Below are 72,089 nucleotides of genomic sequence, written 5' to 3' on the forward strand. Positions count from 1 at the left end.
ATGACCACTGGAAAAACCATAGCCTTGACTAGACGGACCTTTGTTGGCAAAGTAATGTCTCTGCTTCTGAATATGCTACCTAGGTTGGTCATAACTTTCCTTCCAAGGAGTAAGCGTCTTTTAATTTCATGGCTGCAATCACCATATGAACTTCTTATGGGTGTACTCAAAATTTTCTATCAAGTAGAAAAACTATTTTGCCCTCAGTTTTCAAGCAGTGTGATCTCAAGAGTAGAGTTTGTGAACTAGTCAAGTCCTTGAAGTACCAAAACTTATTTATTTTTATCTCATTTATAATTTTGTTTTACAATGTAGATATTACAGAAAAGTGTTAATGCCACACTGGTTAACACTTTAAAAATATATGCCTGTGATAAATTGAATATATTTTAAATAGTAGAGATAAGCATTACCAAAATTGAGTTTGATAACAGAAAAATATAGACAGAGACTATTGCATAGTGATGTCCCTGAATATGGTGGCTGCATTTTTTTTCAAGGTGTATGTTTTTAAATTTGTTTTTGTTGCTTAGAATGTTTTTTTAGAGAGGTAGTGAGACCACATACTTTCATCAGCTGTAGTGCTGAACTGCTGGTAATGTAATGGCTGCTGAGCAAGTAGGAAGAGGCACTGAATAGCTACTCAAATTAGGGTCTGAGAGAAAATACAGATTTACAAATACTGCTTCTTATTAGAATATGCTGCCAATCTGGTAATACAGATTTAAAATTTTGCTTGCTGTGCTTAATTAGTTAATTTCAATAATGAGTAATAGTGTTTATCTTCTCCAATGAGTGGCCTACAGCTTTATTCAGCTGAGGACTGAGTACAGCACAGAGCAATAGTAACATATTTTTATCTACCCAGAACAGACTAATAAGTCAGTTGGCATCATGGGATGATGAATATTACCTCCTACCATCATCAAAGCAAGTTTCCTCCCCCACCCCCCGAGGTTTAGAGAGTAAATTTTTAAAATTTATTTATTTTTTAATTGAAGGATAATTGCTTTACAGAATTTTGTTTTTTTTTTTTTTTTTCTGTCAAACCTCAGCAAGAATCAGCCATAGGTATACATATATCCCCCTCCCTTTTGAAACTCCCTCCTATCTCCCTCCCCATCCCACGCCTCTAATCCAATACAGAGCCCCTGTTTGAGTTTCCTGAGCCATAGAGCAAATTCCCTTTGGCTATCTATTTTACATATGGTAATATAAGTTTCCATGTTACTCTTTCCATACATCTCACCCTCTCCTCCCACCTCCCCATGCCCATAAGTCTATTCTCTATGTCTGTTTTTCCACTGCTGCCCTGTAAATAAATTCTCCAGTACCATTTTTATAGATTCTGTATATATTCATTAGAATATGATATTTATCTTCCTCTTTCTGACTTACTTCACTCTGTATAATAGGTTCTATGTTCATCCACCTTGTTAGAACTGACTCATATACATTCCTTTTGTGGCTGAGTAATATTTGTGTATATATACCACAATTTCTTTAGCCATTCATCTGTCGATGTACATCTAGGTTGCTTCCAGGTCCTAGCTATTGTAAATAGTGCTGCAATAAACAATGGAATACATGTGTCTTTTTCATTTTGGTTTCCTCAGAGTATATGCCTAGGAGTGGGATTTCTGGGTCAAATGGTGGTTTTCTTCTTAGTTTTTTAAGGAATCACCATACTGTCTTCCATAGTGACTGAATCAATTTACATTCCCATTAACAGTGCAAAAGCATTCCCTTTTTTCCACACCCTCTCCAGCATTTATTGTTTGTAGACTTTTTGATGATGGCCATTCTGACTGGTGTGAGGTGATATCTCATTGTAGTTTTGATTTGCATTTCTCTAAAAATGAGCAATATTGAGTATCTTTTCATGTGTTTGTTGCCCATCTGTATGTCTTCTTTGAAGAAATGTCTGTTTGAGTCTTTTTCCAACCTTTTTATTGAGTTGTTTATTTTTCTGGTATTGAGTTGTATGAACTGCTTGTACATCTTGGAAATCGATCCTTTGTCAGTTGTTTCATTTGATATTATTTTCTCCCATTCTGAGGGCTGTCTTTTCACCTTGCTTATAGTTTCCTTTGCTGTGCAAAAGCTTTTAAATTTAATTAGGTCCTACTTGCTTACTTTTGTTTTTATTTCCATTACTCTAGGAGGTGGGTCATAGAGGATCTTGCTTTGATTTATGTCGAGTGTTCTACCTATGTTTCTACCTAAGAGTTTTATGTTCTGCCTAAGAGTTTTATAGTTTCTGGTCTTACATTTAGGTCTTTAATCCATTTTGAGTTTATCTTTGTGTATGGTGTTAGGAAGCGTTCTAATTTCATTCTTTTACATGTAGCTGTCCAGTTTTCCCAGCATCATTTATTGAAGAGGTTGTCTTTGCCCCATTGTATATTCTTGCCTCCTTTGTAAAAAAATAAGGTACCCATAGGTACATGGGTTTATCTCTGGGCTTTCTATCTTGTTTCATTGGTCTATATTTCTGTTTTTGTGCCAGTACCATACTGTCTTGATGACTATAGCTTTGTAGTATAATCTGAAGTCGGGAAGGTTGATTCCTCCAGCTCCATTCTTCTTTATCAAGACAGCTTTGGCTATTTGGGGTATTTTGCATTTCCATATGGATTGTGAAATTTTTTTCTAGTTCTGTGAAAAATGCCATTGGTAATTTGATAGGGATTGCATTGAATGTAGTTTGCATTTTGTAGTATAGTCATTTTCACAATAATGATTCTTCCTACTCAGGAAGATGGACTATCTTCCATCTGTTTATGTCATATTCAATTTCTTTCATCGGAGTCTTATAATTTTCTGTGTACATTTCTTTAGTCTCCTTAGGTAAGTTTATTGTTAGATATTTAATTCTTTTTGTTGCAATGGTGAATGGGATTAATACCTTAATTTCTCTCTCTGATTTTTCATTGTAAGTATATAGAAATGGAAGTGATTCCTGTGTATTGATTTTGTATCCTGCAACAAGGCTAAATTCACTGGTTAGCTGTAGTTATTTTCTGACACTATCTTTAGTGTTTTCTATGTACAGTATCATGTCATCTGCAAACAGTGAGAGCTTTAATTCTTTTCCAATCTGGATTCCTTTTATTTCTTTTTCTTCTCTGATTGCTGTAGCTAGGACTTCCAAAACTATGTTGAATAATAGTGGCGAAAGTGAACACCCTTGTCTTGTTCCTGATCTTAGGGGGAATGCTTTAAGTTTTTCACCATTGAGAATAATGTTTGCTGTAGGCTTATCATATGTGGCCTTTACTATGTTGAGGTAGGTTCCTTCTATACCTATTTTTGGAAGAGTTTTAATCATAGATGGGTGCTGAATTTTGTCAAAGGCTTTTTCTGCATGTGTTGAGATGATCATATAGTTTTTATCTTTCAATTTATTAATATGGTATATCACATTGATTTGTGTATATTGAAGAATCCTTGCCTCCCTGGAATAAACTCAACTTGATCATGGTGTATGAGCTTTTTGATGTGTTGCTGAATTCTGTTTGCTACAATTGTGTTGAGGATTTTTGCATGTGTTCATCAGTGATATTGGCCTGTAGTTTTTTGTATTGTCTTTGTCTGGTTTTGGTGTCAGGGTGATGGTGGCCTCGTAGAATGAGTTTGGAAGTGTTCCTTCCTCTTTAATTTTTGGAAAGAGTTTTAGAAGGATAGGCATTAGCTCTTCTCTAATTGTTAGACAGATTTTTCCTATGAACCCATGGTCCTGGGCTTTTTTGGGGGGAGATCTTTGATCACAGCTTCAATTTCAGTGCTTATGATTGGGTTGTTCATAATTTCTATTTCTTTCTGGTTCACTCTTGGAAGTTTGAACTTTTCTAAGAATCTGTCCATTTTTTCCAGGTTATCCATTTTATTGCCATATAGTTGTTCATAATAGTCTCTTATAATTCTTTGTATTTGTACATTGTCTGTTGTAACCTCTCCTTTTTCATTTCTAATTTTGTTGATTTGATTCTTCTATTTTTCTTGATGAGTCTGGCTAAAGGTTTGTCCATTTTGTTTATCTTCTCAAAGAACCAGCTTTTAGCTTTATTAAACTTTACTGAATAGATACAAAAACAAGACCCATATATATGCTGTCTACAAGAATCCCACTTCAGACCTAAAGACACGTATAGACTGAAAGTGAGAGGATGAAAAAATAAATTTGTTTCCATGCAAATGGGAAGCAAAAGAAAGCTGAAGTAGCAATCTTCATAACAGACAAAATAGACTTTAAAGTAAAGAAGATTATAAGAGATAAGGAAGGATACTACTTAATCAAGGGATCAATCCAAGAGGGAGACATAACAACTGTAAATATCTATGCACCCAGCACAGGAGCACCTCAATACATAAGACAAACACTAACAAATATAAAAGGAGAAATTGACAGTAACACAATAATAGTAGGAGACTTTAACACCCCACTTCCACCAATGGACAGATTATCAAGACATAATATTAATAATGAAGCACAAGTCTTAAATGATACATTAGATGAAATGGATCTCATTGATACCTTCAGGGCATTCCATCCAAATCCAGAAGAATACACCTTTTTCTCAAGTACACATGGAACATTTTCCAAAATAGACCACATCTTGGGTCACAAATCAAACCTCAATAAATTTAAGAAAATTGAAATCATATCAGGCATCTTCTCTGACCACAATGCTATGAAACTAGATATCAATTACAAGAAAAAAAAACTGTAAGAAACACAAACACGTGGAGATTAAACAGAATGTTTCTGAATAACCAACAGATGCCTGAAGAAATCAAAAGGGAAATAAAAAAATTTCTAGAGACAAATGACAATGAAAAGACAACTCAAAACCTATGGGACATAGCAAAAGCAGTTCTAAGAGGGAATTTTATAGCAATACAATCCTACCTCAAGAAACAAGAAAAACATTGAATAGACAACCTAACTTTACACCTAAAACAACTGGAAAAAGAAGAACAAAAATCCCCCAAATTACTTAAAGAAATCGTAAAGATTAGAGCAGAAATAAATGAAAAAGGAAGAATCAAAACAAGTTCTTTTAAAATTAAATCAAGCTAGATTTGGAGTAACAATTGAGTGGCTCCTTAATCTCACATAAACACAAGTAAAACACATGTACAAGAATTATGGCCTGAGTATTTCCGATTGCCACTTTTTGCATTTCACTGTACACTTGGGTAGGATTTCTCTTGAAGAGCTACAGCTGTGGGCTCTACCTGGAATCCTGGGGGTTGTGGCTTTTACTTTGCAGTTATACTGGATACTATCTGTTTACAGGATAGACTGCTAACTGACTCTGCATTCTCAAACCAAAGCTATTGGGTAGTATGCCACCATCATTCTTCTCTTAAAAGCTCTGAGAAACTTAACAGAAAGGACCAGCAATTTTATGTTAATTAATCTATTCAAATTTTCCATTGGGGGGGATTTTCAATTTGGTAACATATTTTTATAAGGAAATCTCTCATTTTTTAGAACTTTTCAAATGCATTGCCATAGAGTTGCAAGTATTACTTTAATCATCTTTTCTCTATCTCTTTTCTCTTAATGTTATGTGTTACTTTCTGTCTCTCTTCCCTTCTTTCCTCCCTTTTAACTCCTTTTCATTAACAAGAAGTTTAACGATTTTATTCTTTATTACCAAACAATTCAGGTTTTAAATTTATTCTTTCTAATTTGGGTTATGAATTGCTTCATTAATTTCAGCTTTTATCTTCATTAATGTCATTTCTTTCAATGTATTACTTGTTTTGCTTATATGTAAATTAATTTTTTTTCATTTATAGTCTTTCTTCTTTAATATTGAAAGAATTAAATGTACATTTTCCAGCATAGTTTTTACTGTGTCTCATGGGTTTTCAGTATGAAGAATTCTATTTTCAATGACTTTGAGATGATCTGCAATTTTCTATTGATTTCCTCTTTGATCTGTGGGTTATCTAAGGGTCTGTTTCTTAATTTTTGATAGATTAAGATGATTTGTCACTTTATTCTTTAGTCCTAAATTTATTAGATTCTGATCAGATTATCTAGTGTATGATTTCACCTTTTAATTTGTATAGTTTCTATATGCCAAGGAAAACGATTTCATGTTCTGTGTTTTATGAATGAAACAAAAAAATCTTTATTCTCCATTTGAGGGATTTAAAGTTTTATATTTGCATGTGTGTGCATGTTCAAGATTATAGGTTTTTAAAATTAATTTCTTACATACTCTTCTCTTCCTCTATCCCAGCTGTTATAACAAAATACTATGGACTCAGTCGCTTATTAACAGTAAAAATTTATTTCTCACATTTCTTGAGTTTGGAAGTCCTACGTCAAGGTGTCAGCATGGTCAAGTGAGGGTAATAGAGTGCAGATTGCTCTCTTCTCTCTGTATTCTTATAAAGTGGAAGAGGAGAGGGGGATCTCTTGGCCTCTTTTATAAAAACATTAATCTTATTAATATGGGCTTTGCCTTCATGACCTAATCCCACTTCAAAGCCTCCACCTCCTAGTACTACCACATTAGACGTAGGATTTCAACGTGTGATTTTCAGAGAGACATAAACACTTAGATCATAGCAATCTTTACTGATTTTTGCCTTCTAGATATGTACAAGAAAAGAAGAGGGTTATTCTAGTTTCATACTCAAATTTTAATCGAGGTTTATGTTTTTTTGTTTTTAGTTTTGTTAGCGTTTGCCTCACATATGATCTGCTATTTTGTGTGGCACAGAGTTTTGGATTGGGTTTTTTCATAAATTGTAAATTTTATTATTAAATATTTTGCAATTTCATCATCAATTCTCTGAACCTTAACTTTCACCTTGTCTGATGCTGTTTTATTACTGTTTGCATTTTCTCTTTATCTCCTTATTTTTAATGTTTCTTTCAAGCATCAAATAGCTGTGTGTTTATTTTTTTAACATAATCTGATGATCTCTATATTTTAATGAGGAATTCAAATGCTTCACTTTCAAGATAATGATTAATATGCCTTATATCCTCTTCCTTACTGTAAGTCTGCTATTTATTTTACATTGTAGTTTTTTGTTCATTTTTCTTACTATTGTTAATTTTATTATGTATTTAATTTCTTTTGTTAATTTCAAGGCTCTCCATATTTTTTAATGCAATATTTACTTTCCTTCCATTGTTCTCTAGATCTTCTGGACTTAGTCTCTCAACTATTTATCTTTTCCCTGTTGTTCATTATATCATGTGTTTTTCTCTTTGCTATAAATTATTATTTTTTACACTTGGTTATTCAAATTTTTCATTGTTATTATGCTGCTTTTTCTTAAAATTTATTGAATCATTTGGAAACCCAAGTTCTTTTAAGATCCAGAAAAATTTTCCCCCATGTTTGATATAGTATACTTGAACTTCCTTAAATGTGCTCTTCCCCAGTCTTAAATAGTAAAATTTTTGTCTGGATTGTCCAATAGCTCTATTTTGTGGTCTGATTTATCTTCCTCAAAAAGCTCCTGGGAGCCTAGATATAAAACGCTATTTTTCTTAGTTGCCTTCTTGGGACTCTGATTCACTTGTGTGAGTAGCTTAAGAGGTGGCAACCTAACCAGTGGTGAAAGATAATTTTGTCATGACCAGCTATAACTGTAGAAGCAGATAGGTTCCCAGGTGTTTGCTGAGGCACTTAGTGGAGACTTTCCTGCTTTTCCATCTATTTACATTCTTTCTGTATATAGAGAAGTCATCTTTCACTTCATTCTTGGCACCTTCTGAATAACAGAAGATCAGAAATACTGGAGGGAGAGGAGGCAGTGTTGACTTTCATTAAAGAATATCACAGATTTCTTCAGGCCACTGCTTTCTACTCCTCAGCCTAGGGCTCCCCAAAGCTGGTCTTCAGACACTCATCCAGCCACTGGGGTGGAACCACTCCTAAATCTTCTCAGCTTGAACACTGAACTTCTTTTGAACCAAAAAGTTATAGGGGAATGGTAGGGAATTTGTTCCCTTTCAGTCTCCCCACCAAAAATGATTAGATTTATTGCTAGCTTTAGGGTCTTGAACTTGGGTGAAATGTGCAGAAACATTTGTTTCATCCAGCTTTTATATGTGCAGTGAGCTGATTTTGTTTTTCCCACTAGCTTGGTGATTACCTATGCTCCAATTCTGAAGCAGAATCTGTCTGTGTTTGGCTTTATAAATGCTCAGTATTTCACAAACTCATTCTAACAGTATCAGTCACTTTATAGCAAAACCTTTACAAGTTATATATTAAGTTTGATTTTTTAAGTGAAAATATAATTTTTATACAATTTTATAGGTCATAAAGACCATCCAAAGTTTAGATCTAATTAGCTAAACTTACCTTTCATAGTGTTATAGAAAAAATTAATTTTTCTCATTAGTATTCATGATTTATAATAAATAAAAGGAGAGAAGTGGCTGCATGAAAATATAATCTCTGTCAGCTCAGTGGCTGGACTTTTAATTATGAAACATCCTCCTCTGTGTCAAAGAATATTGTCCTCCTTCACATTGTTAGACTGTTAATTATTATTATTATTATTAGATTCTCTTCATAATTTTCTTTTGACTTTCTCCCTCTAATCAAAGTTTGTCATTGTGAGAATAAGAATATGCTTTGGAATATTTATGATGATATTAAAAAAATCATCTAACTAATTTAGAACTTTGAATAGCAAGAAAGTTTAGTTATATCATTGAGAAAATAAAAGTCCACTGGAAAAAATAATATCTCAGAAACATTAATGATGTTTTTATATAGTACTTGATGTTTCTTTCCAGTACAGTATTGATATTTTAAAAATCCACCACACCAGAATCAAAGAGAAGAAATAATCCCCTTTGTTCTTTTAACTCAAGTTTTGCTATATTTATTTCTTTAGTAAAAATGTCCTTAACCCTTTCTTCTGGAATATTCCTAGTTATTCCAAAGGGTAAACTCTGGGAGTTGTTGATGGATAGGGAGGACTGGCATGCTGCAGTCCATGGGGTCGCAAAGAGTTGGACACAACTGAGCAACTGAACTGAACTGATTCCAAAGGTACTCTCCTATTTTCAAACCTCCATCTGATTTTTCTTATGTTATTTTGTACAAGATTAATCTAAAAATAACCCTTTAATCAACTTCCCATAGAGCTCCCCTAACTTCAAGAGACAGCAATTTAAAAAAAAAATTATATGAAGAAATAAAAGCATATTTAGGAGAATCTTAGAGTTTGTGGAAGCCTAAGTTTGAGTTAGGGTGGGCTACATCATGACTTGATATATGTGCTGTTGATAGAAGTATTAAAATAATTATAATAACAATAATTTGTTAATAGCTATATTATATAAAATATATAAATTATGACATCAAAAACCAAAATATCTATAGGAGTGTAAAAATATTGAGCATTTACATGTGTTCAAAGTTAAGTTGTTATAAGCTTAAAATAGATTGTTATAACTATAAGTGGTTTTACATAAGTTTTTGGATTGGCCAAAAAGTTAGTTCATTTCTTTCTATAACATCTTGTGAAGGAACCTAACCTAGTATGAGGTAACCACAAAATAAAAAATTATAGTAGATACACAAAAGATAAAGAAAATGGAATCAAAACATATTACTACAGAGAATCAAGAAAGAGATCAAGAGATGAAGACAGGAACAAAGGAACTACAAAGCAGCCAGAAAACAATTAACAAAATGACAATAATAAGTTCATACCTATCAGTAAGAGATATAGAGTGGCTGAATGAATTACAAATAAGACCCCAGTTATATACATACAACAGACTTACTCCAACCTTAAGGACACATTATGCTAAAACTGAAAAGATGGAAAAAGATATTCCAAGCAAATAGAAAACAAAAGAAAGCAGAGGTAGCTATTCTATCAGACAACAGGGATTTTAAGCCAGTTACTGTAACAAGAGACAAAGAAAGTCATTATATAATATAAAGACATCATCAATTCATCAGGAAGAATATCACTAGTATTTATGACTTCCACATAGAAACACCTACATATAATATATAAAGCAAATATTAATATACTGAAAGGGGGAAATACTGTAATAGAGTAATAGCAGAAAATTTCAATACCCCACTTTCAACAGTGGATAGATTATCCAGATAGAAAATCAATAAGAAAATATTGACAAACCATTAGGTTTGATGGACATTGGCTCAGATGGACTTAACAGACAATTACATAACATTTCATCCAACAGTAGCAGAATATATATTCTTATCAAGCACATATGGAGCATTTTCCAAGATAATTAACATGCTAGATGACAAAACAATTCTTAGCAAATATAAGAAGATTGAAATTGTATCAACTATCTTTCCAACCACTGTAGTATGAACCTAGGAATCAGTAATAGAAAAAAGAAAACCTAGAAATTGACTACTCTGTGGAAAATAACATACTCCTAAAAAACCAATGACTCAAAGAAGAAATTTAAAAAATCTTGAAACAAATGAAAATGGAGACACAACATACCCAAACTTATCGAACAGAGAAGAATCAGGATTAAGAGGGAATTTTATAGCTATAAATGTCTATAGACATTAGATTAAGAAAGAAAGAGTGAGGATTCAAATACAATTAGAAATGAAAGAAGAGACATTACTATTAATACCACAGAAATACAAAAATGCATGAGAGATTATTATGAAAAAGTTGTATACCACAGAATTGGATAATCTAGAAGGAAGAGATGTATTGTAGATACATAAAACCTACCAATACTGAATGATGAAGAAATTGAATATCGGAACAGATAAATTATAAGTAAGGAGACTGAATCAGTAATCAAATATATCCCAACAAACAAAAGCCCAGGACAAGATGGTTTCCCTGTGAACTCTAATGAACTTTTATAGAATTTATGCCAATTCTTCTCAAACTCTTCCAGAAAATTGCAAAGGAGGGAAGATTCTCAAACTCATTTTATGAGACCAGTATTACTGTAATATCAAAGCTAGATAAAGACTTCAAGAAAGAAAATGATAGGCCAATATTCCAGATAACTATAGATGCAAATTTTTTTAAGACAATAGTAACAAATCACATTTGACAGTATATTAAAAAATATCATGCACCATCATCAAGTGGCATTTATCCCTGGGTTGCCAGGGTGGTTCAGCATACACAAATCAATAAGTGTTATACATCATGTTAATAGAATGAAAGATAAAAATCACATGATCCATTTTGAGTTTATGGATTAAAGATCTCAACGTAAGACCAGAAACTATAAAACTCCTAGAGGAGAACATAGGCAAAACACTCTCTGACATACATCACAGCAGGATCCTCTATGACCCACCTCCCAGAATATTGGAAATAAAAGCAAAAATAAACAAATGGGACCTAATTAAACTTAAAAGCTTCTGCACATCAAAGGAAACTATTAGCAAGGTGAAAAGACAGCCTTCAGAATGGGAGAAAATAATAGCAAATGAAGCAACCAACAAACAACTAATCTCAAAAATATACAAGCAACTCCTACAGCTCAACTCCAGAAAAATAAATGACCCAATCAAAAAATGGGCCAAAGATCTAAATAGACATTTCTCCAAAGAAGACATACAGATGGCTAACAAACACATGAAAAGATGCTCAACATCACTCATTATCAGAGAAATGCAAATCAAAACCACTATGAGATACCATTTCACACCAGTCAGAATGGCTGCAATCCAAAAGTCTACAAATAATAAATGCTGGAGAGGGTGTGGAGAAAAGGGAACCCTCTTACACTGTTGGTGGGAATGCAAACTAGTACAGCCACTATGGAGAACAGTGTGGAGATTCCTTAAAAAACTGGAAATAGAACTGCCTTATGATCCAGCAATCCCACTGCTGGGCATACACACTGAGGAAACCAGAAGGGAAAGAGACACGTGTACCCCAATGTTCATCGCAGCACTGTTTATAATAGCCAGGACATGGAAGCAACCTAGATGTCCATCAGCAGATGAATGGATAAGAAAGCAGTGGTACATATACACAATGGAGTATTACTCAGCCATTAAAAAGAATACATTTGAATCAGTTCTAATGAGGTGGATGAAACTGGAGCCTATTATACAGAGTGAAGTAAGCCAGAAGGAAAAACACCAATACAGTATACTAACGCATATATATGGAATTTAGAAAGATGGTAACGATAACCCTGTATACGAGACAGCAAAAGAGACACTGATGTATAGAACAGGCTTATGGACTCTGTGGGAGAGGGAGAGGGTGGGAAGATTTGGGAGAATGGCATTGAAACATGTGAAATGTCATGTATGAAACGAGATGCCAGTCCAGGTTCAATGCACGATGCTGGATGCTTGGGGCTGGTGCACTGGGACGACCCAGAGGGATGGTATGGGGAGGGAGGAGGGAGGAGGGTTCAGGATGGGGAACACATGAGAAATAAAGGAATAAAAAATTAAAAAAAGAAAAAAATAATAAATTTATTTTCTGAGCAAAAAAAAAAAAAAAAGAATTCATCTAAGATTGTAAAAAAAAAAAAAAATCACATGATCATCTCATTGAAAGTGAAAGTGGAAATCGCTCTGCCGTGTCCTACTCTTTGCAGCTTTATGAACTGTAGCCTGCCAGGTTTCTTTGTCCATGGAATTCTCCAGGCAGCTCTACTGGAGTGGGTAGCCATTGCCTTCTCCAGGGGATCTTCCCAAACCAGGGATTGAACCCAGGTCTCCGGTATTGCAGGTGGATTCTTTGCCATCTGGGCCATCAGGGAAGCCCAAGAATACTGGAGGCTCTAACCTATCCCTTCTCCGGGGGATCTTCCGAACCCAGGAATTGAACCAGGGTCTCTTACATTGCAGAAAGATTATTTACCAGCTGAGCTATGAGGAAAACTTGATCTTCTCATTAGATGCAGAAATATGTATCTGAAAAAATTCAACATCCTTCCAAAATAAAAATTATCAACAAATTGGGTATTGAAGGAATGTACCTCAACATATTAAATTTATATCTTACAAGCCCATATTAAAATCATAGTAGTTAAAGGGTGAAAGCTTTCCTGCTAAAATTAGAAACAAGAAAATGAGGCCCATTGCCAGCACTCATTTTTACTAGGTACTAGAAGTTTTAGCCTGAGTAAGTAGACAAGAAAGAGAAATAAAAGGCATTGAATACAAAAAAATTAAAGCTATTAGTATTTGCAAGTGCTATGATCTTATGTAGAGAGAACCCCAGTCTCCCGCATTGGAGGCAGATGCTTTAATCTCTGAGCCACCAGGGAAGCCCTAGAGAACCTTGCTGCTGCTGCTGCTATAAGTCGCTTCAGTCGTGTCTGACTCTGTGATATCCCATAGATGGCAGCCCACCATTGCCTGGGATTCTCCAGGCAAGGACACTGGAGTGGGTTGCCATTTCCTTAGATTCCATTTAAAAAAAAAAAACAAAAAAAACAACTCTTAGAACTAATAAATAAATTCAGTGCAGTTGCAAGATCAAAATTGAACATGCATAAGTTTGTTCTGTAAGTCTGTCAAACTGTTTCTGTTTTGTAAGTTCATTTGTATCATTTCTTTTTAGATTACACATATAAAGGATGTCACATGATATTTTTTTTTTCCTACTCTGACTTATTTCAGATTGTCAGTATGACAATATCTAGGTTCATGCATGTTGATGTAAATAGCATTATTTCATTCTTTTTAATGACTGAGTAATATTCCATTATATGTATGTTCCATATCTTCTTTATCCATTTTTCTGCTACTGGATATTTAACTTATTTCGGTGTCTTGTCTATTGTAAACAGTGTTGTGATGAACAGTGGGGTGCCTGTATCCTTTTAGATCTATGCCCAGGAGTGGGATTGCAGGGTCATTTGATAACTTTATTTCTAGTTTTTAAAGGAACTTTCATTCTGTGCTCCATAGTGACATTGTACAGGAGACAGGGATCAAGATCATCCCTATGGGAAAGAAATGCAAAAAAGCAAAATGGCTATCTGGAGAGGCCATATAAATAGCTGTGAAAAGAAGAGAAGCAAAAAGCAAAGGAGAAAAGGAAAGATATAAACATCTGAATGCAGAGTTCCAAAGAATAGCAAGAAGAGATAAGAAAGCCTTCTTTAGCGATCAATGCAAAGAAATAGACGAAAACAACAGAATGGGAAAGAGTAGGGATCTCTTCAAGAAAATCAGAGATACCAAAGGAACATTTCATGCAAAAATGGGCTCGAAAAAGGACAGAAATGATATGGACCTAACAGAAGCAGAAGATATTAAGAAGAGATGGCAAGAATACACAGAAGAACTGTACAAAAAAGATCTTCAAGACACAGATAATCACGATGATGTGATCACTGACCTAGAGCCAGACATCCTGGAATGTGAAGTCAAGTGGGCCTTAGAAAGCATCACTACAAACAACGCTAGTGGAGGTGATGGAATTCCAGTGGAGCTGTTCCAAATCCTGAAAGATGATACTGTGAAAGTGCTGCACTCAATATGCCAGCACATTTGGAAACCTCAGCAGTGGCCACAGGACTGGAAAAGGTCAGTTTTCATTCCAATCCCAAAGAAAGGCAATGCCAAAGAATGCTCAAACTACTGCACAATTGCACTCATCTCACACACTAGTAAAGTAGTGTTCAAAATTCTCCAAGCCAGGCTTCAGCAATATGTGAACCATGAACTTCCAGATGTTCAAGCTGGTTTTAGAAAAGGCAGAGGAACCAAAGATCAAATTGCCAACATCCGCTGGATCATGGAAAAAGCAAGAGAGTTCCAGATAAACATCTATTTCTGCTTTATTGACTATGCCAAAGCCTTTGACCGTGTGGATCACAATAAACTGTGGAGAATTCTTAAGGAGATGGAAATACCAGACCACCTGATCTGCCTCTTGAGAAATTTGTATGCAGGTCAGGAAGCAACAGTTAAAACTGGACATGGAACAACAGACTGGTTCCAAATAGGAAAAGGAGTATGTCAAGGCTGTATATTGTCACCCTGTTTGTTTAACTTATATGCAGAGTACATCATGAGAAACGCTGGACTGGAAGAAGCACAAGCTGGAATCAAGGTTGCCGGGAGAAATATCAATAACCTCAGATATGCAGATGACACCACCCTTATGGCAGAAAGTGAAGAAGATCTAAAAAGCCTCTTGATGAAAGTGAGAGTGGAGAGTGAAAAAGCTGGCTTAAAGCTCAACATTCAGAAAATGAAGATCATGGCATCTGGTCCCATCACTTCATGGCAAATAGATGGGGAAACAGTGTCAGACTTTATTTTTTTGGGCTCCAAAATCACTACAGATGGTGACTGCAGCCATGAAATTAAAAGATGCTTACTCCTTGGAAGGAAAGTTATGACCAACCTAGATAGCATATTCAAAAGCAGAGACATTACTTTGCCAACAAAGGTTCATCTAGTCAAGGCTATGGTTTTTCCTGTGGTCATGTATGGATGTGAGAGTTGGACTGTGAAGAAGGCTGAGCACTGAAGAATTGATGCTTTTGAACTGTGGTGTTGGAGAAGACTCTTGAGAGTCCCTTGGACTGCAAGGAGATCCAACCAGTCCATTCTGAAGGAGATCAACCCTGGGACTTCTTTGGAAGGAATGATGCTAAAGCTGAAACTCCAGTACTTTGGCCACCTCATGCGAAGAGTTGACTCATTGGAGAAGACCCTGATTCCGGGAGAGATAGGGGGCAGGAGGAGAAGGGGACGATAGAGGATGAGATAGCTGGATGGCATCACTGACTCGATGGATGTGAGTCTGAGTGAACTCCGGGAGTTGGTGATGGACTGGGAGGCCTGGCATGCTGCAATTCATGGGGTCACAAAGAGTTGGACAGGACTGAGCGACTGATCTGATCTGATCTGATCTGATTGTTCATATGAATACAGACAGTCTTTGGTGCCTCAGAAAAGCCTCAAATACCTGAAAGCGAAAGTGTTAGTCTCTGAGTGGTGTCCAGATCTTTGTGACCTCATGGACTGTAGCCGGGCTCCTCTGTCCATGGAATTTACCAGGCTCAAGAATACTGAAATGGGTAGCCATTCTTGTCTCCAGGGAATCTTCCCAACCCAGGGATGGAATTCAGGTCTTCCTGCATTGTGAGCAGATTCCTCACCATGGAGATAGCAGGGTACCTAATTAATAGTTAAACCTTTTAAGCATGTCAGTCTTTTCTCTTCTCTTTATAATAATCTGTAAGTAATTAGTTTCTGTGATTAAATTATTGATTAAATTAACTAATTAAATTATTACTGACAAAGAGGAGCAATTTAGAAATTTCAGATAAACATGTTTCTATGACAAATAAAATGAGAGGTACAATTAGCCCTCATTGTTCTGACAGGTAAACTCTCTTACGTAGCTTTTTTTTTTTAATTAACTTATTTCTTTTTTATAATATAAACCAAAATAATATCACATGCAATCTTTATAAATGTCTGTACATTACATTTTATCACTAAGATCATTGCATTTGTCTTTTAACTTTGTCTAGATTTCTCAATATATTCCAGATAAATTACTCCTTAATTTAAGATTAAATTCCTTAATAAATCCTCATTAAATGCTAGTGCTTAACTGGAATTCCTGATTTTGTGCTTGTCAAAAACTTCAGAAAAGTATATTTCTATTCTAAAGGAATTAAGTTACAGTGAGGAATGTATATTCATTTAAGAATTTTAATTCTGTGATGCAAAAATAACATTTCAATCTCTATATAATACAGGCCAAAGAATCTGAACACATTCCCTGGTAATGCAGCCACCTTGATGAATAAATTCATGGGATTGTTCTTCTGCCCTTTTGAGTAGTTCTCTAGCTCAATAAAACCCTAATCATACCATACACTCTCTATAGGCCAATCCAGAGCCCTGCTGAACTTACTATAAGCAGTTATCTGAGCTTTTGTTATCAGTAGGATCAGATAGGTGATGCATGAAAAGAACAGTGACTAGCGATGTCCATGACCTTGAGGTTTAGATTAGCTATCGATTGCCATATAAGTTTAGTCTATGCTTTGTTTTTTAGATGTTGCACCAACTGCATTGCTTCACTCATTAAAATTTATCATTTATTATAGTACATTTATCCCAAGATGACTAGGTTTATGTGAAACTTAAACACTCTCCCACAAACTTTCTATCATTTTTATGAGTACTGATTAAATTTGAATTTTTAATGTTATGCTATTTTCTAAGCATTAAATAATCTAAAATATATTGCTTCACTTCATGTTATGAGAATATCATGCAGAACAATGTGTTCTTGACTGATTAGTACTTTTTCACAGGAGCATTGTGACTTAACTAATATTTGGGGGGTTTTGCCTAATGAAATGGAAAAAAAGATTATAGTCGCAAATATAAGCAGTTATTTAACTACTTGGTACAGATTCTAAGGGGGTTTCCCTAGGGGCTCAAATGGTAAACAGTGCCCCTGCAGTTCAGGAGACCTGGGTTCTATCCCTGGTTCACAAAGATCCTCTGGAAAACAAACGGCTACCCACTCCAGTATTTTTGCCTGGGATCCTCTGTACATGCCATGACCAAAGTGACTAAGCATGCATAGATGCTAAACAGGCTTAGTACAGTCTCTTTTTAGCAAGTGATAGACAATTATAGTATTTTTCCAATAGATAAGTTCAACAAGATGAGGCAGATTTATATAAAAAACAAAATCTTTTAAGCAGTCAGAATTTTAGGAATCCCACTTTATCATACTAAAAGAACATAAATCCCCCAGATAAAGCTTGTGTTTTGATTGTCCTATTTAGAGAGAGAGAGAGAAGAGACGGGGGAGAGGAGGGAGGGATAAGGAAAGGAAGAAAGGAAAGAAGGGTGAAAGAGGAACAGAAGGAATCATAAATCAAGCGGGAAAGCTGGGGAAAATGGACTAGTTAAGAGTAGACAGTTTTTAAGGCACAGTTAATAATTGAGAATTCTGATTTTCCAATTTCACTGTAAGTTCATTGGAATACTACCATCTGAGAGATTTGAATCAAAAGGCTTCTAATATCACAATGTGACATTTTTAGACACAAAAAAATTGGAAACAAAGCAGAATTCTTACAGAGTCAAACAGTTTCACATTCTGTTGTTCCTTTTAGTTTTGCCTATTTTTGTATGGAAATTAACTCCAACAAACTAAAGCTATGTCTAGAAGGGGTCTGGGAACATCATATCAGAACCTGATAAATTCACCCAAAGTTCAGCTTTACAGTGAGGCTGTGTTTAATCAGTGCTTCCTAACTAGTCAAGGAGCTATTTCATTCCAATGTATTCCATTTTGGTAAGAAGTATATATAAAAGGAAAACCATTGTTTATTATGATGATGCATTCACATTTTAAAAAATGTTACTTTCTAGTTTATTTTTCTCTTAATGAATTGCTGTTGAATTTTGTGTCTAGGAAGGTGTAACTGCATTTAAGTGGGAAATCTATTATCTACATGGAATAACTCTTCTCTGCAAACACTGTATTTTTTACACCTTCTACATAAGAAACATCTGAAAGTTTTATACAGACACACACATATCTTATAGATTTATATGCATATGCACATATACATATATATTTATAGATGATGAAACACATCTTATGAGTTAGAGTGAATAAAATGATTAAGATTTTATAGGTAAAATATTTTCTTCACTTCTTCACTATTTGGAGTCTGAGGCAGATGTTCCATGGAAGCAGATTTTAAGCAGAATATAAGGCAGAACTTTCTAACAATAGAGGGGTGAAATTCTATTTAAACCATGCCTGGGGATAAAAAGTGTGGAGGGAAATAGAATGAAGGTGAATAGAATAATTTAGTAAAATTTACTGTTTTAACCTTAGTGAGATTTCCTCAGTTTTCACTATGGATTATGACCCTCTTTTATTTTGCCATTGGGTAAGTAATTCAGGCTATAGATGCAGACATAGCCTTTTTAATATAACTACTTGGTTTGCCTTTGAGGAAAGTGGTAATTCTCCCTGACCTGATAACCCCCTACTAAATGCTGTTTTAAATAGCCCACGTCCATGAACAAGAGAATTAGCTTCATTGGGTCAAAACACATTTAAATTCATTGAAATAGAATATCCTTTCAAGTTTATAAATGAGAAATGTTTAACTAATTAAGGGATATCATTGCCATGTCATCCTTCACTGTTTGAAAATGACAACTAGCGAAGTTAATCATAATGCAATCAGTGATGGTTGGTTTCATCTTCTATTAGTGAGATATAATGAAAATCAGTGAGGATCCAGGAGTTAATGAAAGGATTCCACTTAACAAGGAAAAGAAATGAAAGACGGCTTCTTATATTCATTCTAAAATAACTAAGCTGAAAACTACTCTTGCTACTTTAGCTCAAAATATCCATAATAATTACTATTTATTCTCAACTTCTTATGTGTTAGACAGGTGTGTGTTAGTTGCTCAGTCATGTCCAACTCTTTGCAACCCCATGGACTGTAGCCCATCAGGCTCCTCTATCCATGGAATTCTCCAGGCAAGTATACTAGAGTGGGTTGCCATTCCCTTCTCCAGGCAATCTCCCTGACTCAGGGCTCAGACTCTGGTTTCCTGCATTGTGGTCAGATTCTTTAACATCTGAACTACCAGGGAAGCCCCTTATGTTAGGCAAAGTGCAAGGCAGTGATGATGTTATTACATTTAATCTTCACAGCAATCATATAAGTTTAATATTATTATCACTATTTTCAGATGAGGAAAATAAGTCTTGAGGAGCTGAATTACTTGACCAAGATCACCAAATATAAAGTGGCAGAGAAAGAAGTGAGAATCAGATCTCTGACATTCAACAGATACCCTGTGACCTTATTGTATACTGCTCCTGTTGGTCATCTTCCTTTTGTTCTTATTCTCTCATCTCTGGCTCATTTTCCAGTTGTAGGTCCAAATATCAACAGTGTGGAAGACTTGTCCAACATGGTATTTTCTGCTAATGGCTATTACCTACAGAATTTATTTCTTAAAATACAAAGAGAGTTATAGCAATTCATTAATTTATGCAAGAATCATATGTCAGACATCTCATATGTGCTGAGTTTAAGTTCTAGTGATTAAATGATGGATAAGTTACTATAGAATAAGAAATAACAATGTTAATTCAAAAACATGTTTATATTATAAAAATAATGTTCTTGTATGCTTTTCTCTAAGTATTATTATCATGGAAATATTTGTATTTAAATATTTTAGCAGCTCTTTGAACTAAAAGATATTTCTTCAAAGTATTTTCATTCCAGTGATCTTATGTTTTAGCTATAAGATATTGTCAGATCATTTTCATTCAATGTCACCCTGTATTAATTACTTGAATTAATCACTATCCTGATCCATTAGTATTTCTCCTAAGACTGAACTTGCTAGAAATAATTACAAATGTTATTTGTCAAACTTGTGTTCTCAGATCCTTGACTTTAAGAGAAAAAAGAAAGAAATGACTGTTAGTCATTGCTCTGGTATATACTCCTGAATTGCTCTGAGAGAAAAGCACAAGACAAAGAGTGGGAAAAAAAAATGCATACTCATCCAACCAGTATGCAGAGGTTAGTATACTGGTAGGATCTTAAAAATAATGATCAAATTAAAGCCTGTTAAAGAATATCATCCTTACATCATTTTCTAATTTAAAATCATTATCTAAGTGAATGGACCTTCTTTTTCAAAGTAATTCCACATTGATGGGCTATGTTCTTGCCTCTTGCCAATTTGTACTTTTCACAAACATTTTTAATGATGGATTCAGGCATATTGAACATACTTCTGATAAGAACACAATAAGATGTCTTTAGGCTATCATCAAATATGAGATATCATTGGATTAGAAGTGTGTATTCTAAATTATGTTTTCTAAGTCTGTAAAGAGGTGGGAAAAAATGTTTTGCAGCTTCTTGAGTTGAATGATACAGTTATTCAATGATAGGATGCAATGACATTTGGAAAATTTTATCACACGTTGGGTCTGTTAATCAAATAACATACTCATATATTCATCATATTATGAGCAGTTATTTTATTTGCTTTACAATCTCAGAATAATTCTTCTACATCTTAAGAATTACAAATTGGAAAATAAATTAGTTATAGTGTCTGCTTATTTTAATTATCTCCTTTTAAATTTTGTATCAAAGAAATTTATACTTTCTACATTTTATCTATATTTCATTCATTGAAGCAAAAACATAGTCTTTCACTTACTAGTTTAGATGGTCAGAAGTATGTAATCAGCAGCAAGAGATCATTGAATAATTTTCATAATTTTAGAAAAAATTAAGAAATATCAAGAATATTCTAATTTCAAGTTTCTAGTGTTAATCTAGCCTCTAAATTAAAACTTTACAATTGATATTATCTTTTTATTTAAAAACTTGGGAAGTTTTACTCTACTATAATATTTGTTCTAGATCATCTGTGATTTTATAAAATTAGGTAGTTCTAAATCTGATGAACTTTAGATTTTAAAATTCAGTGGTCTGCCTGAATTTATACACCTTATTTTGTTGTTTTAAATTATATTAGTTTTCAATTGCTGCTGTTACTGATTATTACAAACTTAGTGATTTAAAGCAACACACATTTATTTTCTCTCAATTCTGTAGGTCAGGACTCTGGAGGGGTTTAGGCATTGTCTTTGATCTAGGACTTACATGGCCAGTCAAGGCAGTTGCTAGCCTGGACTCTTATCTAGATGCTGTGGGAGACACAGATTGTTGGACGACTTCAGATGTATGCATTTAGAAAACTGCAATCCTTAGTTCCTTGTGGGCTGTCAGCTGGAATGGATCCCTTCCCTCCCAGAGGTCTCTCTCTTATTATTGCACATAGGCTCAGTATGCCACTAATGGCACAGCAAATTTGTCTCACTGCTGTACTCTTTCCAACCTCCTTACTGCCACATATTATTATTCCCAACAAGAAAATTTCTTTTTTGCTTTTAAGGGTTAATATGATTAATTTAGGCCTGTGTTTTAAGTTCAGTAGTCTTAATTATATGTGCAAAATCCCTTTTTCCTGGTAACATAACATATTTGCAATTTCTAGGGTAAGAACCTGGTCATCTTTGAAGGTTGTCTAGCACAACAAGCACAGGTTTTCTGTTTGTTTTGCACAATTTAACATCTCTGATGAATTTTAAATTCAATTGAGTGTTATAATTTAATTATTTCTGCTATTCATATTATACACAATACAGTGTATACACTGTGATGTTGTGCTTAGTCACTCAGTCATGTATGACTCTTTGAGACCCCATGGACTGTAGCCCATCAGGCTTCTCTGTCCATGGGGATTCTCCAGGCAAGAATGCTAGAGTGGGTTTCCATGCTCTCCTCCAGGGTATATTCCAACCCAGGGATCAAACCAGAGTCTCCTGTACTGCAGGCAGATTCTTTACCAACTGAGCAAGCAGGGGATCCCATAATGTATACATTACTGCTTGTTATATATAGTATAATGATATGTGTTACCATGATATATTAGAATCTGTGAAAAAATAATTTTATGTTACCCTTAAATAACATGTAAACATATGAAGAACTGTCAGAAATTGTAAAAGACAAATGTTCCAGTAGAAAATTAGACAGCTGAAATTAACAAACAACTCACAAGAAAAATAAAAAAGAAAATATTCTGTGCAAAAACTTCATCTATACTAGAAATCAGGGAAGCATACCTTAAAAGAAGTCCAAATTTTCATCCATCAAATTGTCAAAACTTTCAGGAGATAATACCTATTGTTCATGAGACTAGAAGGTAATAAGTTGGAAACAATTTTGCAGGTCAGTTTTGCAATATGTATCATGACTTCAAAGTCTTTAAGAACATCAACTGTAGTTTTTTCCATTGAGATATTCTAAAACTTGCATAAAGATTTATATATTTATTCCATATATATATACATATATATATTTATATATATATATAAAGGTGCTCAGCTTTCTTCACAGTCCAACTCTCACATCCATACATGACCACTGGAAAAACCATAGCCTTGACTAGATGAACCTTTGTTGGCAAAGTAATGTCTCTGCTTTTGAATATGCTATCTAGGGTGGTCATAACTTTCCTTCCAAGGAGTAAGTGTCTTTTAATTTCATGGCTGCAGTCACCATCTGCAGTGATTTTGGAGCCCCCAAAAATAAAGTCTGACACTGTTTCCACTGTTTCCCCATCTATTTCCCATGAAGTGATGGGACCGGATGCCATGATCTTCATTTTCTGAATGTTGAGCTTTAAGCCAACTTTTTCACCCTCCGCTTTCACTTTCATTCTTTTTAATGTCTGAGTAATACTCCATTGAGTATAGGTACCATAGCTTTCTTATCCATTCATCTGCTGATGGATATCTAGGTTTCTTCTATGTCCTGGCTATTATAAACAGTGCTGCGATGAACATTGGGGTACATGTGTCTCTTTCAATTCTGGTTTCCTCTGTGTGTATGCCCAGCAGTGGGATTGCTTGGTTGTATGGCAACCAATTTCCTTAAGAAATTCCAGTTTCTTAAGGAATCTCCACACTGTTCTCCATAGTGGCTATACTAGTTTGCATTCCCACCAACAGTGTAAGAGGGTTCGCTTTTCTCTACACCCTCTCCAGCATTTATTGCTTGTAGACTTTTGGATCGCAGCCATTCTGACTGGTGTGAAATGGTACCTCATAGTGGTTTTGATTTGCATTTCTCTGATAATGAGTGATGTTGAGTATCTTTTCATGTGTTTGTTAGCCATCTGTATGTCTTCTTTGGAGAAATGTCTATTTAGTTCTTTGGCCCATTTTTTGATTGGGTCATTTATTTTTCTGGAATTGAGCTGTAGGAGTTGCTTGTATATTTTTTGAGATTAGTTGTTTGTCAGTTGCTTCATTTGCTATTATTTTCTCCCATTCTGAAGGCTGTCTTTTCACTTTGCTTATAGTTTTTTTTGTTGTTGTTGTACAGAAGCTTTTAATTTTAATTAGATCCCATTTGTTTATTTTTGCTTTTATTTCCAATATTCTGGGAGGTGGGTCATAGAGGATCCTGCTGTGATGTATGTCGAAGAGTGTTTTGCCTATGTTCTCCTCTAAAAGTTTTATAGTTTCTGGCCTTGCGTTTAGATCTTTAATCCATTTTGAGTTTATTTTTGTGTATGGTGTTAGAAAGTGTTCTAGTTTCATTCTTTTACAAGTGGTTGACAAGTTTTCCCAGCACCACTTGTTAAAGAGATTGTCTTTTCTCCATTGTATATTCTTGCCTCCTTTGTCAAAGATAAGGTGTCCATAGGTGTGTGGATTTATCTCTGGGCTTTCTATTTTGTTCCATTGATCTATATTTCTGTCTTTGTGCGAGTACCATACTGTCTTGTCACTGAGATTTATAAAGGACAAGTTGAGTGAAATACACTGACGTGGAGGGAGAGTAGTAGAAGAGATCATCAGAGATCAAACTGTGTAGGACTTCCAGGGTATTAGGGGTAGGAGTGCTATTTTACATAGGGAAATATATACTGTGATTGCCTTAATCTTATCACATCACAAATCTGTTTATTTGTGATGTGAAAATGAATAGCAATGTGGATAAGAGTGGAGGCAGGAGACTGCTAGGAATCTTTTGTAGGATGTGGTGGTTACTGTAGTGGTATAAAAGGAAGAAATGCTGAGTTGAATCAACATAGGGCTTCCCTGGTAGCTCAGCTGGTAGATAAAGAATCCACCTGTAATGTAGGAAACCCTGGTTTGATTCCAGGGTCAGGAAGTTCCCCTGGAGAAAGGATAGGCTACCCATATAGGACATGTTCAAGAGGCAGAGTTGCCTTTGTATTGACGGGAAACAGAAGTGATGGTAGGGTTGAGGAAAGGAGATAATGTGGAACACCTGGGAGGTAATAAATAGTCTTTTTGAGATGAATCTGAGTTTCTCTTTACGTTTTTGGAAATGGTTGTGATAAGGCTACTAATGCACTTTTTAATTTTAAATCCAATTAAGAATTCGCAATCCTTTTCTCCCTGGGCCCCTATGTAGCTTTTGGCACATAAAATCAATTTATTCTTTGGTTTTGTTTCTCTACTGTTTATCTCATTTTCCTTTATGGGTCTTCTGATGCTACTTGTCCCTTAAATGTTGTGCTTCTTTACCCCAGAGTCTCTTCATTATTCACTCCACAATGTCTTCTAAATATCAGTGCTGACAACTCCCAGTTTGTGTTCCCAACACAGATATAATTCTCCCAGCAGCCATATATATATATATATACATATATATACACACACATATATATATACACACACACACACACACACACACCAAACTGCCTGCTAAACATCAGTGATTTGAAGTGCTAGAGGCATTGCAATATGTCCAAACTCAAATTCCGTTTTTTTTTTCTTTTTCTATGTTCAAATAATGTTCTTTCTCTTTAGTTCTTTATCATAGGAGTTACCCACCACCCACATGGGACTGGGTGGTAAATTGAATCACTGGCCTCAGTTCTTCATTTTCTTGGATTGGTGTCGTATATACACACCCTTGCTGTGACTCCATGGTGGATACAGTTGTTTTACCACTTCTTGACTTCACACTCCACTACATGACTTTGTTTGGCCAATGCAATGTTGGTATATGTGACCTAAAGGCTTAAAAGTCCATTGGGCTGACTTTCTCTGCTTTTTGTGATAAGAAAATGATTTAGGTAGGTGTTAGTCTAAGGAAGATGAGAGACATGTGAAGTAGATTGGATGATTGGACCCAACCTAACATTTAGAGTCAAGTCCAGTTGCGCTCAAGCTACAGCTGCAGGTGTATAAGCAAGAAATAACTGTGTACTGTTATCCACCAGAGAGATTTAGTGGTTGTTACTTGTCAATCGTTGACTCATACAAGGCCCAAATGAGAGGCTGGCAGCCATCCTTGACTCTCCTTTTTCTGTTGACACTCACATGGAATAGTATCTACATCTTCCTGTTTTGTTTTCTCAGTATCTCTTATAATTCACTGCCTTCTATGATCTCATATCCCTTGACATCCCTTGATTGGGCTACTCCATATATTTTATTACTGATTTCCTTGGCTTTAGTTCAGTCCTTTTCCAGTTTATCGTCCTCATGCTTGGTAGAATGATCTTTCTTGAAAGGCAAACTGATCAAGTCAGTCTGGTATTTATAATCCTTCAAAGACCTCCCATAAATAAGCCGTTCATATAAAATCTGAATTATTTAGCACACACTGATCCTCAAAATCCAGCCTTCCCCTAACTGTCCACCCTTATTTTTGGCATTTATCTTCCATCCTTACCTTGAACTCCAGCATTACCATGCTCATTTTCAGTTTAAAACTATTCCAGATCTCCCTCACGTCTTTTTCACACCTACTCTCACTTCTATGCTTACTTTATCCCTACCATTCCTTCAATATTAAGTAATGCTCTCTCCACAAAGTTTCTCCTGAGTTCCTCCATGACTCTGCCCTTGCCTCTGTTTAGGAACCCTGTGGTGTGTGTGCGTCCATGGTAACCGGTGGTCACTTTTATTGGAGCACACAGAATAACTGATTAATTTCTCTTCTTAAAACTTCAAATGAACCTTTTCTGTACTTTGTTAATGTGTTTACTTGCTTACCTTCTATGCAGCAAATAATTTTAAGGCCATGACTGATTCTTTTATCTCTTGTATTTCCACATGTTACCTGAAACTTCATAAACATAACTGGGAGAAAAAGAAAGAAAAGAGAGACATATTAATTAATTTTAGGAGAGAATTCTGGGGCCCAGAAAATTTAATTTATAGTCTCATTGTTGTTCAATCAATAACTGATGAGAAGAAAGATCATCTTCTCCTTTAGTAGTACTTTTTCTTCTCTACCATGTTGACTTCTCAATAAACATTTCTAAAAGGGGACTATGTAAATTATTAGGCCTCTGTTTTAAGAAAAAGTTATTTGCAAGAGCACATTTTTTATTTAAAAAAAAATAGAACTTATCCTGATAGGCTATCTATTGTCATCTCTGTGGGAGACGAGTCAATAAACTTTGAAAAACATCAGTAAAAACAAGTCATGGTTAAATAAAGAGTAAGTTGGTACTAGGAGAATCCTCTTGTAATACAAAAAACACATCCTCACTACCTTTACATATTGATAAAATTAAGTGATCAAACCTAAGTAACTTCAAAACTCCATCTCTAATTTATCCCTTTTAAGTCCTCTTTCCATTAGATAAGCTTTTGACAGTACATTCTACTCATTCGTTCACTTTTATTAATATTTTGTTGGTGTAAAGCAGTTTTATGTTCATAGCAAAATTGAGAGGATGGTACAGAGATTTTCCAGAAAGCCCTGGCCCCCACACATGCATAGCCTCATGCGTTACCAATATCACCTGCCCAAGTGGTACATTTATTGCAGCTGACGAACATTTGTTGACATATCATAATTACCCAAAGCCCATGATTTACATTATTCATTCTACTTTTTAAAATAAATTGACACATGTATACCTGTGATGGATTCATTTTGATATTTGGCAAAACTAATACAATTATGTAAAGTTTAAAAATAAAATAAACTTATGTTTTTCCTTCTGGCTTACTTCACTCTGTATAATAGGCTCCAGTTTCATCCACCTCATTAGAACTGATTCAAATGTATTCTTTTTAATGGCTGAGTAATACTCCATTGTGTATATGTACCACAGCTTTCTTATCCATTCATCTGCTGATGGACATCTAGGTTGCTTCCATGTCCTGGCTGTTATAAACAGTGCTGCGATGAACATTGGGGTACACGTGTCTCTTTCCCTTCTGGTTTCCTCAGTGTGTATGCCCAGCAGTGGGATTGCTGGATCATAAGGCAGTTCTATTTCCAGTTTTTTAAGGAATCTCCACACTGTTCTCCATACTAACGCATATATATGGAATTTAGAAAGATGGTAACAATAACCCGGTGTACGAGACAGCAAAAGAGACACTGATGTATAGAACAGTCTCATGGACTCTGTGGGAGAGGGAGAGGGTGGGAAGATTTGGGAGAATGGCATTGAAACATGTAAAATATCATGTAAGAAACGAGTTGCCAGTCCAGGTTCGATGCACGATATTGGATGCTTGGGGCTAGTGCACTGGGACGACCCAGAGGGATGGTATGGGGAGGGAGGAGGGAGGAGGGTTCAGGATGGGGAACACATGTATACCTGTGGCAGATTCATTTTGATATTTGGCAAAACTAATACAATTATGTAAAGTTTAAAAACAAAATAAAATAAAATAAAAAATAAATAAAATAAACTTAAAAATAAAATAAAATAAATTGAGCCAAACTCTCCAACTTCTGCATTCCTGATTCTCTGGCATTTGTATTATATTTTCATGGATGAAAAAATGTCATCTGCCATCTTTAATCAAAGGATGTAATGACATTCAGAGCATCAGTCACTGCAGCCACACCCAACTGTATACCCTGAGGGGATTCAACATGGAAAAAAGAAAAAGACAGGATACTGGCCCTAGACAGCTAGGAAGCCCAGACTCTTGTATCTTCCCAAACATAGAAAAGTGCTAAATTTATTATCTTGAGACGTTTGTTTTTTCTTTAATAATCTTTTGATGTTTTGACTACCTAGTTTGTCACAAAAACTGTATATCCAAGCTCCTCCCTTACTTCTTTGGAACGGTGCCTCAGAGCTATCTGAGAAACTGTCTTTTGGATTTAAGCCTTCAGTTGCTGCTGCTGCTGCTGCTGCTGCGTCGCTTCAGTCATGTCCGACTCTGTGCGACCCTGTAGATGGCAGCCCACTAGGCTCCTCCATCCCTGGGATTCTCCAGGCAAGAACACTGGAGTGGGTTGCCATTGCCTTCTCCAATGCACGAAAGTGAAAAGTGAAAGTGAAGTCACTCAGTCGTGCCCGACTCTTAGTGACCCCATGGACTGCAGCCAATGAGGTTCCTCCATCCATGGGATTTTCCAGGCAAGAGTACTGGAGTGGGGTGCCATTGCCTTCTCCAAAATAAAACAGAATTCTCAACTTTTAGACTGTGCAATTTTTTCAGCCAATACCTTCCCTGAGATATCATCAGTCAATGATGTTCCTAAAGCATCTTATCTGTGCTTGTACTTAAGTTTGTTTGGAGGCATATGTTTATGTGTATTTACATGTTTGTTGGATCTGTGTCCTCTTTATTCTCAGGTTCCTGGAAAGTAGAAATTATGTGTTCCTCTTTCTTTCCAGTGTTTCCACATCAGGCTTCATACATATAGATTCCTTTTCAATTAGCCATTAACTGAGAACCTTAGGCATGTTAAATACTGAAAATGATGTAAAGAAGAATGAACTGAAGGATTGAGGGAGTAAAATCCAGAAACCTTATACTGTATTAGTTAATAACCTGAAACTAAAATTTTGAACTGCTCCCTCATGGTTCAATTCTGATTTGACTGTAAAACAGTCCCCTCTATTAATTAGTTTGAGAAATAGCTGCTATACTCTGTGAAATAGCCTAGAACTGTAAAATTGCATTAGTCTGAAACTATAAGCATTTTCCTTGAAGTTACTTTAAGGAAATCCCTCTACTGTACCTCATAATAGGAGATACATGTAGGAAATGATTAAATAGCAGTGTCTCTTGACAGTCAAATGACATTTCAGTAATAATTAATTCTTTACACTTCACTTGTCAGAGCAACTTGGTTTCTTCTGTAATATATCTGGGATTCTGACTCAGTGGTGTGGTGATGATGATGCTAATGCAACCACGATACTGTGTTCTTTAGACCCTTATGTACTTACCACTATCTTGGTCATTATCACCTTACCTCCTGATCTTTAACATGCTGTGAAAGACAGAGTGTATATTATTAATTTGTCAAATCAGAGCTTTACTTTTTTCCAGAATTTGGTTTGCTTCTACGAAATTCTATTTTTTTTGGCAATTTTTACATATTGGAGTGGCCACTGGGTAATAAAGATAAATTGACATTATCTTAGATTTTCAGAAATTGGTGATATAGCCAAAGAGATGGCCCAGAATAAGAAACCTAACTGTGATGAGAGATTATTTCAGAGTGAAGAGAGGAGGGAAAACTTCATAGAAAGGGCAGCTTTGGAACTGGACTCTGAAAGTCTACATGTGGCCTAGATGTGGCATGAAGATAGAAGGCTGACAACATGGAGCCCCTGTTGTTGTCAACTCATCTTCTCTTGTTATTTTGCCCAGGGTAGTCCAATAAATACAATTTCTATCCAGTTATTAAAAAAAGTCTCATGTTGTCATTTTGCCTTACAAAAAAATGTTGGTGTTTTTTCCTTGGGAAGATTATTTTACAATATTGATCATAGTTTCTTTAAAACAGAACTGACCTCAGAATCTAGAATCAAACTTATAAGATTTGATAAATCAACATAAAATGGGGCTTATACTATTCCACGTTTATTTCTTTTCTGAAATATAGTGTTGGGATATGGAAAGGAAATAGATCAACATTTCCTCCTGTTTCCATTTTATAGTGACTCTCAATTTACTGATTACCTTGAAGCACCAGACTCGTATCAAAACCCCTTGTCATCTTCACCTGACCCTAAGTCACTAAACTGATCATTGCTTTTCAGAATAAGCAGGGACTTTTCAGCATCAATAACCCTCTATACCTGAAGATATTTACTCACTAAATACAGTGAGTAAAAAGATAGTGAGTGAAGTGTATACTCACTATCTTTACACTCACTTGACTGTAGCTTCAATGCATGTGAGTGTTGGTGAGCGCTTGGTGTGTTCATCTTTTTGGTTTGGTTAGTTGAGCTGTTTCTCCATATATCTTTCCATGTAAGGATTCTGAAGTTTCAATAGGAAATACATTCAATATTATTCAATAAGCAGGTTAGCAATGAGCCAATAATTTGTATCTTTTATTCTTAAATTACTTTTTAATACTCTGCCAGCATGTAATGATACTATGAGTCAGGGAAAAATTTAGTTCCCCTATGGAAATGGTTTCTTCTTCATATAATATATCCAGGAAATAGTGAATAATCTGCTTATTTTTTTCAAAAGGATGATAGCATGGTAAACAAACAGAAAACAGAAAAACCAAACCTTGGCATTTCAACTGCAGAATTTCATTTAGAAAATGCAACTCCTAACTAGGCTAATCCAATCTTCACATTATCTGAAAAATGAGTATTTTACACTGGGCTGTTTAAGGCAAATATTTCCATGGGGTCTATTTATTGCCCTTCATTGACTTTCTGTCTTGCCAAGTCAATTTGTAGTCTAACTATCCAGAAGATGATTCTCTTCACAAGAGAAAATATGTATATTATATCACATTCTTCCTTTCATAACAATTGGCTTGTTTATAATTAGCAAGAGCAAGCTAATGACCTAAATGGGCACTGAAGTTACAATATAAAGTTTTGTTTTTAATAAATGTAGAACATAAAAATTAAACTGTTATTTCAAATGTGGAGTTTCAACGTTCTTTAAAACAGTTAGTATAGGTTCTGAAATTCCATTTTGAAAAACAAATAAAATAAGATGAATCAGCTATGATTTGTTTCCATAGTCTGAAATAATTATCTTAGCTAGAAAAATCATTATTTCTATTTAGCCAATTCAAAAGCTAATTTTTCAGTATGTTATTGTAAAGGAAACCTATAGTCTACTGATAATGAAAACTCATCTTAGAGTCATAGAATTTGGGCTCAACTCTTGGCTCAACTAATATAATCTCTGCAATCTTAAGAGTATTTAAACCATTTGAGTCTTGGTTTCTTCCATCTTAAAAAAAGTAGTGCTTCCTAATTTACAAAGGTTTCTCCTATGGCTTCAAATTTAGAGCTTTGCAACATTTATTTTCTGATTTCCTAACTGTAATTAAAAGTGTAATATTTTGCATACTCCAGGGTAAATTCCCATTGGGATATTTTTATCCATGTTTGTTGACTGAAAAACTAGGCACAGCTTAAAATTTGAGATATATTTTATTAGGCATAAATTTTTAGAACTTCAAACCTGGCAAACAGCATTTCAAGTAACCCCTGGAGAACTGCTCTGAGGAGGTGAGGAGAGAAGTCAGGTTTTACAGAAGTTTTGCAACAAAGGGCAGGTAGTCTATACATTAAGAGATTATTGTTAATTAAAGAAAACCAGACAACCCGAGTTGAGGAATTTAGTGCTTTTTTGTGTGTGGAAAGATGCAAAAGTCTGGTCTCACTAAACCATCCCTTTAATATAGACCTCAGCTATCTGGGGCCAGTATCCCGGATTTTTCACATCCTGTTTGCTTGGGGGCTCACCTTAGGAAGTGGCTGTAGTCTGATGATTGCTAGATGGCAGGTATTCTTTTCCTTCCTGTGTTCCTTCAGGGATCACCTTATCATGTTGGAGGATTGCAATCGCTGATGCCTTTGACATCCTTGTTTACTAATACGGCAGGAAATATTCCACTTCTCACGTATCAGAGGAAGATGTAAGATGAACTTATTTTTGTCAGCGAACTGTTTCCAACTATGACTTCTTGAGAGTCCATTATCTCTGCCCTGCTCAAATCCCTACAGTCAGTGTACTCATCCCCCAGGTGCCGTGGGTACTGTGGGTACTACTAATTGCTCATTGTCCTTCTTCCCTCCAAAACCCCCAGTTAAAGACCACTAACACAAGAATACAGTGTCAGTCCCCTTGCCTCAAGGTGGAACCAACTCTGACTTCATTAAAATGCTCCAAACCTGTCCAGGGGATTAGGCTGCAGGTAGAGTTCAGTTGAGAATAGAGTTCAGTTTTTTCTCCTCTCCCTGAGCCTGCTCTATGTAAATTGGGCTAGCCAGGAAGGCTGTTTGCTTCACTCAAGGTTCTCACTCCAGTCCTCAGACCTTCCTTTGTTCTATTTTCGAGGGCTTTTCTGGCCACCGCCATTCTGGACTCCTTTTTTGCTATTCTGCTGCTGCTGCTGCTAAGTCGCTTCAGTCGTGTCCAACTCTGTGCAACCCCATGGACTGCAGCCTACCAGGCTTCTCTGTCCATGGGATTCTCCAGGCAAGAACACTGGAGTGGGTTGCCATTTTACTATTCTAACTACCTAAAATTACAATGCCAGTCCTAGGGCAAGGAGCATGCTGAGGTCAGTAGTTTCTCTAAAGACTCTCAGAAGAAGGTATGGTGAATTGGAAATATCAACAGTTTTTAAAATTGTTTAATTTTATTTTGTTTTGTGTGACAAGTTCTAAAGACCCCAGTAACTTCTTCAAGTGGCCATGACTTTAGCTTTTTAATATTTTTTCTCTCAAAACCCTAATAGATAACATTAATGAAAGTTGAGAGCAAACTCTCTGCCTCTCTGCTCATTTCGGCCCTTTGCAGCTTACCTGTCTCAGTGCTGTGAGAAGCACAGAAGGCACAGATACATACACAAAGGCACAAATGGAGTATATATTGAAAAATGCAATAAATTTCCTTATGTAGTCTAGGTACTGTGTTCTGAGATTGGTGTTCATTTTCTTAGCAAGTGCTTATGTGAAATGAAATATTTCCTGCCATATTGGTGGGCAAGAAATGTCACAGCCATCAGCAGTTTCGGGCTTCCAGAGGTGAATGAAGGCTCCCCAAAGAGAACACAACTCCTGCGATCCAGCAGATGCTGCCACCAGATGATAGCTGAGGAGCTCAGAAGATGGCAAGAAGCATCCGTTCACCAAATTTGCCTTAAGATGAACAAGGAATAAACAAGGAATAAACAATCAAGAAATAGGATTTGGCCCCAAAAAGCTGAGTTGCATATGAAAGGAATGAATTTAGTGAGCTCAGAAGCTTGCATCTTCCTATACATAGAAGAACACTAAATTCCTTAACTTGGTATCTGGTTTTCCTTACTAGATCATAATCTTTAATGTTCAGATTGCCTACCCGCTTTGTTGCAGACTTGTATATAGTCTGACTCCCTCTCCTGCCTCCTCAGAGCAGTTTTCTCTGGGCTACTGAGATGCTGCCTCCCAGGGTTGGCGTCCTTAACATTTCCACCAAATAAAATAGTTCTCTACTTTCAGATTGTGACTAGTTTTTTAGTCTAATTTTTTAGTCAACACTTACAAAAAAAAAATATATATATATATATATATATTAGTTTAGATTTTTCTCTAGTATTACTTATGAAGCAGTTGTGACTCAAAGTTTTGTTTAATTTTTCCAATAATATAAAATTAACAGTTGATTATGTTTCACATCGTAATGTAACTCCAAATTCTGTGTCATGGTGTGCCAAGTAAGTGGTTTGAGCATCTTTTTAACAACCCCAAAATATCTCCCTGTGCAAAGATAGGTGAATTGAGATTTTCTTAATCATCCTATCCAAAATATAAATAAAAGCAGTCTCATAAATGTTGCTATTTTTATGGATCTCTACCATACAATCTAATTAAAATATTAGTCTCCCTTCTAATTATGTGGGCTATCACCTCTAAGTTCTACTCATTCAAAAATATGACAGCTGCTGTTCAACCATTGTTTTTAGACAAACACATTTGGGGTAAACAAAGAGAATTCTATCCCTATGGAAAAACTTGAAAATTTATTATTATTGTCCTTCATTGGCTCATTTTATTTCAGAACAATATTCCTTAGGAGGAATGTCTTAAGAGGAAGGTCTCTTCTGGATTAGACATAGTCACAGTGTCTTCTAGGCTGACCTCTGGATTTTCCTGTTTTATACAAGAATGTCAATTTCAGTGTTCCTAAGTGTCATGTATTTAAATTATTGGTATTTAAAAAAGGATTAGTGAATTTTCAAACTAGGTCAGTTTTAGAACCAGTTTGAAATAATTGGTAAAAAAAAAATTTACAGTTACAAACCAAATTAGAAAATTCTTAATTTCTCTTCCACCCTAAGGGGTGGTAGTGCAGCTTATGAATATTTTAAGAGCCAGGGTCTGCAGTATCAGCTGCCTAGAGGGGCCGGAAGGTATAAATGAGTGAACTGGGATATGTGTAGAAACAAACAAACAAAAAATGTAGAATCCTAAGCTTGTCTAAAGGAAATATAAATTGTTACTCAGCATCATTTGATTACTGCCTTGAAAAATCAAGGCTACACTCTTATTTAGGACAAGCCAGAAATTCAGATTTCCTTCTGTAATGTTATGATTTGTAAACATTTCTAACTAATTTTAAAAAGTGTAAAATACAGTGTGGACTAAACAAAATAGTTCTTTCAGCCAAATTTGGCCTAAATGATACCAGTTTTCAGCTTGTTTTATTAAATGAGTAACTTCAATAGTAGGCTCTAGATTGGTGCTAATTATCTATTGCTTCTTGCTCTCACCTAATCTAATGTGTAACTACCATACATCTAGGACAAGACAATGGAAACTTTTCCTACGAAAGGCCACTAAGTGATCAGCTCTCCTATTAAGGAAAAATAAGAAACTGAATTAAGTACCTAATAGGTTTTTAAAGACTGCATAGTACAATATGGACCCACAAAATCACTTAATTTGGGGGCTAAATGCATTTGTTTTATTGTTTAATTTACTAAGTCCTGTTTGACTCTTTTGTGACCTCGTGGACTGCTGCCTGCCAGTTTCCTCTGTCCATGGGATTTCCCAGGCAAGAATACTGGAGTGGGTTGCCATTTCCTTCTTCAGGGGATCTTCTGGACTCAGGGGTGATTGAACCCATGTCTTCTGCATTGCAGGCAAATTCTTTTTACTACTGAGCCACTGGAGAAGCCTAAAATGCATTTTAGTTCCTGGTAATCACTTATAAAAGATGGAGAAGAAAGCTGGAAAGTCATCAGGATAAAAGAGTTAGAGGGATAAAGGAGAAGGCAATGGCACCCCACTCCAGTACTCTTGCCTGGAAAATCCCATGAATGGAGGAGCCTGGTAGGCTGTAGTCCACGGGGTCGCTGAGTTGGACATGACTGAGTGACTTCACTTTCACTTTTCACGTTCATGCATTGGAGAAGGAAATGGCAACCCACTCCAGTGTTCTTGCCTGGAGAATCCCAGGGACGGGGGAGCCTAGTGGGCTGCTGTCTATGGGGTCGCACAGAGTCGGACACGACTGAAGCAACTTAGCAGCAGCAGCAGCAGCGGAGGAGGAAATGGGGAGAATAAGAAAGAATGCCAAGACAATGAAAGGGTTAGATGTTCATAGACTGAGTGTAGAATGTCCTGGCTAACAGTGTTAGGAGAAAACATTTTTGCTCCCTGGTGCATCAGAGAAAATTTTCATAGTCCTGGTAGTGGTATTGAGGGAGGAAAGGAATAGGCTGAGCTGACTCCATCTTGAAAAAGAAGGAAACTCCACTGAAACTCTTGCACTTTCACTGAACTTTGGACCATGTGCCTGGTAGCCATGGGGATAATATACCTATGGCCGAGCTGGTCTCCTGGACTGATAAACACCAGATTCCATACCAAGGTTTCCCATCACCAAAAACAATGTAATAATCCCCTATGTAGTCAATCGCCTTTGTAATCTTTATGGTACCCATTGGTGTAGGCTGCAATGTATAACCAGCTGACCCTTCTGATTATGAATCATGGCTGTAATCTCTTTGTATCTCCCTTTAACACTTTCCAGGCTAGGTTTAAGGAATTTGGGGATATGGATTTGAGCAGTACACTTAAGGTATATAAGGTTTTCACAAAAGTTGGTCGGGGTACTTGGCTAAGAGAAAATTCTGCCTTGGGCCTGCCGGTGGAATAAACTGCACTCCACCATCTGCATTGTTCTTCTGAGTGAGTTTGTTTTCCTGAATGTGTGGCTACAACAGTAAAAGAGTAAGCTCTAGAACTCAGTCCCTGAGTCTGACAGTTACCTACCCTGGGACCATGGGCATGTTAATTAACCTCTAAACACCTCAGTTTCCTTATCTATAAAACTGACATACAAAGAATTTCTACATTTGATGCTTTTTAAGGAATATTTATTTGTAAAGTACCTAGAATAATGTCTGACATAAATGATCAATACATATCATTCATTAATATATTGTTTTAAAATTAAGCTGTAACTATCAAATGAAGTTTTTTCTTTTTAACCTTGGTAAGTTTTTACCATGCTTCAAATTTTATTTCAATTTTTTTTCCAAATTTTATTTATCTTTTTAAATGTAAGGTTTTAGTATTATTACAATTCTTTTATTTATTCCAAATTTTATTTTTAAATACAGCTCCCTCCCTCTTATGACTCTTTGAAGATTCCTAAAGTTGACAAAGGAGTAATATATGTGCACAGGTATGTGTTTTAAGTGTGTGTGTGTGTGTTTTTTTTTTTTAAATCAGATATATACCAAATAAGATCTTCATTAGTTTGCGTCTGCTTTGGACTTTGTTCTTTCTGCAGAATTACTTTATGTATTTAATTCATAATAGGAACCAAAGCATTGTAATATTACATCTTTGTCTGATAATGTTTACTTTTTCCTACCATCTCCTGTGTTGTGTAGTTTTTGCACAGCTTTCAATTCAGAATGATTAGTTCAATGGATAATTACAACTCAGCCCTGAGTGGACCATTTTATTTCCGCTGTTTACTGATCCTTACAAAGTGTAGATCACTGCTGGATGGCAACAGAGATTGAGTCTCTAAGTGGGATATATTATTAAAGAGGATTACTTGACTGAATTTGTCCACTTGATGCATTAATTAAATTTCTTGATTAATTAATTTCTCTTTAGAGAATCTATGTAAACTCACTAGAAAAACATGACCCCTAACTAATTCCTGATGAAATAATTTAATTTCCTAGGGCAAGCATGTCTTTATTTGGAAGCACTCAATTTTATTATTCTTTCATTTTTTTTAATTAAAAGTATTTTTAGAGACTTTTAAAGAGCAGTCTTAAGTTCACAGAAAAACTGAGTGGAAGGTTCCAGAGATTTCCTGTTATACCTTTGCCCCCCCAAATAGCATCGCCTCCTTCATTATCAGCATCCCCCACCAGTGTGGTACATTCATTACAGTTTATGAATCTACATTGATACATCATAATTACCCAAAGTTCGTAGTTTACATTATGATTCACTCCTGATGTCTTACATTCTATGAAAGTGAAAGTGAAGTCGCTCAGTCGTGTCCAACTCTTTGCGACCCCATGGACTGTAACCCATCAGGCTCCTCCGTCCATGGGATTTTCCAGGCAAGAGTGCTGGAGTGGATTGCCATTTCCTTCTCCAGGGGATCTTCCCGACCCAGGACACGAACTCAGGTCTCCCGCATTGCAGGCAGATGCTTTGCCGTCTGAGCCACCAGGGAAGCCCCAGGTTTAAATAAATATATAGCGACATACACATCATTATGGTATCATATGAAGTGTTTTACTAATGTAAAAATCCTCTGTGCTTGGCCCATTTATACCTCTCCCCCAACCAACCTTGGCAATCACCAATTTTTTTTTTTGCTTTATTCATATTTTTGCCTTTTCCAGAATGTAATATGGTTGGAATCATACAATACATAGCCTTTCAGGTTGGCATCTTTCATCTAACAATATGCATTTAAATTTAAATTTCTTCTATGTCTTTGTGACTTGATAGTTAATTTCTTCTTAGCACTGAGTTATATTCCATCATCAAGATGAACCACTGTTTGTTTATACGCTCACCTACTGAAGGACATCTTGGTTGCTTCCTAATTTACTCAATTATGAGTAATTCCTATAAACATCCATGAAGATTTTTGTGTAGACATATGTTTTCAAATCCTTTGGGTAAATTGCAAGAAACATAATTGCAAGATTGGTAAAAGTATGTTTAGTTTTGTAAAAAATTGCCAAAGCTCCTTCCAAAGATTTTTTTTTTTCATTTTTAATATGACTTCATAGAATCATTATATTTTTCTAAATAATTTTGAAGTTAATGTGCAGTGGTGAAGTAAGTGATACCTCTCTTCTTTGCTTCCATACTTTTTTCTCACTATACTGCTAAAAGGATTCACTTCTACCACCTACGCAAATCAAAGACTAGGTCAAGTCTTTGTATTTCATCATTAAACCATCCCTTTTACTTCACCATCTACATTATGAACTGATTTGGGTTTGTTTTTTTTTAGTCCTTGCCTTATGATTTATTAAGACTCACAACTCTGGTCCAGCTTCTAAAATTACCATCTTGAGTTAGAAATATGTGTCATAACAATCTATCCAAAGTATTGAAAAAGTAGAAATTCAGTGGCATAAGAACTTAAAATTGACAAAGACTGACAATGGTTGGATAGGTTCTTGGCAGTGCTAGAGATAAAAATATGTGTTATTATTATCATTTCCACTTATTTCCATTCGTGGAGGTAAAGAGAAATTTTGGAGGTAATTTTAATTTCATATGCTTTGCCATTACAGTTTGTCCATTTCTCTTAAACCAGTTATATATGTAAGTAAATTGAAAGCAAGACTTATTTAATTCATCAATAACAGAATTTTAAAGGGACAGTACTTCTGCTTATTTTATTTGTATGCCAACTTTCAAATACACCTTTTATTCCTTCTCTCTCAGAATTCAAAGACACACACGCACAAGTTCAGTTGTGTCCAACTCTTTTTGATCCTATGGACTGTAGCTGGCTAGGCTCCTCTATCCATGGGATTCTCCAGGCAAGAATCTGGGGGTGGGGTAGCCATTTCCTTCTCTAGGGGATCTTCCTGACCCAGGAGTGAAACTGCATTGCAGACAAATTCTTTACCATCTGAGCCACCAGGGAAGCCCCCTCCCTCAACCTCCACTGCCTCCACACAAACATATCATTATTTGTAGATTTTATTTTGTGAAATCACTTACTCAGTAAAGGTTATTCGTAAGCCCCAATTCAATATTCATGATGCACTTATGATCATTCATGGACATCCATCTGCACAGGGTGGAGAAAAATTTGGCATTCCCAGCTGAGACCAAACAAGGCATAACTTTGCTTTCTTCTTTTGGTTCTCATGTTGTAAATGTATTCATGTCACAGATTACATAATGACATCTTTTTCACCTTTTTTTTTTGTTTGTTTAGTTTTGTGATTTTGCTTTTTAAAATGGGTTCCAAATATAATGTTGTAGCTCTGTCTAGTATTCCCAAGTATAAGAAAACTGTGATGAGCCTTATGAAGGAAATATATGTATCAGATAAGATTCATTTAGGTATGAGCTGCAGTGCTGCTGAACTTGAGTTCAAGGTTAAAGAACCAACAATACATATGAAATAAGATGTCTTTAGACAGAAACATGGTCTTCCCTAGTGACTCAGTGGGAAAGAATCTGACTGCAGATGCAGAAGATGCAAGAAACACAGTTAGATCCCTGGTTTTGGAAAATCCCCTGTAGGAGGAAATGGCAACCCACTCGAGTATTCTTGCCTGGAAAATCCCATGGACAGAGGAGCCTGGCAGGCCATCCATGGGGTCAAAAAGAGTTGTACATAAGTGAGTGACTGAGCATGCACAAACAGAAACTCACATAAAACAAGGTTATGTATTATCAGCTCAGGAAAACATGACTGGAAGCCTACAGGAGCCAAATTCTGCATTTCCCTAGGAGTAATAATTCTATATTCACTAATTTAGTGTTTGCTGTGCCTTTATAGAACGTGACTATCAGAAATAATGAGAATTGACTGTACATAACTTATTGTGATTTAAATTATTTTACTATCTATCTTAACTGTATAGTTACTCTATATATACCTATTCATATGCATAAGCACACACATATTCACATACATGTGTATTAATTTTTCACAAGCTCCTTTTTATGCTACCAAAATTTAAGGACCACTGGTTCCCTGGGACATGGAGTTTAAGGAAATGAGACTAAGCAGTTTAGATTCAGTTAGATAATAAAAGTTGTCTAGCATTGTATATGCTTCCCTTGTGGAATAGCAATTCTGGTAGTGGTATCACTTTATTATTTTAATAATAAATCCTTTTCTGGGAGCTAAACAGCCTCCAAAACCTTTCCCTTATATACCCAGGATCCCTTATTCTCAGTTACTGTTGTCATCTTCTTTGCCAGTTCACCTCCCATTGGTTTGCCTCAGCTGGACTTTATTTAGCAATATTATGTCTTAAGCTAGGAAGTAATGATACCAGCAGGTAAAATGAAGAGTACCGTGCCACAGCATGCCACATCTAGGGCTTTCTGCCATCCTAGAAAGTAGTTAGCACTGCAGTGTGTCATGTTTAGAGGCTATTTATCTTCCTTGATGCAGTAAATGTAGCCCTTCAGTCTACCTATCCCTCATTACAGGACCACCTTTCATTCACCACGTCTAAGAGATTGCCTTCTCCATCATTTATTTTTATTATTTTCTATTTCCTAATTTGCCCCGAGTAGACTACATAAGTAGATATTCATTCAATTATTCATCCATCCAATAGCTAATGACTGCCACCTACATGTCAGATACTCCTAAGTGCAAGAATAGAATACATGGCAATCTTTTCAAAGGGCTTTCAGTTTAGAGTGGAATAAAAAGAAATTAAATAAGGAAACAAATTAAATGATTTGGATTGATAGGACTATGAGAGAAATAAGGTATGGGCATGGAATAGAAAGTAACCAGGATTGAGGTGGGAGGAGGATTGCTTTCTTAATTATGTTGGTCAGGGAAGAGGGAGAGAGATCCCCTAAGAGAGGCTTTGACCTTGCAGTATACTTGAAATAGTATTGAAAAGGCTCATCAGCACACAAAACACTTACACTTAAACTGTGCTCTAACAATAACCCTGGATATTCTGATGATACATGGTAACTGGTGATGGCAGAAATTAACCTCTCTAAAGACTCTCACAGACTACTAGAGGAAATAATGTAGTTTTAAAATTGTAATTACAGTAGAAGGGAAGATGTGCCGTAAGAGAAAAAAAAAAGGTCTTTTGAGGAGATATTACTTTCCAGTGTTGTTATTCATTCATTCATTCATGCAAACATTCATTGTGAGAAAGTTTCCTAGAAAAGGTAATATTAATTAAACAGATTTTGAACGAATGGCTGGGGGGTGACTTTCTAGACAGAGGAATTAACAGTGTTTAGAGACAGAACTCATACCTAGATTGTATAAAGACATAGATAGCAGGCAAACAGTCTGACTTTTATTCCTATTTTATGGGAGTTTTTAAGACAGGAAGTGGCATGATTGGCATTGTGCAGTAAAGCATTTTTACACTGATATTGAAAGAATCATTGGAGGAGGCAAGGAGCTGAGGAAGACCTCCAAGTAGGCATTGGAAAAGTTTTGAGAAGGCTGAACATCACAGAAGAAATGAGAATGGGAAAAGGCAATGCAAGCAGTGACATTTGGAGATAGAAGAAAAAGACCGCTGACTTTAGGAAGACTGAGTGACTTTGTTAATGTGCTTCATGAAGTGTTGAAGCAGGAAAATGAGGGGAGATTTGAAGAGTGCTTGGTTTTGAGACTCTGAGACTAAGAAGATGGCAATGCTGTCCTCAGAATGAGTTAAGAAGAATTCCCTTTGCATCTATCTTCAGGTAGAGATTGTAGAGAATTTATGTAATCTCTCCTCAAAATGTTAGCTAGAATTCATCAGAAATCCAAAACTTATCCAACATTCAAAAATGCATTAATTAAAAAATAATGTAACCCATCACCTCAGTAGACAAAAAAAGATAAGTTGTATGATAGCACTTAATAGGTACAGAAAAACATTGGCCAAAATTCAACATGATAAAGAGCATTTCAATTACAAAAACAGTACAAAGAAAAAACTTCAGCTAACATTATACTTAATGATGAGAAACAATGTGAATGTGCTTTTTCCCTAAGACTGGGACCAAGACAAGGATTTTTCCTCTCACCAAACCCATTCAGCATCATATTGAATGATCTAATTAATGCAGTAAGACAATAAAAGAAATAAAGGTTATAAAGATTGAATTACATGAAATAAAACTTTTCACAGGTGACATGATTGTCAATGTAGAAAATACAAAAGTTATTAACAAAAAAAACTCCTGAATAAGTGGATACAGCATGGTTGTAGTATGTAAGATTAATGTAAAAAAGACAATTGCTTTTCTATGTACCAGCAATGAAGTTAGAATTTGAAAATGGACAGTTAGAATTTGAAAATAAAGATACAATACCATTTACACTGGCATTAAGTGTTTAGATATTTGTCTAACAAAATATGTTCAAGTTATATTTGTGAAAAGCTGCAAATCTCTGATGAAAGTCAAAGAAAATCTAAATAAGTGGAGAGATATTCCAAGTTTATGTTTTGGAAGACTCAATACTGTATTGTTAAAACTTCATTTTTTTCCAGTTTGATAGACTGATACATTGCCATCCCAATTAAGCTCACAGCAGTTGATTTTGTGAACAGTGATCAACGGAGTCTAAAGATTTTATGGAAAGGCAAAAGTCAAAGGAGTGAGATGTTCTGTCTTCAAGACTTACTATTAAGCTACTGTAATCAAGAGACTGTGATATAGGTTGAAAAGTAGATAGATCAATGGAAAACAATAGAGAGCCTAGAGAGAAAACCACCAAATACAGTCAGCTGTTCTTTGACAAAGAAGTGGTGGCAATTTGATGGAGAATTAATAGTCTTAAACAAGAGATGCTAGAGTAACTGAACACCCACTATCTGCATTCAAAAACACCGCTAAACACAGATCTTACATCTTTGACCAACATGTAGCTCAAAATGTATCATACACCTAAATGTGAATGTGAAACTCTAAAATTATTAGAAGAAATCTTAAATGCATGTGAAAGTTAAAGAATTCAACGTGAAAAGTCTACATACTGTACAATTCCAACTATATAGCTATCTGGAAAGGCAAAATTACAGAGAGAGACTATATAAGAACATCAGGAATTCGTATAAGGGGAAGCATGAATATGTAGGATTTATAGAGCAGAACTACTATTCTGTGTGATACCATAATGGTGGATGCACAAGACTATACATTTGTCAAAATCTGTAGTACTATGTATATAACATAATACAAGAATCCTACGGTAACTCTGGACTTTATATATTTAAAATAATATATCAACATTAATAATATTCATGCATATGAACATTATTAATATTATATTATTGTATGTAATATTATGTGACATATATATAATGTAATGTGTAACTATAATTATATAATATATAATATATACATTACATATATAATATATAAATATATAATATTATATATTATGTATATATTGTAATATATAACATATTTATGTTTAATAATATATTTATTAAATAAATATATAATAAATACAATGTATTATATTTAATAGTATATATAATTATATAATATTACATATTTATATACTATATATTAACATATAATATAATTTATAATATATATTATATAATATATATCGTGTATAATGTAATTAATAACAATTAATATATTAATATAATATTATTAAAAATATATAATAGTATTAATAATATATGTTGGTTCCTCATTTGTAGCAATTGTACTTCACTAATGCAAGATATTAACAATAGAAAAAACTGAAAGGTGAAGAGGTGGTTTATGAGAACTCTATGTACCATCTGCTTACTTTTCTGTAAACCTAAAATTACTCTAAGAAAGTAAATTCTATGACTTTTTAAAAACTTACATTGAGTACAGAATAAAAAATAATTTTTTCCATCTTTTCCATTTGGTATTAGATAATTAAATCTAAGTGTTGAAAAAAATTACCTCCAGGCACTGTGTAGAAATACTGACATTGTGAATTTGTAGAAAATAATTGGGATAAAGGTTCCCTGCAGTGGTCTTTGAGCAGCTAGAAGGTACTTTTAGTAGTGCAGAGGAAAAGGGAGGTTCATGATTCAAGAAGGGAAAATTATATATGCTGAATCGTGAAGATAGTAGTAACTGTGTTGTGAGACAATTCCACTGAATGCAGTGGCTAGAGGTAAAAAGCTTGTAAAGTAATTTAAGTCAGGATTATGGAGAACTTTCAGAGGAGCCCTTTACCCAGTTGGGTGGGCTCAGCAGTTATCTAAAAATGTAGTGTTTAGGGATTAAATAATAGCTATGGGAATGCTCATAGTCCAGTGTCTGCAAAATCTAGGGACTCTATAAATCTTTAATTTCCTTTCACATAACTATTATCATGGTTTAATTCACTCTCACTCAAGATTTGTTATGAACTCTGGGTTAAGTTAGTGAAGAACTCATAAGGGCCAACCATTATGGATTAAAATATATTTAGTACTCTTAGGTAAAATTCTTTAAAAAACAATTTTCCCTTCTTAGTTATAATGCTAATTTATCAATGCATATGACTTTTTTATTTGAATTACAAGCTTCTAAGGGGCATACTATTGTGATTTTATCATTTAAGACAAGCCTATTTATGTACTTAGTGGTTATTGGTTAAATAGTGATTATATATTGATTGAATCATTATGTATTAATTGAACTGAGATGCAACTGAGAAGATATAATTAGAACCCAAACTCATAAACTAAAATGCTCTGTAAATTGGATGTTCTATGCTGTCTTTCACTTTTTGGTCACATAATAACTAAATTATTTTATTTTTCTTAGAGGGTGAGGGTATGGTTATTCTTTAGAAGCTATCTATCACTTGAAATAAATATTTAGCAGTCATATATATATATATACACACACACACATACACACAGGATTTTCTTCTATAAAACAAAATCTACACGGTCCTTTTAAAAAATACAATTTAATTTTCACATATCCTTGTGACATTCAAACATTATTTGAATGTTTAATGAATATTGGTAGAGATTCATCTAAAACACTAGCCTAAATGATTTACAATGATGCAGAGCCCAGAGAAAAGAAAATGAAGAGGTCTCATCTAATGTGGCAAGGCCACTACTGTGACTGTTTAGTTGCAAGATCGGGAAAATGTAATTAATGAAGAACAAAGTTTCTGTGGGTGCTAGATTGCTAATTAATCTAATCACAGTTAAATCAAGAAGAAACAAAACTTTGGAGGAAAAGAGGCTTTCCTATATTCAAAGGAACTTTTAAGATGGCCATTTCTATTTTTCCTTTCTGTGAGATTTCATTGCATAGCATAATCTGAAATGAGTACTTTCAATGTCTAAAATTCAGTATTCAAACTTTGAATTTCTGAACTTTTTCAAGATTCTTCCAAGTTAATTTCAGCATGGTATTTGTTTTTCAGTATATTAATGGCTTTGTTTTTGCCAAAACAATAATTTCAGAGTACACTACTCACCATCCCTCCAGAGCCTTCACTATTATGATGAGATTTAATTAACTACTTAGATTTAACTCATTAGATGCTTAATGTTTAATTCTAAAGTTCAATGAAACTACAGCACAATCAGTTATCTATTAATATATTTGTTTTATGCAAGTTATAAATGTATGTTAAAAATTAGCTCAGATTCTGCACCTTCACTAAACTTTTGACTGTACAATCTTGATACTCTATTCTTGATTCTCTCAGTCACCAGTGTCGTCAGTGTGGCGGTAGTCCTGCCATCATATCTATGACTCATCCTAGATTGTACAGGACAAAAGGGAATATAACTTCAAATAGTTCACTTGACTCAAAGCACTGAAATAGTTTTAACCCAATCTCCCTGACTCAGACTATAGAAGAGTTAGGGAAAGCAAGAATACACTACTAAGTCCTGATTTTCCTTCATAAAATTACATACACAATCATTAAAATCTAAAAAAAAAAAAGCTACAATTCCCACCTTGCCATTATTTCCCATCACATCGCATTGCCCAAGAGATGTGAAAGGAGTTATTATGTTAACAAATCCTCTCACAAAAAAATGCAATGTCTCACAAAATAAACAGATAATTGGCAAAACTAATACAATTATGTAAAGTTTAAAAATAAAATAAGAAAAAAAGAATTCCAATAAAGTATTGCTTGACTTGAACATTATATTTCACTGACACAGCATTGGGTTTCATTGTACGGAATGGGTAATTGACAGAAATTGAAAAGCAAGGTTGTGCAATACAATTCTAATATTGCAAAACTCAAACAGGTTGTGTCACATTCCCCCAAAATATATCCCTGCGTGTCTTACTAAATTTTTGTATCTTCTTAACCACTCCCTCCCCCATCAAACTTGGAGGGTGTGTGTGTTAAAGAGCTTAAAATTAGCAAGCCTACCTTTAAGATCTTGATTATATTGTGGAAAATAGAACAAAAAGTGAGTAAATCAATTTTCCAGGAAACCTGAATAGCAAGGTGAATATGTAGTTGATGGAATCATAAGACCTTATGGGGATTCAGAATTGGTCTGAGGTATTTTTTCAGATTGATGTGAATCAATTTAGAGATTTCTGAGGAAGTTGTTTCTTCAAGAGATTTTTTGTGTGCCTAAAATTAGCTGCAGGCTTCCCTGGTGGCTCAGCAGTTAAAAAAAAAATGAGTCTCCTGCAATTCAGGAGATTCGGGTTTGTTCCCCGGGTTGGGAAGATCCCATGGAGAAGGAAACAACAACTCCGGTATTCTTGCCTGGCAAATCCCATGGACAGATGAGCCTGGCCGGCTACTGTCCATGGGGTTCAAAAGAGTTGGATAGGACTTAGTGACTAAACAAGAACAAAAATTAGTTTTAGTCCACAGCCTGTTGTAGAGCAGTTCTCAAATTTAAGTATTCATTAGTTAGTGAAGTCACTCAATCGTGTCTGTCTCTGTGACCCCATGGACTGGGGGTCCATGGCTTCTCCATCCATGGAATTTTCCAGGCAAGAGTACTGGAGTGGGTTGTCATTTCCTTTTCCAGGGGATCTTCCCAACCCAGGGATAGAACCCAGGTCTCTAGCATTGCAGGCAGACACTTTACCTTTTGAGCCACCAGGGAAGCCCACCAAATTTAAGTATGTATTTAAGTATATATCAGCATCAATTTGAGGGTTTGTGACAACACAGATTGCTGGGCCTCAATCTTTCAGAGTTGTAGATTCATTGGTTCTAGAATTGGGCCTAAGAATTTGTGTTTCTAACAAGTCCCCAGGTGATGCTAATATTTCTGGTCTGGGGCCCTCACCTGAGGAGCATTAACTGCTCTCAAGAAAGTTCAGTCATTGCACAGACACAGAATTGATCAAATAATTTGGAAATCAACAGAGTTACAGCTCTCAAATGCCTTTTTTATCAACACCTTTCTGAGAATTTCTTGAATTTTAAATCAGCTATCTGGCTTCTGTCTATATCCCTTTGGAGTACAAACCCAAATAACAAGGTTGCTAAATTTCATTCCTTTATCATGTCCTATTCCCCCATCTTCCTGTCTCCTCAGCCCTCAGTTGTTAAACTTTTGAAATTGTTCAGACATATTCACTGACTCAGTTTGGTGCTCTTAGGACAGACAGAAATAGAATATTATTAGGAATTACAGTTTTTAAAGTCAGAAACAAGGAGAATATTTTTCTTTTTTTTTATTTTTTAATTTTATTTTATTTTTAAACTTTACAAATTGTATTAGTTTTGCCAAATATCAAAATGAATCCGCCACAGGTATATTTTAGATAATTATTACTTCTGTACTTCAAATTAATACTTCATACTATTAAAATATATTCCAAATATATTTGGAAAAAATGTTTATTCCAATATTTATTCCAAATATATTTGGAATAAAAGTAAAAAATATATTCCAAATAAAAACCTCTTCTTTGTATCTGTGCTCATTTCATATACAAAGTTTCTTTTAAAACTTAAGAATCAAGCTATAGATTATGTTAACATTTTTTGAAAAATAACAGCAATTTACTTCCTCCAAAAAACTGATGAAATGGAGCAAAAATGCTGATGTTTCTCCTAATACTTACTCAAAACCTTTATAAAAGTTTACTTTATTCAAATGAAAGACAGTGATGCATGGACTGATTATTTAAGATATACAATACTGTTGTATACATAGATTGGCTTTAGGATTTTATCTCTACTTGCATTACTATCCCTTTCCATTTCCCAAATGTGTTTACAAGGTATACACACAACATTTTTCATTTACCTGTCCTCTTTTTCATTATCCTACTTCTAGCCTTTTAATCTTTGCAAACTAAGAAGATATTTGAGTATGTTTTTTATGAACCTATATATGCATATTTTGTTATCTTTCATGTAGCTTTGGAAGGTAAAAATTTCGGATAGTAATAGTACTGTCTGTCAATGCAACATGTACCAGGTAACCCCTAGAACACTTTGGGCTCTTAATAACCTTTGTAATACCATTAATGACATCATTATCATCAATCATGGGAGCTGTTCTCAGCTCTGATTCAATTAGTCCTAGCTTAAAAAGGATCTTCTCTTATGTCACTGGTTACTGTTCAAGCCTGATAGCTTCTCGTTTTCAAATACATCTGCTCTCTTTCAAGTAATTTTTGAGTGCCTTCCATACCTTTAATGGCGAAACCTACAGATTAGTGACAAAGAAGTTAATTGAAATGAGCTATCATTTACTAATGAGAGGGTGTTGGGTTCAGCCTGAGAATACTAACCTGCTTCCACATGACTAACCAGGATTTCACAAAAGTAAATCATCACTGAAATATAGTATTTCTCCTAATCACCTAATGATTCTATTTCTTGTATATAGACAAATGCACACAGGGTTCTCCATTATCTTTAGGAAGGTCACTCAGCAGTTATTAGAGTCAAGTAAATGAGCATTAAGCTGTCCTTCTCCAACACCATAAACTTACCTGCTTATATCCATTCTATAATTATGGAGCAGAAATGTACCATACAAAAAATGAGTTTTAGTGACAAATAATCTACAATGGTGTATAACCAGAAATAATCATTTATCCCTTTGAAAACCTAAAATGTGTCAGAACCAGAAAAATCTATTGAATCCATTTTCATCTATGGCATGCTTTGTTCAAATGAAAACTTATGTGGCAACATTTTATCTAAAAGAGATAAAAGTAAGTGATGTGAATGAAGCCAGATTGGGGAGGTTGGCTCTTTGAACTGCCTTTCCCTCCAGTGGTTCCAAAAGGAGTCCCACAGTCAACCCAGAGGTTTCAAGCAGCATGAAAACTGCTGTATTTGAAGGTTAATCCATGGGCTATTTTTCCTCCAGAGCATGTATCACCATACAACATACTATATATAATATCTTATTTTCTTACAATTAATCAAATGATTAGTGTACATTGAGATTTAAGCTGTATAAAGGGAGAGACCTTTTTATCTGCTTGATTCATAGTGTGTACTCAGTGAATATTTTGTTGAATGAATGAATTAGTATATCCATGAATGAATATGTTTCCTAATTATTAGTTAATTAAAGTGATATGTCCCCAGGATTAAAAAAAAGGAAAGATAACAATCACTGATTCAAAAGAACAAATGAAGTAGTTGAAGCAGATAAAATGTCTGTAACAAAACATTTAATAAATGAAGCCATTACATAATGGATACCTTTCCAGTAGTACAGGAATGATGTAATCATGTGATAGGGCAGGGAAACTGGACCAAGTAGATCAGAAGATTCACTGGGGAGATGACTAGCTATGGGGCCTTAAATAATTGTCTTAACCTTTCTGGGCCTCAGTTTCCTCATATAAAGTCATGTCTTATAGCTAAGTGACCACTGATATCCCTTGGAGTTGTAGGCAGCAAAGAGATTTTGGACAGATGGAAAAAAATGGAGAGAGTAGCATAGAAACATTTACAGTACTATATATAAAATAAATAACCTGTGGGAATTTGCTGTGTGAGTCAGGGAACTTAAACCAGGGCTCTGTAACCAGATGGGTAGGAAGGGGTGGGAGATGGGAGGGAGTTTAAGAGGGAGGGGACATATGTACACCTAAATGGATGATTCATGTTATGTCAGAAACCAATAAAATATGGTAAAGCAATTATATTAAAAAAATAAATACATGTATATATAACTGAACTAGCTAGGAGACAATCTCTGTGCAAATATGCCTTGAGAATTCAATCAGAAGATAAGCTCTTTTGAGTTCTATGTTACACAACACAGTGACATGGCTGAAGTTTAAATTTGATCAAGTAAAACTGAAGTTTAAAGAAAATATAACAAGAAGAAATTAATTTTCTAAGTATTTTTTTCCAATCCCACGTGCATAGAAATTCCTAAGTGGTGTATTGAAGAAATACCTCAAGTGGCATAACTTTGTCCTACACAGAGATACAGGTACGGGCAAGTTTTAGATCAGTTCAGTTCAGTCACTTGTGTCTGACTGTGACTCCGTGGACTACAGCACGCCAGGCCTCCCTGTCCATCATCAGCTTCCGGAGTTCACCTAAACTCATGTCATTGAGTCTGTGATGCCTTCCAACCATCTTATCCTCTGTTGTCCCATTCTCCTCCTGCCCTCAACTTTCCCAGTATCAGGGTCTTTTGAAATGAGTCAGCTCTTCGCATCATGTGGCCACAGTATTGGAGTTTTGGCTTCAAAATCAGTCCTTCTCATGAACACCTAGGAATGATCTCTTTTAGGATGGACTGATTGGATCTCTTTGCAGTCAAAGGGACTCTCAAGGGTCTTCACCAACACCACAGTTCAAAAGCATTAATTCTTCGGTGCTCAGCTTTCTTTATAGTCAAATTCTCACATCCATACATGACTACTAGAAAAACCACAGCCTTGACTAGACAGTTGACAAGCCAGACATCTAGGATGTCTGGCTCTAGGTGAGTGATCACACCATCATGAGTATCTGGGTCATGAAGACCTTTTTTTGTACAGTTCTTCTGTGTATTCTTGCCACCTCTTCTTTTGTTGACAAAGAAATGTCTCTGCTTTTTAACATGTTATCTAGGTTGGTCATAACTTTCCTTCCAAGGAGTAAGCATCTTTAATTTCATGCCTACAATCACCATCTGCAGTAACTTTGAGGCAAAAAAAAAATTAAATAAAGTCAGCCACTGTTTCCCCATTTATTTGCCATAAAATGATGAGACCAGATGCCGTGATCTTAGTTTTCTGAATGCGTGAGCTTTAAGCCAACTTTTTCACTCTCCTCTTTCACTTTCATCGAGAGGTTCTTTAGTCCTTCTTCACTTTCTGCCATAAGGGTGGTGTCATCTATATCTGAGGTTACTGATATTTCTTCTGGCAATCTTGATTCCAGCTTGTGCTTCATCCAGCCCAGCATTTCTCATGATGTACTTTGCATATAAATTAAATAAGCAGAATGACAATATACAGCTTTGACATACTCCTTTTCCTATTTGGAACCAGTCTGTTGTTCTATGTCTAGTTCTAACTGTTGCTTCCTGACCAGCATATAGGTTTCTCAAGAGGCAGGTCAGGTGGTCTGGTATTCCTATTTCTTTCAGAATTTTCCACAGTTTATTATGATCCACATAGTTAAAGGCTTTGGCATAATCAATAAAGCAGAAATATACATTTTTCTGGAATACTCTTGCTTTTTCAATGATCCAGCAGAGGTTGGCAATTTGATCTCTGATTCCTCTGCCTTTTCTAAACCAGCTTGAACATCTGGAATTTCACGGTTCACATATTGCTGAAGCCTGGCTTGGAGAATTTTGAGCATTACTTTGCTAGCATGTGAGATGAGTACAATTGTTCAGTATGAGCATTCTCTGGCATTGCCTTTCTTTGGGATTGGAATGAAACAGACCTTTTCCAGTCCCGTGGCCACTGCTGAATTTTCCAAATTTGCTAGCATATTGAGTGAGCACTTTTTCCAGCATCATCTTTTAGGATTTGGAATAGCTCAACTGGAATTCCATGACCTCCACTACCTTTGTTCGTAGTGACACTTTTTAAGGCCCGCTTGACTTCACATTCTAGGATGTCTGGCTCTAGGTGAGTGATCACACCATCATGAGTATCTGGGTCATGAAGATCTTTTTTTGTACAGTTCTTCTGTGTATTCTTGCCACCTCTTCTTAATATCTTCTGCTTCTGGTAGGTCCTTACAATATCTTTCCTTTATTGAGCCCATCTTTGCATGAAATGTTCCCTTGGTATCTCTAATTTTCTTGAAGAGACCTCTAGTCTTTCCCATTCAATTATTTTCCTTATATCTTTGCAGTGAAGAAGGCTTTCTTATCTCTCCTTGCTACTCTTTGGAACTCTGCATTCAAATGGGTATATTTTTTCCTTTTCTCCTTTGCTTTTCACTTCTCTTCCTTTCACAGCTATTTGTAAGTCCTTGTCAGACAGTCATTTTGCTTTTTTGCATTTCTTTTTCTTGGGGATGGTCTTGCTCCTGTACAATGTCATGAACCTCTGTCCTTAATTCATCAGGCACTCTATCACTCTCTCTCTGTTTTTTTTTTTTTTTTAATTTTATTTTATTTTTAAACTACAATATTGTATTAGTTTTGCCAAATATCGAAATGAATCCGCCACAGGTATACCTGTGTTCCCCATCCTGAGCCCTCCTCCCTCCTCCCTCCCCATACCCTCCCTCTGAGTCGTCCCAGTGCACCAGCCCCAAGCATCCAGTATCGTGCATTGAACCTGGACTGGCAACTCGTTTCATACATGATATTATACATGTTTCAATGCTATTCTCCCAAATCTCCCCACCCTTTTCCTCTCCCACAGAGTCCATAAGACTGATCTATACATCAGTGTCTCTTTTGCTGTCTCATATACAGGGTTATTGTTACTATCTTTCTAAATTCCATATATATGCGTTAGTATACTGTATTGGTGTTTTTCTTTCTGGCTTACTTCACTCTGCATAATAGGTTCCAGTTTCATCCATCTCATTAGAACTGATTCAAATGTATTCTTTTTAATGGCTGAGTAATACTCCATTGTGTATATGTACCATAGCTTTCTTATCCATTCACCTGCTGGTGGATATCTAGGTTGCTTCCATGTCCTGGCTATTATAAACAGTGCTGCGATGAACATTGGGGTACACGTGTCTCTTTCCCTTGATTGCTGGATCATAAGGCAGTTCTATTTCCAGTTTTTTAAGGAATCTCCACACTGTTCTCCATAGTGGCTGTACTAGTTTGCATTCCCACCAACAGTGTAAGAGAGTTCCCTTTTCTCCACATCCTCTCCAGCATTTATTGCTTGTAGACTTTTGGATTGCAGCCATTCTGACTGGCGTGAAATGGTACCTCATAGTGGTTTTGATTTGCATTTCTCTGATAATGAGTGATGTTGAGCATCTTTTCATGTGTTTGTTAGCCACCTGTATGTCTTCTTTGGAGAAATGTCTATTTAGTTCTTTGGCCCATTTTTTGATTGGGTCATTTATTTTTCTGGAGTTGAGCTGTAGGAGTTGCTTGTATATTTTTGAGATTAGTTGTTTGTCAGTTGCTTCATTTGCTATTATTTTCTCCCATTCTGAAGGCTGTCTTTTCACCTTGCTAATAGTTTCCTTTGTTGTGCAGAAGCTTTTAAGTTTAATTAGGTCCCATTTGTTTATTTTTGCTTTTATTTCCAATATTCTGGGAGGTGGGTCATAGAGGATCCTGCTGTGATGTATGTCAGAGAGTGTTTTGCCTATGTTTTCCTCTAGGAGTTTTATAGTTTCTGGTCTTACATTGAGATCTTTAATCCATTTTGAGTTTATTTTTGTGTATGGTGTTAGAAAGTGGTCTAGTTCCATTCTTTTACAAGTGGTTGACCAGTTTTCCCAGCACCACTTGTTAAAGAGATTGTCTTTAATCCATTGTATATTCTTGCCTCCTTTGTCAAAGATAAGGTGTCCATAGGTGTGTGGATTTATCTCTGGGCTTTCTATTTTGTTCCATTGATCTATATTTCTGTCTTTGTGCCAGGACCATACTGTCTTGTTGACTGTGGCTTTGTAGTAGAGCCTGAAGTCAGGCAGGTTGATTCCTCCAGTTCCATTCTTCTTTCTCAAGATTGCTTTGGCTATTCGAGTTTTTTTGTATTTCCATAAAAATTGTGAAATTATTTGTTCTAGCTCTGTGAAGAATACCTTTGGTAGCTTGATATCAGATCTAGTCTCTTAAATCTTTTCTCACTTCCACTATATAATCATAAGGGATTTGATTTATGTCATACCTGAATGGTCTAGATTTTTCCACTTTCTTCAATTTAAGTCTGAATTTGGCAATAAGGAGTTCATGATCTGAGCCACAGTCAGCTCCAAGTCTTGTTTTTGCTAATTGTATAGAGCTTCTCCATCTTTGACTGCAAAGAATATAATCAACCTGATTTTGGTACTGGCCATCTGGTGATGTCCTTGTGTAGAATCTCCTCTTGTGTTGTTTGAAGAGGGTATTTGCTATGACCAGTGCATTCTCTTGGCAAAACTCTATTAGCCTTTGCCCTGCTTCATTCTGTACTCCAAGGCCAAATCTGCCTGTTATTCCAGGTGTTTGTTGATTTCCTACTTTTGCATTCCAGTCCCCTATAATGAAAAGGACATCTTTTTGGGGTGTTAGTTCTAGAAGGTCTTGTAGGTCTTCATAGAACCATTCAACTTCAGCTTCTTCAGCATTACTGGTTGGGGCATAGACTTGGATTACTGTGATATTGAATGGTTTGCCTTGGAAATTCATTCTGTCGTTTTTGAGATTGCATCCAAGTACTGCATTTTGGACTCTTTTGTTGATTATGATGGCAACTCCATTTCTTCTAAGGGATTCCTGCCCACAGTAGTAGATATAATGGTCATCTGAGTTAAATTCACCCATTCCAGTCCATTTTAGTTCGCTGATTCCTAGAATGTCAATGTTCAGTCTTGCCATCTCTTGTTTGACCACTTTCAATTTGTCTTGATTTTTGGACCTACCGTTCCAGGTTCCTGTGCAATATTGCTCTTTATAGCATCGGACCTTACTTCTGTCAGCAATCCCATCCACAACTGGTATTGGTTTTTCTTTGGCTCCATCCCTTCTTTCTTTCTGAACTTATTTCTCCACTGGTCTCCAGTAGCATTTTGGGCACCTACCGTCTGGTGAGTTCACCTTTCAGTGTCCTATCTTTTTGCCTTTTCATACTGCTCATGGGCTTCTCAAGGCAAGAATACTGAAGTGGTTTGCCATTCCCTTCTCTAGTGGACCACATTTTGTCAGTCTCCACCATGACCTGTCTGTCTTGGGTGACCCTACAAGGGCATGGCTTAGTTTTATTGAGTTAGACAAGGCTGTTGTCCATGTGATCAGATTGGCTAGTTGTCTGTGATTGTGGTTTCAGTCTGTCTGCCCTCTGATACCCTCTCTCAGCTCCTACAGTTTTACTGGGGTTTCTCTTACCTTGGAGGTGGGGTATCTCTTCACATCTGCTCCAGCAAAGTGCAGCCATTGCTCCTTACCTTGGACATAGAATATCTCCTCTTGGCTGCCACTCCTGACCTTGGATGTGGGATATCTCCTCTCTGCCACTCGCCAGTCCAGTGCCGAGCAGCCACCAGTAAACCAAATAAGAATTACTGTCTATTTTCTTTAAATCAACTATTTTATGTACAAATAATAAAGATACAGAAAAGTGTATAGAACAAAGTGTGTAGTTTATTGAAATTTTACACAGTGTACATGCGTACATAAACCACCACTAGGAAAAAACAAAAACCACCACTAGGAATAAGGAAATTGAATATGACAAGCACTGTAGATATTCAATACTGCTAATTATTACACACCTCAAAGGCAATAGTTATTCTAAATTCCACACAATAGATTCTTTGTTTTTTATTTCCATAAGTGGAATCATACTTTAGGTACTGCTTTTTTTCTTTCACTTAAGCATAAGTTTATGGGCTATAAAACTTCTACTGTAATGACCAATATATTTAGGTTTAAAGAATCTTACTATTTTCTATAAAACATTTGTTCTTTTTTTCCTTATTTTTGCCTTCTCATTGAGTGATCAGTATTTTAAAACTTATCGTTATTCCTTTTAATTATTGTTAATTATTTTTATTTTAGGTACATTTAGTGATTTAACCCTAAATCTTAGTCATGAATGTAATTCAGGATCCCTGTACATTCGTAAAAATTATTTAGAATACCAAAGATCTTTTGATAAGGTGAGCTATATATTTTGATTTTTACCATATTACTAGTTAAAATTTAGACAGTTTTAAACAACAGAATACATAAACATGTATACATTCATCCTAAGGCCAAGAATGCTGTCACATGTCATGTCACCTTGGAAAAGTAATGCTCAAAATTCTCCAAGCCAGGCTTTAGCAATATGTGAACCGTGAACTTCCAGATGTTCAAGCAGGTTTTAGAAGAGGCAGAGGAACCAGAGATCAAATTGCTAACATCCACTGGATCATGGAAAAAGCAGGAGAGTTCCAGAAAAACATCTATTTCTGCTTTATTGACTATGCCAAAGCCTTTGACTGTGTGGATCACAATAAACTGTGGAAAATTCTCAAAGAGATGGGAATACTAGACAACCTGACCTGCCTCTTGAGAAACCTATATGTAAGTTGGGAAGCAACAGTTAGAACTGGACATGGAACAACAGACTGGTTCCAAATAGGAAAAGGAGTACGTCAAGGCTGTATATTGCCACCCTGCTTATTTAACTTATATGCAGAGTACATCTTAGAAACGCTGGGCTGGAAGAAGCACAAGCTGGAATCAAGACTGCTGGAAGAAATATCAATAACCTCAGATATGCAGATGACACCACCCTTATGGCAGAAAGTGAAGAGGAACTAAAAAGCCTCTTGATGAAAGTGAAAGAGGAGAGTGAAAAAGTTGGCTCAAAGCTCAACATTCAGAAAACGAAGATCATGACATCTGGTCCCATCACTTCATGAGAAATAGATGGGGAAACAGTGGAAACAGTGTCAGACTTTATTTTTCTGGGCTCCAAAATCACTGCAGATGGTGACTGCAGCCATGAAATTAAAAGACGCTTACTCCTTGGAAGGAACGTTATGACCACCCTAGATAGCATAATCAAAAGCAGAGACATTACTATGCCAACAAAGGTCCGTATAGTCAAGGGTATGGTTTTTCCAGTGTTCATGTATGGATGTGAGAGTTGGACTGTGAAGAAACCTGAGCATCAAAGAATTGATGCTTTTGAACTGTGGTGTTGGGGAAGACTCTTGAGAGTCCCTTGGACTGCAAGGAGATCCAACCAGTCCATCCTAAAGGAGATCAGTCCTGGGTGTTCATTGGAAGGTGCTGAAGGTGAAACTCCAATACTTTGGCCACCTCATGTGAAGAGTGGACTCATTGGAAAAGACCCTGATGCTAGGAGGGATTGGGGGCAGGAGGAGAAGGGGATGATAGAGAATGAGATGGCTGAATGGCATCACTGACTTGATGGACATGAGTTTGGGTGAACTCCAGGAGTTGGTGTTGGACAGGGAGGCCTGACGTGCTGTGATTCATGGGGTCGCAAAGAGTTGGACACGACTGAACTGAAAAATGAGAGCAAAAAATCAAATTACATGCTAAGTGTTTGAAAATAATTGTCACTGCATGGACCTTGGAAAGGCTCTCCTTTGAGAACTGCTACTTAGAGACCCAGCATACTTACATATCTTCTACTTACAGTGGAGTTTCATCATGAAAAATCCTCCTACAATGAAAATATCATAAATGAAAATGCATTTCATCTAGCTTACCAAACACTAGAGTTTAGCCTATATGATTTAAATATGCTAAGAGCACTTACGTTTAGCTTACAGTTGAGCAAAATCATCTAACAAAGCCTATATAGACAAAGCCTATATTTTCAAAAAAGTTTTAACTATCTCATGTAGTTTTTGGAATGCTGTACTGAAAGTGGAAAGCAGAATGGTTCTGTGGGTATAGGATAGCTGTAAGTGGCTTTGTTGTTTATCTTCGTGATTGCATAGCCACTTGCCTCATCTCACAAGTCTAATTTCTTCAGTGTATTCTGGAAATTGTATATGAAAGAATGGTAGAGGTTTCAGATGATGAAATTTTCCATTGGAGAGAGATGATTTTCTCCTCCACTAAAAATATAGAGGTGTGATGTTGTGCTGTTCAGTGGAGTCTGAGAGAGATCACCTCAATCTAGCAGGAACTGAATTAAATAAAGCTGGTTTCAGTTTTAATAAGACTCAATTTATTTTTGATTCACACTAGATTGAATTCACCTAGATTGTTTTATACACAATCCCAGAAGACTTAGCAACCATTCTTGTCCTTCAGAAGATTTTGGATCATCTATCTAGCTTCTTGCTTTGTGAAATTTTGAAATTTGTCTCTGTGAAGAAAGGAAGTGTTCAGTGCACTGTGCAGCCAGAGGTGGAGAAGCTTTATACAGTCAGCAAAAACAAGAGCGGGACCTGACTGTAGCTCAGATCATGAACTCCTTATTGCCAAATTCAGACTTAAATTGAAGAAAGTAGGGAAAACCACTAGACCATTCAGGTATGACCTAAATAAAATCACTTACAATTATACAGTGAAACTGAGAAATAGATTTAAGGGACTAGATCTGATAGGCAGAGTGCCTGAAGAGCTATGGATGGAAGTTCATGACATTGCACAGGAGACAGGGATCAAGACCATCCCCAAGAAAAAGAAACACAAAAAGCAAAATGCATTCTGAGGAGGCCTTACAAATAGCTATGAAAAGAAGACAAGGGAAAAGCAAAGGAGAAAAATAAAGATATACCCATTTGAGTGCAGAGTTCCAAAGAATAGCAAGGAAAGATAAGAAAGCCTTCTTCGGGGATCAGTGCAAAGAAATAGAGGAAAATAATCTAATGGGAAAGACTTGAATCTCTTTAAGAAAATTAGAGATACCAAGGGAACATTTCATACAAAGATGGGCTCAATTAAGGAGAGAAATGGTATGGACCTAACAGAAGCAGAAGATATTAAGAAGAGGTGGCAAGAATACACAGAAGAACTATCAAAAAGATCTTCATGACTCAGATAATCATGATGGTGTGATCACTCACCTAGAGCCAGACATCCTAGAATGTGAAGTCAAGTGGGCCTTAGCAAGCATCACTGCAAAGTTAGGGGAGGTGATGGAATTCAGTTGAGCTATTTCAAATCCTAAAAGATGATGCTGTGAAAGTGCTGCACTCAATATACCAGCATATTTGGAAAACTCAGCAGTGGCCACGGGACTGAAAAAGGTCCGTTTTCACTGCAATCCCCAAAAAAGGCAATGCCAGAGAATGCTCAAAGTACCGCACAATTGCACTCATCTCACATGCTAGTAAAGTAATGCTCAAAATTCTCCAAGCCAGGCTTCAACAATACATGAACTCTGAACCTCCAGATGTTCAAGCCAGTTTTAGAAAAGGCAGAGGAACCAGAGATCAAAATGCCAACATCCGCTGGATTATCAAAAAAGCAAGAGAGTTCCAGAAAAACATCTATTTCTACTTTCTTGACTTTGCCAAAGCCTTTGACTGTGTGGATCACAATAAACCATGGAAAATTCTGAAAGAGATAGGAATACCAGACCACCTGACCTACCTCTTCAGAAATCTACCTGCCGATCCAGAAGCAACAGTTAGAATTGTACATGGAACAACAGACTGTTTCCAAATAGGAAAAGGAGTACATCAAGGTTGTATATCATCACCCTGCTTATTTAATTTATATGCAGAGTACATCATGAGAAATGCTGGGCTGGATGAAGCACAAGGTGGAATCAAGATTGCTGGGAGAAATATCAATAACCTAAAATACGCAGATGACACTACTCTTATGGCAGAAAGTGAAGAACTGAAGAGCCTCTTGATGAAAGTGAATGAGGAGCATGAAATAGCTGGCTTAAAGCTCAACATTCAGAAAACTAAGATCATGGCATCTGGTCCCATCACTGCATGGCAAATAGACAGGGAAACAGTAGAACCAGTGGCAGACTTTATTTATTTGTTTATTTATTTTGACTCCAAAATCACTGCAGATGGTAACTGCAGCCATGAAATTAAATGACACTTACTCCTTGGAAAAAACTTTATGACCAACCTAGATAGCATATTAAAAAGCAGAGACATTACTTTGCCAATAAAGGTCCGTCTAGTCAAGGCTATGGTTTTTCCATCGGTCAGGTATGGATGTGAGAGTTGGACTGAGAAATCTGAGTGCTGAAGAATTGATGCTTTTGAACTGTGGTGTTGGAGAAGACTCTTGGGAGTCCCTTGTACTGCAGGGAGTTCCAAACTCTCCATCCTAAAGGAAATCAGTTCTGAATATTCATTGGAAGGACTGATGCTGAAGGTGAAACTCCAATACTTTGCCCACCTGATTCGACAAACTGACTGAATGGAAAAGACCCTGATGCTGGGAAAGATTGACGGCAGGAGGAGAAGGGGCCAACAGAAGATGAGATGGTTTGATGGCATCACCGACTTGATGGACATGAGTTTGAGTACACTCCCGGAGTTGGTGATAGACAGGGAGGTCTGGCTTGCTGCAGTCCATGGTGTCACAAAAAGTCGGACACGACTGAGCAACTGAACTGAAGTGAACTGAGAGAGGTAGGTAGGTTACATGTTTGAGGACCCTCTCACTTTCAATTTGGTCACTCCAGCCCCATGCAGCTATTAAAATCTTCTATTATTTGCCTTTTCCTTGTCTAGTATTCTGTCCTCAGACCTCTGCCTGTGACAACCATTAGTAAATGTCTCTAGTAGAAGAGAACACTTGTTCCACAGCCTACTTCTAAGTGTTCCTCAACTCTGAAATTTCAATCATTTTAGTCCTTATTGTTTCAAGTTTTTAAGATCTTGAGTTGTTTATAAGAATTACAGGTGTTGCATTGATTACATTCTACCAATAGAAGCCACCAATACCTCTTCAAAGTTTGATTCTGTTCATTCTCTATCTTTTCCTCTGTTTCCAAGACTCCAATAAAAGATATTTCTGAATTTCTCCCTGTGTGCCCTGCATGTACTGTACCTTCTTCTCTTGTGTTTTCTTTCTCCTCTTCTCTCTGATTTTTAGTCTGGTTTATGTGATATACTGATAAATTTTAATTCACCTCTCTTCTTTGTTTATTTAGTGTTAAATTTTAGCATGTATTGTTTTTATTTCAGTTGTTATTATTAGAAATTGAGAGGAAGGGGTAAAGCATCTGGCTTATGATTCTTTCCCTCCTTTTACTGGGGTAATACCTCTGAAAAAGGAAAAAAGAAGCAGGTAAGGTAATATATTTTAACCTTGTAAACTAGGTCTGTAGGTAAAATGACTAATGGTATTTAGTAGATAGAAGTGACTTTCTCTCTAAAATGCCCTACCTAGCTCTCTTCAGCTAAGAATAATCTGTGCCAAATGGAATCCAAAAAATGAAAAATGGCACCCTGGAGGATGACACATAAGTTATATAACTCTCTGGGGGTTCTAAATGAAAGTAGTCTGATTTGATATGCTCTCTATTGTGTGATGGCGCCTATGAACAGTATTTAGAGGCACCATGAAATGGAGGCTCATGTCTGATAAAGGAATAAAGGATCTGTGAGAGTCATTATTGATGTTCCAGAATCTTCTTTATCTTTTTTTTTTCTTTCTTTTTTTTTTGGCTGTCTGGCAGAAGATCTTGCTTCCCAGGCCAGTAATTGAATCTGTGCCCCTTCAGTGGATATGAAGTCTTAACCACTGGACCACCAAGTCTCTCTTATGCTTTTTGATGGTATCCTTGGCATCATTTAATAAAGCTTGATACTGGGTAAGATTGCTGATTCACATGATTCCTAATTAATAATCTGATTCTGTGTATTATAGTTCTAGGTTTCTATTTGCTGATTTTTGGTGAATTACCTAATTCATCATATATTTCATGGTCATATTAATCATAATAATTTTAAAGCAATATTTACATCATCTAACAGGTGTTTTCTATTATTTGTACTCTTTGAATTTTGGTAAGCTTTTTATCCCTGGCATGTGTGGTACTTGAGGTTCTATGGTAGACGTTATTTATAAAAAAGTTGAAGAGGCTGTGGATGACGTTATATTCTAAATTTGCTTCCAAAAAGAAGTTTTAGTAGGACCGATGACCTTGTTCCATTCAGAGATTGAGTTGACTTCTGGCGAAGGCTAAGTTTTAGCGTTTGTGAATACTGAGGTTTGCCCTTATCCCATAGCATGGCCTTACATGAGTCTCAACAGAAAGTCTAGGGCTTTTCTGAGGTCATTTCTCCTTGAAATCATGCTATAGTTTTTAGCCCATAACAATGTGATACTGCCATAAGATTTGTTTTGTTTTTTAGCCTTGATCTTTTTATTCAGCTCATGTGGAAAATCAATAAATTCCTTGAGGGAAAAATCAATAGAAATGATGGCCTTGCCTCAGTGCATTTCCCTCTTTCGAGGACCTTGCCCTCATGAGTTTTGAGTTGATTGTTTCCTGATGTCCCTAAAGAATAGATATTAAAAGTATAGTTTGTATTAATAGTTGTTCCAAGATGGATAATTTTTCTGTTACTGACCATTCAGTCATAGCTACAAATAGTAGTCTAGATGGTTTCTTTTGAATAAGGGTTGAGTCTCTGTGTGTTAAGACAGTTTACTTAACACAAGAAATGGAGGTTAAAAAGTTTTGTCTTTCTACATATTAGAAAAAATATTAGTTGCAGTCTTTTCATAATTTAGCATACTTTCCTTGTGGTTGAACAGTAAAATTGCCTTTGAAAACATTTTTACTACACTTTTTAACTTGCAGTATAATTGCTTTACAATGTTGTATTAGTTTCTGCTGTACAACAAAGTGAATCAGCTATATGTATACATATACCCCTTCCCTATTGTATCTCCCTCCCACCCCACCCCCCTATCCCACCCTCTCAGTCATCAAGAGCACAGAGCGAAGCTCCCTGTGCTATACAGGGAGTTCCCACTAGCTATCTGTCTAGCTAGGTAGTGAATGTATGTCAGTGCTAGTTTTTCAAACTTGTTCCTCCCTCCACTTCCCCACCATGTCCACATGTCCATTCTCTATGTCTGCATCTCTATTCCTGCCCTGCAAATAGGTTCATCGGTACCATTTTTCTAAATTTCATATACATTTGTTTGTTTCTTCCTGACTTCCTTCACTCTGTATGACAGACTTTCAGTCCATCCACATTCCTATAAAATGACACAATTTCATTCCTTTTTATGCTTAAGTAATATTCCACTGTGTATATGTTATATGTACCACATCTTCTTTTTCCATTCATCTGTCAATTTAGGTTTCTCCCTGGATTTTGTAAATAGGGCTGCAATGAGCATTGGGGTGCATGTATCTTTGTGAATTATGATTTTCTCAGGGTATATGCCCAGTAGTCAAAGATGTTTAAGGACTATCAGGGAGACCCCTTGTACTCTGGAGTTGCCATATAGAATATATCAAGCTGGAGTAGAATGCGAGGTAGAGTTGAGGCTAGGATGTTGATGTGAAGTTGATGTGAATTTGTACAGTTATTGACTATTCTTCCAAGTAGTTAGGATTTTATTCCACATGAAATGAAGAGTTATATGAGTCATACAGGGGCTTCCCTGGTGGCTCAGATGGTAAAGCATCTGCCTGCAATGCTGGAGACCTGGGTTCGATCCCTGGGTTGGGAAGATCCTCTGAAGAAGGAAATGGCACCCCACTCTAGTACTCTTGCCTGGAAAATTCCATGGATGGGAGGAGCCTAGTAGGCTACAGTCCATGGGATTGCAAAGAGTTGGACATGACTGAGCAACTTTACTTCTTCACTTCTATGAGTCATATAACTTATATTGAGATCACAAACCAAAATCATATTGTAGTTTAGAAAATAAAAATTAAGAAAGGGTGGTATTACAATTAAAAGAATTATTGAATAAACCAATGAAAGAGTGGAGGTGAGTGAAATTTGACACAGACCTGAGCAAAAGCAGCATCATTAGGAACAGAAAAGATGAAATGGGTTTACATGATATTTCAGGACAATAGGCATTTGCACTCGATTATGTATTGAATTTGGAAAGGAAAGATGACTAAGACACTAACATTAAACTATTTAATAAGATCTTTTAATTTGTATGTTTTTAGAAATTCATCTATATCGAAGAAGGTTGTGGTCAATGCTACCATTGTGAGATCTCTTAGCCTTTCTGAAACTACAGAATCACTCTTAAATAGGACTGAATTCCTTATATGAAGTTAGAGAAGGGGTGGTAGTTCTTTTGTAGAAGAAACATATTTGAATAAAAGACCAAGGGTCTTTGTACTGGTAGCACAGGAGATGTAGAGATGCACGACCAGCACAGTGAAAACCTGAAGTGCTTGGTGAGTGAACCCTGATGAAAGCTGTTCATCACCTCTCTCACTGCTTAGTGATTCAGACCCAGATACAAAGCCAGCTAGCACTGGGGATTTATCAGCTTACAATTATGGCCAAAGAAAAAGACAGATATAGACTAAGAAAAGAGAAGTGATAAAAGCTATGCACTTTCAGCTGAATTCACTATGATGTCTATTTAATGTGCTAATCCTGACAAAGCAGTTAAGATATCAAACTTGACCTGAGGTATTAGAGTGGCACTGTTTAATTGCTTCATGTTTTATGGAGAAATATAATAATTGCTCAGGAGTTCTAAAAACTTAACAGTTTATGGGCAAATACTTAAAAATATTTTTGTTAGCATTAAAAGTAATATGCTGCTATTCGAGAAAATTTAGAAAATACCAAAATAAAGGAAAAGAAAGAAATTATACATGATCTTGATTATGTTATTAGAGATAATAACATAATATTTTGTATATAATTTTCCAAATATTTTCTAAAATTATCCAAAGAGGCTTAGATTTATTTAGCATTAAAAACATAATCTCTGGTACAATATTCAATTTTTTATAAATTGAGTGAATAGTTATTTATTTAGTCATTAACATGAATGTGGCATAAATGTGTGTAATTAAAAATACCTTCTTTTTGCTACCTTAAGTAAAAAAAAAATGCATCCTTCTAATTTAAAAACATAACAAAAGTGTTGCTCTTTGAAATTTGGAGGCATACATTCCTTACTCTAAGGGGAAAAATCTACTGAAACTTGTTAATATATTGTTAACTCTATACTGAATTTAAAGAAACTGTTTTCCTCATAAAAAATACAGCAATCATTTCAATGATCTATAATCTCAATAGTCCAGGTATAAATTAGAAAATTTTATAAAACTGAGTAGATAGGGTTTAAAATGATAAACAGTGCAAGCTGCGCTTTGACATGAATTCATGGCAAACCACTAGATGTTACAGAATTTTAAAAAAAAAAATTTTGTACCTCTATAGCTGCATTAAACACTAAGAGGAGATTCCTTGGGTGATTGGCAAAAGCTACACAATCAGAAGCCACATTGCTTAGAAGAGGAGCACTCTTCCTGGAGTCATTTCCATACTGTCCCACAATCACAAGACACCTCTACAATTCACAGATCACTGATAGGTCATCTCATATGAAAAGGCAAATAGACAATCAAGATTCATGTAAAATTTGAATAATGCTATCAGCATAGCTCAGCAAGAAGGAGAACTCAAACCCAAAGACAGCAATTTCACAGACCAGGAAAAACATAATTAAAACAAATAAAAATTATTTTTTCAGATACTAAGTGTTTCAGCATTCAGAATAAGGAATCTACAAAAATGTGATTTTTGAACTACAATCTCAGTCAGTTGGCTGAATAATAAAATGACCACAGATAAAGATAGAATTTGTAAATTAAAAGATTAAGAGCATCTCAGAATATAACTGAAAAAACAAAAGGAAAGATAAACAAGAAATTCTGATCTTTCAATTTTCACATAGCAATGATCAAGAGGGAAATAACTGATTGGCAAGTGAAAAATGCATACAAAATAGTAGAAAATCCAGACCTAAACTAAATTTTATTCTCATACTGAAAAAATAATTTGTTCAACAGATAAGGACTACAACCAGATACATGTGATGAAATATTAGCATTTGTTGATTAAAAAAATCATAAATGGTTCTAGACAAGGAAAAATAAACAGAAAATAAACAAGAATTCATGTCATACTTTCATTTGCTTAAAAAAGGTACACCATACTAAAATTTGTAAAGGTGAAAGGAAAATAATTTTTATCTTAGAATTATTTGTAGAATTATACACTCATAAATAACAGTGAAATATTTGCATTCATTTACATTTGCAAAGTCTCAGAAATTTTATTACCCGTAAATTCAACTGAAATGAATTACAGAAGTATACAATTTAGCAAAATATAAGCAAACAAAACTGTGGAACCTAAGAAACAATAACAAGCTACAAAACCAGTAAATCCTTGATTGTAACTGTTTATACAATTTATTTAAATATTTAAAATGTATTTAAATATATTTAAATGTATTCTACAATGTATTTTAAAAGTGTGTGTGTGCATAATAAAACAACAGAATCAAAATAATACTGGTAATACTGGTTGAGATCAGCATGCGAGGAAATATAACTATAAAACTGTAGCTGGTAGGACATTGGTACTGGGCAGGACATAAACATTCTGACCATAATACTTGTCCTAAGTAACAATAATTTGAAAATGTTTCCATCATCTTCACTGTGAAATGATTAAACCCACAACTTTGACCCTTTACCCTTTCTTTTCTCAAATTCAATATAGGTTTACCTGCTAAAATGTGAATATTTACTGAAGCTGTAGACACTAATAAATATTTTAGCCAATAAAATGAAAGAGAAATCCATAGAGTAAAATAAGTTTTTATTAGTAAATAAATTCTCCAAGATCACCATTTTACTAGAAACACAATGTCTATTTTAGGTATGTCACAACTCAAGATAAGCTATGGGTTGTCATAATATGACCTGATTTTTAAAAATCATGTATTTTTCCTTTGTTCTGCTATATTTTTGCTTTGGAAAATAAAACCAGATTTTATAGTTTAAAAGGAATATATATTTTAATGCATATTTTTAAAAATCTCTGCTTCTGATTTTAGCCAATTCTAAGAAGTAAGGTTCCAATCACTAAAACCCAGTGAAGAGTTGAAGAATAGATCCGTGTAATTGTGCTTGTTGCTGTTGTTCAGTCACTAAATTGAGTCTGACTGTTTGTGACCCCATGGACTGCAGCATGCAAGACTTCCCTGTCTTTCACTATCTCCTAGAGTCTGCTCAAACTCATGTCCATTGAGTTGGTGCTGCCATCCAACCATCTCATCCTCTGTCGTCCCCTTCTCTTCCTGCCTTCAATCTTTCCCAGCATCAGGGTCTTTTCCAATGAGTTGGCTTTTCTCATCAGGTGGCCAAAATATTGGAGCTTCAGCTTCAGCATCAGTCCTTCCAATGAATATTCAGGGTTGATTTCCTTTAGGATTGACTGGTTTGATCTCCTTGCTGTCCAAAAAACTTTCAAGAGGCTTCTCTAGCACCATAATGTGAAAGCATTAATTCTTTGGTGCTCAGCCTTCTTTATGATCCAACTCGCACATCCATACATGACTACTGGAAAAAACATTGCTCTAACTGTACAGACCTTTGTTGGCAGTGATGTCTCTGCTTTTTAATATGATGTCGAGATGGGTCATAGCTTTTCCTCCAAGGGGCAAGTGTCGTTTAATTTTGTGGCTGCAATTATTGTCCACAGTGATTTGGAGTCCAAGAAAATGCAATCACTGTTTCCATTGTTTCCCCATCTATTTGCCATGAAGTGATGGGACTGGATGCCACGATCTTAGTTTTTTGAATGTTGAGTTTTAAGCCAGTTTTTTCACTCTCCTCTTTCACCTTCATCAAAAGGCTGTTTAGTTCCTCTTCTCTTTCTGCCATTAGAGTGGTGTCATCTGCATACCAGGTTGTTGATGTTTGTCCCAGCAATCTTGATTCCAGCTTGTGAGTCAACCAGCCCAACATTTCGAATGATGTACTCTGCATATAAGTTAAATAAACAAGGTAACAATATACAGCCTTGACGTACTCCTTCCCAATTTTGAACCAGTCCATCATTCAATGTCCATTTCTAACTGTTGCTTCTTGACCTGCATACAAGTTTCTCAGGAGACAGGCAAGGTGGTCTTATATTCCCATCTCTTTAAGAATTTTCCATAGTGTGTTGTGATCCACATAGTCAGAGCCTTTAGCATAGTCAATTAAGCAGAATTAGATGTTTTTCTGAATTCCCCTGCTTTTTCTGTGATCCAATGAATGTTGGCAATTAATGGTAGCTTTAATGTGATAACTAACACAAGTCAAGGTTCTGTTTATTTTCTAAGTCCTCATAATGTCTCATGTACTTAGGTGGTTTATTAAGGCATTATAGCAGTAAACAAACAGAACAACTATTATCCATCTCAAGGACATGGTGTACAGGTATGAGTCACCATGTAAATGGATTAGAAATTGTACCTATCCAAGCAGTTGTTGAATTCCTATTTTTCTTGCACACTCACCTGTAACCTCCATGAGAGCAGGAAACAAGTCTTACTTTGCTTTCTACTATCTTCCTAGTGCCTGACACTGATGGGCTAGGCTTTCAGTATTTACTGAATTAATGAATAAAGTATATGCTGAATTAGTGAAGTGAATTTTAGTTTAAAATTGTAAAATTATTTGGTGATCATTAAGATGACAAATATTAATATTCTGGCCAAACCCCAGTATGCTATATCCCTCACATTTTCCTTTATTTCCATGAGTATTTAACACATTGTATATTATCTGTTTATAGTCTGTTTTCCCATTCAGAGTTATGATTGTTAGGGACAGCCTTATGAAGATAAATGTTATGAAACCAGAGACTTTTCCTTTCTACTCTGTACTGCATCCATGCTACTACATTCTGACATGAAAAAAATATTGTGGATGAATACATGAGGAGTTGGAGATAGCATCAGCCACAGTATGATGAGTATTAATACCTCTGACATGTATAAATATTTCTTCATCTCTAGGTCATTTGTTTATTAATAAAAAGCTTACAGCTAGATATAATTGAAAAGGATAATTAATTGTTCCATGTCAATAGGTAGATAGATAGGCTGATTGCATATTCATTCATTTAACTGAGACTTTGGCAATAAAATAACAAATATTTTGGACATGGCTCCTGATGTCCTACAAGTGGTTTGTTAAACATTTATGTTTCAGAAACAGGTTTTTTAGAAATTGGCACCATTGAATAAATCAAAATATTTAAGCTGCCAAATAAATTAACCAAGCGGATTCATAGTTTAATATTTTTCTCTCTGGAACAAAAGAACATTTTGACTACAGTTTGAATTTGGACCAACTAGATACTGAAGAGTAATATGATAAAAATAAATCATATTTCATTTCCCTTATTCATTTTACTGCATGTAAAGCTGCAACTGATCAGTTATGGTTCAGACCACTCAGTGATGGGTTTTGCTGTCAATATGTTCCTGAGAAATGATATATATGCACAAATATACAATTTCTTTAGGAAATAGATCCATCATGTAGGCTACTGTAAACTGGACTGTGTGGGTTTTTTCTTTTTGCATTTTTTCCTGATATCAAAGAGACATAAATAAAATTTTTAGCTATTAATAAAATTGTAAGTATATAAAAACTTGATATTGTCTCCATTTTGACAACGGATTTCTTTTGAACCAACTAAATACCTCTAATATGATAAGAATGAATGATACTTACTTTTTCTTCCATTTATGCAACCTCATATAGAACCAACATTTTACCAAGAGCAGTGCCACTTAAGCAGTATTATATAAAGATTTGAAAGTATAGTTTTAAAAGATTTTTCTTTAATGATTTTAAGAAATGGACCAAGGCACATGAAAGTAAAACACCTGTAAATCACTGTGAAAGAAACAAAATAAACAAAATGAAAAAGGTATTTGAGGACTGGATGTTACAACTTAAGAGAATGCTGGGGAAGACATTTCCTTTTTCGCTAGAATTTGACTAGCACCCCAATTTGAGGACAAAGCATCAAGTAGCTTCTTCTAGAGAGAAATGAATGCAATTGGGTGCCAGGCTGGCACTGCTGCCATCCTGCCCAGCATCGCTCTTTACTGTCTATGGGTGCCATCTGTATAACAGATGAGGGAGTAGGAAAGGAGAGACATATAGGTTATCAGTCATTAGAGTTGGATTTGGAGATTCTATAGCTTTGTGCTTTTTCATGTTCTCCAAGGTAAAATGGGTGCTCCCCACTCCAGGAAATTACACAGAGTTCAGTCACAGCACTGGTTTTTTATTATGCATTTATACATTTGCTTCTGCATAGAATTTCTGAGCAGCTCTCCATGCCTACTGGAGAAGAATGGAAGAGTCAGTCAAAATTGGCAGGTGAAGAGAAAATATCAGTAGAAATGCCTATATTCCTACATTCAACATGACATAACAAATCAGTTTCCTCCAAGTTACATGGTCACCAAAAAGGTGGCTGGGCTTGTGCCATACCTAAGTGAATGGAGCTTTAACAGGAACATCACAGCAGCAAAAGTTGTAAGCTGTACCAACTAGCTTATGAGCTGAAAGTTACTGGAAGTGCCAAGCAGAAGCCAGAAGAAAATCTTGCACACCACCTAGGTAGGGACCCACAGAGCACACATCTGCAAACTTTATCTCAAGGAGCAAAAGTTAAAGGGGGATGTTGAAGAGCTTGCAGGTCTCCTACATCAAAGATTTGTAGGGTGAAACATCCCCCGACCAGGCCCTTAAATGAATCACACATGTGCCCAAATAGTAAAATTTTGGATACTGGTCTCACAAAAGACAACAGAACCACTCAGTTTAACCAGGTGAGGAGCTACAGAAGCAGCTACTTAAATCAGAGACTTGCTTATTCCTCTTCCCTCCATGGTGACTGAAAGCACCAGAGGAGGGAGGAAAGAAAGAGGTTGAGAGCAGAAATCCTGCACTGCTTTTCCCAGCCAAGGTTTAAGCTTGATATGCGAGACATGAAATGATGCAGTTGGAGTTTTTCATTAGACTAGATAAGACTTTTTAATAAGACTGATTTAATAAGACTAATAAGACTGATCTGATCTCCATAGTATCTTCCTGTTTTAAGGGATGAGAAAGAAAGAAGTTGGGGACAGTAATAGGAGAAAAATAAAATGAAGCCTTTCCACTGTTGTATTCCCACTGATCCAAAACTATCTCTGTGTCTATCAATAATTCACCGTAATATCTTTCTAAGTCTAGGCTGCTGCTGCTGCTGCTGCTAAGTCACTTCAGTCGTGTCCAACTCTGTGTGACCCCATAGATGGCAGCCACCAGGCTCCCCCATCCCTGGGATTCTCCAGGCAAGAACACTGGAGTGGGTTGCCATTTCCTTCT

This window comes from Bos indicus x Bos taurus, chromosome 7, assembly GCF_003369695.1.
Source record: "Bos indicus x Bos taurus breed Angus x Brahman F1 hybrid chromosome 7, Bos_hybrid_MaternalHap_v2.0, whole genome shotgun sequence".
Taxonomy (NCBI): Eukaryota; Metazoa; Chordata; class Mammalia; order Artiodactyla; family Bovidae; genus Bos; species Bos indicus x Bos taurus.